A 65,842-nucleotide genomic window follows, 5' to 3' on the forward strand; every position below is an offset into this window, starting at 1 on the left:
CTAAGCTGCAGTCACCATAGCATCCCTGACCAGCTGAAAATTCAGAGGAGCGACACCCCTGTTTCTATGGAGATGTCTGTGACAGCACACTCTGCTCCCGGATGCCCCAAGATGAGGCACCTTCGGAGCTGTTTTCCTGCTGCTGCCAAGCACTGGGAGTGAACAGTGTGTTTGCAGAGCCAGCCTGGGCCTCCACCAACATGCTCCCAAGCACAACCAACCTCACCAGGAAGCCCAGCATGGCACCCCACTCAATGGCCAGAGGCCTGGTGATCCTGAAGAACGAAAACAGCAGGGTCGAGTTCCAGATTCCAACATGGAAACTCCGTCCGAGGCAGCAGTCCCTCAGCCAGTCGGCCAAGGCCTTGAGCCGCTACTATAGGAAGATGGTAGGGGATGCCCAGATCAGCACAGTGGGGCAGTATTTTCCCTGCACACAGTTGACCTGGGCTGCATTCCCAGTCCCCCAGGACCCTGAGCACAATCGGGTGTGACCCTCCTCCCCATGCAAGTAGTCGGGGGCCTATGGGACTGCAGGAAGGTCTCCCCGGCATAGGGGGTGTGCACTTTCCTCCAGAGGGCGCTGAGCCAGCTGGGAGCAGCAATAGAGGGCAGTGGGTTCCTGCATCTGCTCGGTGCTGGAGGGCAGGGATTCTAGAAGGGCATGGTCCCTGAGCAGGTGGGCTGGCCGGGTCTGCGCAGGGTGGACATGGCTGGGGTGGCCCCTGGGGGCTCTCTCAGGCCCACCCTCGTTTTCCCTCTTGGCTAGAGTGAGGTCAGTACTTTACAGGACACCAAGCCGCAGGACTTGGGCTTCATGTCCCAGATGGAGAGGCTGCAGAAGGCATTTCTCAAGCGTCCCGGCTGCCCCCAGCTGAACACCAGAGCCACATCCATGTCCCACTGCGGTGAGCATAGCTGCCTTCAAGGAGTGGGGCAGGTGTAGTAGCTGCAGACACAAGAGGCAGGGCAAGTGGTGAGGCCTCAGGGCCAGGAAGTGCCCATCAGTGCCCAACCAGCCATCTCCATCAAAGGCATTGGCAGGCTGGGGCCAGAGGGGGGCGTGGGTGGACGGTGGCAGAAGGTGGGAGCTCCTGGGTGCGCACACAGACTCTGCACAGCCACAGGGCATTGAGAGCTCCCACGAGACGCCTCAGGACCGACCACACCAAGGTCTGCTCCCTTGAAGGCACTGAGGCTCCCACTGGGCAGTGAAGATCCCGGGGTTCCCCAAGGAGTCCAAGGCCTGGGTGGCCCCCATCAGGTCCCGGGGAAGGCCTGGGCCTGGAACCAGGCTCATGTTCATGGATCCCAGACAGACTTTGGGCAAAAGTCAGGAACCCACCCATCCCTCTGGGCTCTGAGCTGCGCCCCTCAAACAACCCCGCCCCCTGAGGCCAACCCTCCAGCAGGCACCGCAGTGGCCTAGAGGAAGGCAGCAGACATCCTCACAGGGTTCCCATCTGAGCCTGCTCACTGCACATCGGGGCCTGCTTCCTGGGTCACCAGTGTTGGCACATGGAGCATGCGGGGTAAAGAGGCTTCACAAAACTTGAAGGGGGTCCCTGCAGACAGAGCCAGCATCCAGCTTTCTGTGGGCAGGAGGGGTTTATCGGGCATGGCCCAACAGGGGTGGCTCCCATGGGCTTGCCGACAGGCCTCCGTCTCCACTTCCGTCTCCTGTGTCCTCCCTTTACTCACTGACGGAGGCTGCCCTTAACCCCCCACAGCGCCGTCACTGGCAGGGACTCTGGCACAGACCCAAGGGGCTGAGGCCAGCTGTGGCTTCCCAACAGGTCTGCCAACGCGGGTGACTGTCCCCGAGGAAACAGGCAGAGGCTTCAAGTACCCCTGCATGACCAAGGTCTCAGTCTCCTGTGAGAAGCTCCACAGGACAGAGAGTGCGGGTGAGGGCTGAGCGTCTGGGGCGCTTCCTGCAGCCCCCGCCCCAGGCCAATTCACTGGAAACTGGCCCCCACCCTGAGGTCCTTTGTTAGGCTCTCAGGACCCCAGAGGCTGCCAGGAGCTGCTCTTTCAACTAAAAACTTGGGTACTGGGGCTGGAGTGATAGCACAGCGGGTAGGGCATTTGCCTTGCATGCGGCCGACCCTGGTTCGATTCCCAACATCCCATATGGTCCCCTGAGTACCCTGAGGAGTGATTCCTGAATGCATGAGCCAGGAGTAACCCCTGTGCATCACCGGGTGTGACCCAAAAAAAAAGCAAAAAAACCTGGGGTACTGATGCAGCTAGAGGGGTAGTATAGCGGGAAGGGAGTGGCCTTGCACACAACTGACCCGGCACCCCATAAGGTCCCCTGAGCACTGTCTGAGTGCAGAGCCCGGAGTCAGCCCTGAGCACTGCTGGGTACAGCCCGGAAAATGAGGAACAGCCCAGGAGGGCACAGGCTGTGCCCAGGTCACACACGCGGGGCAGTGCCAGGATGGCCCTCGGCCTGACTCCTGAGCTCTGAGCCCCAACAGCTCGTCACCATGCCTGGGGCTGCCGAGAGCACTACCCCGACAGCGCTGCCTTCCCTCCCCAGAGCAGCTCTTGCCCGTGAGTAAGAGTGCCTGTGAGCTCTCGTACCTGCGCAGGAGCTCGTCAGAGAGTCTCAGCCCAGTGAGCAGCAGCCTGGGGCTGGAGCACAGGGTCCCCCAGAAGAGGACCCCTTGGTACATCACTGTCATCCATGACAAGGTACTTCCAGCCCTGGGGTTCTGGGATCCAGTCCGCCCCAGCCCCTCCTGGGGAATCAGAATGACAGTTGCCATGCGGGGCAGAAGGGGCCGAAGATCCTCCCACCAACCCTGGGGGGATTGATGGGGAAATGGGGCGCCTGGAAGGCATGAGTCCTCAGTCAAACTGGGGGCTGACCGAGAGCCAGCCAGTGGCTCTGGGAAGTCCCCAGGGGGGCTTGGTGGGGATGGCAAGAGGTCCGCTTGCAGATGTCCACACATTGTGTCGCCCCAGGAGCACTGTCTGATGATGCTGGTGGAGGAGCTGCAGCGGTTTTCCAGGCTGGAGGCGCAGCTGCAAAAGAAAGACCAGGAGATCCGGGAGCTGCAGGAGAAGCAGGAGCAGCTGAGGAAGCAGCTCCGGGCCATGCTCCACACCAAGGGCCAGGAGAGCAGCCTGCTGCCCAAGGCAAGGGGGCCCTGTAGGCACAGGGTGAGGGGCGGTGGGCACAGCCAGCAGCCCGCAGCGTCGCTCGGTGCCGTCCATGATCCCTGTCCTGTGAAGCCCAGAGGCTGTTGGACAGGACGCGTGGCAGGGACTGTCTGAGGCGGCATGCCCAGATGGATCTGCTTCCAGGGAGCCCTCAAGGGTTTCCCCTGCAGGGCACTGCTGTCCCTTACCCAGAGCAGCCCATGGCAGGAGGGAAGGTCCCCCCCATGAAATGGTGGCTGCCCCTCCCTGGAGGACAGACCTGAGCTTCCGGTGGCTCTCAGGAGGAGGACCTGGAGGGTGGCATCCCTAAAGAGTCGCTGCAATGGGGCAGTGCTGGGGACTTTGGGCAGTGCCACCTGCACCCCTTCCCTGCTGGGCTCCTCCAGGTGGGGGGCTGGGTGTGGGGAGAGTAGTGCTAAGAAAGGCTATCTTCTCCCTAGCCTGGTTCTGGGGTGCCGGCAACTGCATTCTTAGCCTGGGGCCCCAGCCCCTGTGCTGCAGCGGCAGTTCAGAACTCCTTGCTGCAGGCATGAGTGAACCTCTGCCTTTCAGATGCAGGAGGACGACAGCACCTCCCTCGAGGACGAGGACGACAGGGAGGAGGGCGACAGAGGCCTGGAGCAGGAAGTGTCCGACTTCAAGGATGAGGACCTGGAACTGGGGCAAGACCTGGATGGCGTCAGCAGAAGCAGTTTAGTCCTGGAGCAAGAGGAAGTGCTGGATGAGGAAGAGGATGAAGTGCTGGAGCTGGAGGAGGAGGAGGAGCAGGAAATGCAGCACATCAGGAGGTCCCTGGAGATGGACCACGCGCTCCACGAGGAGCTGCTGGGGCAGCTGCAGGAGCTGGAGCAGGTGATGCAGGAGTTCCAGGAGGAGCTGGAGGTCACCAGGAACAACTATTCCCTGGCCACAGGTGAGCCCCAGGCTGCTCCAGGGTCCGGGGGAGAATGCAGGAGGCGCCTGTCTCCATCCCCTCTGGCTCTGCCTGTGGCGCAGGGGCCATCACCACACTGCTGAGGCAGGTGGAGTACCAGGAGTCTCAGCTACGGAAGGTGAACACGGAAAACGAGAAGCTGGAGAAGGAGCTCCGGGAGCGCAAGCACCAGCTGCGGGCCATGTCTGACAAGGTGGGCGCCGGGGCAAGTATAGACCGCCCTCCCCTCCCACCCGCCCCGCCTCCTCCTAGGGCGCCCCGCCCCTTCCTGGGGCGCCCCGCCCCCTTCTATGGTGCCCCGCCCCCTCCCTCCCGCCCTGCCCCCTTCTAGGGCGCCTCATTCCTCCCACCCGCCCTGCCTCCTAGGGCAACCTGCCCCTCTGATCCTCCCTGCCCCTCCCATTCTGCCCGCCCCCTTCCAGGACACCCTGCCCCCATCTAGGGTGTCCAGCCCTCTCTCATCCTCCCTGCCCCTTCCCGCCCCTTCCAGGAAGCTCCGCCCCTCTCACCCCCCTCGCCTCCTAGGATGCCGGCCCCTCTCATCTGCCCCTGCCATCGAATCTGCCCCACCCAAACCTCTTTGTCCCTCGTGTCCACGCTGCTTCCTGTCAGTCTGCTGATGACCACCGCACTTGGGTCACTGGCCTAGAGTGGGTCAGGCACATGGGACCTCTGGTCAACCCTGTGTCTGTGGACTGTGATCTCCGGAGGGGTGAAACACACCGTCCCCCTAGAGGCAGGCAATTTTTCTGAGCTAATCTCATGAGGCCCTCTGCAAAACAGGGGTGCCCTTTCCCCCGACTCTTCTGTCCCGTTCTCTCATCTCTCACACTCACAATGCCCATACTGGAACTTTCTCCCTTATCATATGTGTCCCTCAACCTACCTGTCCCCGGGCCCTGCCCTGGTCAGCAGAAACCTGGTCTCCCCTTCCTCTCAGTGAGGCTCGGGACCTGCTCACTCACCCTGGCCTTGGCACCCCTGTGTCTGCCTTGCAGTTCTCCAACCTCCGAGAAGAGAAGAAGCAGGTGGAGCTGCTGGGACAGACAGAGAAGGAAAACATGCTCCTGCGACAGGTGACTGTCCCCAGAGCCCAGAACCACAGAGAGCCCGGAGGGGACTCAGAGGTGGGGGTGACCTCCCTCCCTTCTTCCCTCTTACCCTCGCAGCAAGTGTCGATGCTGGAGGAGGAGCTGCTGGCTCGGGACAAGACCATCTTGGAGCTGAGTGACAAGGTCACAGGGCTGCAGGGACAAACGGAGCAGCAGCTCAGCCAGCTGCAGAGGTGGGGGCAGCTGCAGGAGGAGCTGCAGGCCAAGATGGAGGTCACGCGGCAGGACGAGCAGCAGACGCGCGTGGCCCTGGAGAGCACCCAGGCGCGGGTGAGCCACCCCTGGGGCAGGGGAGGTGGTGACAAAGGCTGCTGGGCTGGTCTCGGCACACCCAGTCCTAGCCACCAAGGGCGGGAAGACTGTGCTTGGGGCCCTGGCTTGGTCCTGGCACTGCTGGGGCAGCCCTGGTGGTCTTGGAGCACATGGGTTGACCCCTGGCACCGCATGGCCCCCCAAACACTGACAACGCTGTTTGGGGAGCGGGTCCCAAGCAGAGATTCAACAGAAACCCCCAAGTACTGCTGGGTACGACCCCTGAACCCTAAGAAAGCAAAACAGGTGACTCATGAGGCAGGCCCAGCGCACTGAGCCCCAAACTGACCCTGCGTGCCGGGCCACGGGATGGGGCGCCTCTGAATGGGGTCAGGAGGGGCGCGGCATGGGGTGCAGAGATGCTGGGGAGTGCTGACCTGGGTTTAGCATCTAACTCCAGCCAGGGCCAAAGTCACCTTCTGGAAGCACGTTCCTGTCCAGCCCCGTGTGCCCCAGGACTGCCCCTCCTGGGGCTGATCCCATGGCGCTGGGAACCTCATGGCGAGGTTCCCACAATCACTCACACACGGCTTGCAGCTGGAAAGACTGAGGAACAAGATCCTGCAGGCCACCTTCAGCAGCACCAGCGTGAACAAGACCATCACCGCTGAGATCACGGACAGTGATATCCTCGAGTCCCTACAGGTACGGCCCCGAGCGGGGACCAGGCTGACGCTCCTTACCCCAAAGTGTGGCTGCACCCTGGCAAGGCCCCCTGCAGGCAGCAAGGAGGGGGGACAGGACCTGCCCCCTGGCCCTGGGCCGTGAGTCCCGCCACTGTGCTGGGCAGGCATATGTCCCACCTGGCACCTCTGACCCCAGTCCCTGTGGCCTGGCTCCCTGCTGTGATGAGGTGGGTGGGCAGCGCCCGGTGGGCTGGCGGGTGGCCCAGGGCGGGTGGGGAGACCTCTGCAGCCTGGGGGATGATGAAAGGAGAATGGCGGGAGGAAGGAGAGCAGGAAAGGGGTCAGGAGGGGATAGACAGGAAGGAGGGAAGGCAGAAAGGGGGGTCTGTGAGCTCAAAGTGTGGGGGGTGCACACCAAGTTCCTTTGGGGGCCAAGAGCCACTTTCCCGGGCCTCCCCAGCAGAGGAGCAAAGAGGTGGGGGACCACGGGCTGATGGTCCAAACAGCCCATCGGATGCAGAGCCGTTGGCATGCTTATAGCACATGTGAGGGGTTCGAGGTTCTTGGGGGACTTACTCAAGGAGATGCTCTGTCTCCCAGGGACGTCTATATTGCTCTTCTCTTTCCCTTTAGTTGTACATATTAAACAATTAAGTTTACTTCTTATTGGGGCTGGAGCAATAGCACAGCAGGTAGGGTGTTTGCCTTGCACATGGCCAACCTGGGTTCGATTCCCAGCATCCCATATGGTTCCCTGAGCACTGCCAGGAGTAATTCCCGAGTACAAATCACAGATCACAGATCATCCTGTTATTCGTTGATTGCCTCGAGCAGGCCCCAGTAATGTCTCCTTCATCCTGGCCCTGAGGTTATATTCAAGGCTCTTTAGGAGAATGAGACCCATCATTGTTACTGGTATTTGGCATATTGGGTACGCCACGGGGAGTTTGCCAGACTCTGCCGTGTGGGCAGGCTACATTCGGTAGCCTGCCAGTTTGTCAAAGTAGGAATGAGATGTCATGATAAGATGTCGTGCGGCCGCAAGTGCGGCCGCGCAGTTCCAGGAACTGGTTTTTATAGTATCAGAGTCTTGGCCGCTGATGGGATTACACGGTGCCAGGGGGCCAGTTGGTGGGTGTGACCCCCGCCTACTGGAATTTGGAGGGTGGAGGATGCTCGACTCCAATCCGAGTAGGCTTGGAGATCTCGGCCCCTGAACCCACGTGGCTTTGTCCCTCTGCCGGTACCTTCAGGTGTGTGGAGAGTGGTCTCAGCATGGTGGTGGCTGGTCCTGGAGGTCTTCGGCTGCCGGGGCCCTGGCCAGGGCGGGGAGGAAAGCTCAACCCGAGTACAAAGCCAGGAGTAATTCCTGTGCATCGCTGGTGTAACCCAAAAAGCCAAAAAAAAAAGTTTACTTCTTATTAATACTTGCAATTATTTAGATAAATACAGTAAGAGATTCCAAAACTTAGTTCTCCGGGCTCTAAGGGCTTTTACCATAAATCCCAGACTAGATCTTCAAGCCAGTTCAGCTTGTACTTCCCTATGGGGGCCTGTGTCTTAAGTCATAATAACTTGCATCAAGACCATGCTTTTATGCTTTCTAGACTGTTCCAAGCTTGCTGCTTGCCCTAGGTCCCTCCAGGTCCTAAAGTAGGACCCTCTCCCTTTATGGGGTGGGGGTGTGTTAGAAACTATAGCAACCGAAGCCTGAGTCAGGTAATTAGGACGGAAGCTCAGGAGTAGATATATTTCAGAGTCAATCAACTCCCAAATATTAGGAGCACAGGGTTTTCTGTGTTTAAGAAAAGAAGGTTGCTCTGTAGTAAAATATGAAAAGGCTATAGGGGAAATAGAAAAGCAAATAATTTACTACATATCGGAAATCCAGAATCACCAGAAGTTTTGACTTATAAGTAACCAAGACTGGCTTGGTAGCAATGAGAGATAAAGCACAAAGGAAAGGTTAAGATTGAACTCAGGGGACTGGGGGGTGCTCGTAAGAGCACTGTAAGCTTCTCTGGGGGGGGGGGGGAGGAAAAGGGGCAGTTCACTGATGCTTAGGGTCAATATCCAACAGCTGCGGAAGAGGCTGGGTGGGAGCGGAGACCAGCTGGCGGCAGGGGACGTGCCCCTTTCCTCCGCGTGGAGACGGGCAGATGGACAGGGGACTCTGATGAGGCCGGCCCTCCCCACCCGTGAGACCCTCTCGCTCTGATTACCCCAGCGCCCCCTCTGCTCACCTCAGTTCTACTGCCAGAGTTCCCTGGGTTCCTTCCGCTGTTTTGTCTGTTCATCACGTTTCCATCCCTCCGTGCACAAGTGGGAGAATCATCCAACCCTGTCCCTGCTCCATCACTCAGGCTCCTTCCATTCTGCCCAAACTTCGTCTGCCGCAGCCCCCTGTGTCCGGTGTTGCGTGCATGCCCCCTTCACCTGCGTCTGCAGTGGGTCACTGGGCAGCTGCAGTTTGGCCATACAAATGGGCATGTGCCAGGGGTTGCTGGCTGCCATCCGTCCTGGCCATTCAGACTTGGCCTGTCTGGCTGTGGCTGGGCTCCTGACGGGGTGGCCTCCGCTCCGTGTGTTCTCCTTGTGTTCTCCGTGTGTGCGGAGTTGCTGATAGGGCAGTGGGAGCTGGAGCCTGGGAAGCACCCAGGGCTGCGTGCTCAAGGGCAGCAAAGGGAAGTGTGAGCCCTGGGGAGCACGGGCCAGGTGTGCGTGCACCCTCTGGTGACACCTGCAGTGCCGCAATACACAGTGGCACATCACAGCACCACGGCACCATACCACCACAGCAACAACACAATAACACCACAACAAAACAGTAACACACCACCACAGTACACAACATAATACAACATACCATAACAACACCACAGCAACAGACAACAGCAATACCACAACACAATAACACACCACCACAATATACAACATAAGACAATACTACGCCACGCCGTAACACCACAGCAACAACACAGCATTAACACTATAACACACACAACACACAACATAGCACAACACACAATAACACCACAGCAACAATGCAACATCAACACAATAACATACAACACACAACATAACACATCATAGTACCACAGCAACAACACAACATTAACACTATAACACACAACACACAGCAACAACACAACATCAATAACACACAACTCACAACAACATAACAGAACACCACACCATAAGACCACAACAAAAGCACAACACAATAACACCACAACAATATCACAGTGACAGAGGGAAGAGGAAGGCAAGGAAATGGAGAAAAGAACCATGAAATAAAACATCCCGAATGGCCAGGATGAGGCTTGCCCGCAAGCTGTCAGCCCTGTCACTGACAGTGTCTGGGCCACTGTGAAATCCATCTATCAGCCGTTTTTGTAGTCTCTTTGCTGTTGTTCCTGGAGTCTCATTTACTCTGACAACTCTTTCGTGTTTGAGTTCTCTGGCTGTCATTCCCGGGTGGGTTTCAGTTCTGAGGGGGCCCTGGGCTGCACTCCTGCTCTCGCCTGCTCACTCAAGGCCCCTTCTGCCACAGTGACTGTCTGCAGTGTCTCCCAGGTCCAGGGGTGGTTTCTTTGCCTTTCACGAGTCCCTTTAGTCCTCCTTGCAACCCCTGTCAGCTTCGCCCAGCTTCAGGCCTTTCCTCTATGCCGAGCCCCGGGCCCCACCGACCCTCCCACCTGGGTGGCTGTGGAACCCACGCGGTGGCTGGGACTCCCTGGCCAGTGATGCTTTTCTCTCTAGGTGCTTTCTGTTTCTCCTCGTGTTTCCCAGTTTTACCACTTTATGACATGTGCTTGAGTGTGTGAATGTGTGTATGTATCTGCCTGTGTGTGACTGTGTGAGTGCATGTGTCTATGCCTTTGTGTGTGCCTGTGCCTGTGTGTGTGAATGTGTCACTGCTGTGCCTGTGCCTGTGTGTGTGAATGTGTCACTGCCTGTGTGTGTGTGTGAATGTGGGTCTGTGTGCGCATGTGTTATGTGTGTGCCTGAGAGGGCGTGTATGTGTGTGCATTCGGAGCTCTTTGGCTGCTTTCATCTGGATGTGTCTGCCCAGTAGGGGACTCCCTGCCATTATCTCCTCAGGCTCTTTTTCCTTCTCTCCCGTCCCCTGGGGCCCTGCCATGTGTGTGTCCTGCCTCTGCATTGTCCCCTGCGGCCTTACTCTCGTCTCACCTTTCCCAGATTTTCTTTCCACTGGCCTGTCAGGTGTGTCCACGTTCTGGCTCTGGTTCTGCCTGCCCCTTTCTCTGGTGCTTTGCTTGGTTTTGTGCTTCATGGTCACTCCCTGCAGGGCGACTCTGCCCAGAGCCGGTGCCCGCAGCCCCCCGCCCCGGGTTTGTCCATTCTCCTTACCTTGAGATGGCCACCCTTGGGTCCCAGGCACATGCCCTGCTCCGGGCTCCCCGGGGCGTCTCCCCCAGCAGCTGTGTCAGCTGACAATGCTCCTGTGCTGGGAGCCAGCCTGCAGTTGGAGCAGGGGCAGCTGTGGGGTCTGTGTTCCTCAGGCTACTGGCTGACCTGGCTAGCACTGGCGCTGCATTCACAGACCCCCTGTAGGTGCCCACTGCAGCTGCCCGCACGGGGTTGTGTGGGCATCAGTGCTGACGGGTATATGCACTGGTGTCAAGGCAGGTCCCGTGGCCTCAGGCACCCCCATCATAAGACTGGGGGGCCTCGTGGTCCCACCCTACTTCTCAGGTGATTTAGTGTCCTACTTCCCCATGGAGGGCTGGAGCCATAGCACAGTGGTAGGGCGGTTGCCTTGCACGCAGCCGGCCCTGCTGAGCCGGGTTCGATTCCTCTGCCCCTCTCGGAGAGCCCGGCAAGCTACCGAGAGTATCTCGCCTGCACAGCAGAGCCTGGCAAGCTACCCATGACGTATTCAATTTGCCAAACACAGTAACAACAAGTCTCATGATGGAGACATTACTGGGCTCGCTTGAGCAAATCAATGAACAATGGGAGGACAGTGACAGTGACTCCCCCATGGAATCCCCTCTGTTGTCCCCTCTTGTGTCCCCAAGGTACCAGGACCCCAGCTCGGCCCTCCTACCCTATCTAGTGGGGGGCAGTGCCCAGGGGGTAGGGATCACAGTTACAGCCTTGTTGTTTCACCCCTGCCCATCACCCCCTGTAGGTGGTCAGCCTCAGCACCTGGCCATCTCGGACAGTGGGGGGTCCCCTGCCTGCGCCGGGTGGGGCTGGAGCTTGGTGTCTTTCTCCTCTAGACCATCATCAGCGAGAGAAGCGAGCACCTGGGCCAGCTGAAGCAGAAGGGGCCGCCCAGGGCGGCCCAACTGAACCATTCGGAGTCAGGGATCAAGGCCAAGAAGGCCACCAGCAAGTAGGCCCAGGGGCCTCAGCAGCCTGCAGGCGAGCATGGCTGACTCAGGATTAAAGCCTCGGTGAAGCCCTCCACTCTTCCGTCCTGGGGCAGCGCTGGCGAGCGGGACCCAGAAGCCCCAGGTCCCAGCTGTACTATCCTCGGAGCTGGGGGCGCCGCGGGGCCCGGTTCAAGGGTCCCCCGGCCCGCTCACAGCCTTGCTGGGGCTGGGGGAAGTGGGGACTCTGTGCCCAGTTCCTCAGTTCCAGGAGTGCAAGCTGAGGGCTCTGTGACCCTGCAGGGGGGCTGGGCGGCTCTTCCCGCTCCCCCGCAGCCCGTGGCGGGTAGGACCCCCGCGGCCGGGAGCTTCTAGGACCGTTCACAGGGAGCGCCCGGAATTCCTGTCCAAGCCCTGAAATGCCCGCGAGCTCGGGGTGCCCTACTCTGCGCCTGAGCCTGTTCTAGAAGGGCCGCAGGCAGCGCGGGCTGCACACCACCCGAAGGGGTCGGGGAAGCGGTTCCTGGCGCAGCCCCGCGGCCCAGGGCAGACACCCGGGTCACACCCACCGGGCCTGCGACCGAGGCCCTCGCCCCGGAAAGCCCCGCCCCAACGGCCCCGCCCCGGAAGACTCCGCCCAAGCCCCGCCCCTCCAGGCCCCGCCCCGCCCCACCAGTCCTGCCGGAGTCTGCACCGAGTAAGGAGCACCGGTAAGAGGCTGCGGGGTTCTCTGGGGATGCAGGAGTGTCCCTGCATCACCGCCGGGGCCACAAGGGCGGACGGGGGCAGTAGCTCCTGCTGGCCCCCGGCAGGGGTCTCCTGAGCCCTTCGCTGCCCCGCCAGACTCACGCCTGCTTTCTCTCTCGCTTTCCTTCTCCCTCCCCAAGGCTGGAGGCATCAGCCTCCCGGCCCAGCCAAGGGGAGCCGCCAGCCCCGGCCTGTCCTCTTCCCGAACTCTCCTGCGGGAACCTCCCTGTGAGTTGTGGGCCCCCCAGATGTGCTGGGGAGTGACGGGGTGTGATTCCCTGCTGACACCCTCTGGCAGGTGGGCTGCCTTAGGCTCCCGGACACCCCCCCTGCGGGCTCTGCCACGGCAGGTGGGGTTGGGGAAACATGGACAGGTAGGGAGTGAGCCCAGGGTTCAGCTGCCCCGGCCTCCCTCGTGGGCCAGGGTTTGCAAAGCAGCTGAGTGGGCAGCCGGGACGGCTCTGGCATGGCCGTGGTGGCAGGGCAGACCCTCGGGCCCGGCCATCGTACCCAGGAAGGCCAAAGGAGGCGGCTGTTGTCTTCAGGATCTCTGCCCCCTGCACCCTGCCTTGTTCACAGCTGAGTGACGCCAGGAAGCAGGCCCAGGGTACGAAGGCTGTCCTAGCTCGTGACGCTCACCTGGGGCTAAAACCCCGGGGATCTGTCCCCAGGACGGAGGGGGCCCCGAGGTGGGGAGTCTACACCCCAGCCTACAGCAGGCCTTGCGCTGACCCGAGAGTGAGTGCTCCCGCTGGAAGCAGTCCCTTCGTCCCGGTGGCTCAGCTCCCGCCAGGCTCCTGCAGTTTTGTGGCTGCGGGGCTTCTAAGCCTGTGTCCAGGGAAGAAACGTCGCTGCCCTGAGGAGCGCCAGCCCTCCAGGTGAGGGCCAGCAGCTGCCCCCCAGTCCTTGCCTGGCTGTGGCCCCTGCCTGGCTCCTCCCACTTGGATGGGGGCCAGCAGGGGTACAGCTGCTGTCCCTGCCCAGTGGCCTCCTGGGGGCGGGTCAGGAATGCAGCAGGGAGGGGGAGCAGGTGACGGCCCCGTCTCAGGTGGTGGCGTGGTGGCACTGCGCCCAAGGGCCCCAGGAACTGCTGGGAGGAGGCCGGGCCTCTCAGCCATGTCGGCCGGGGGGTACAGGGATGCACAGTTCCTGTTCCCTGTGGCCCTGCCGACCCTCACCGCCCTGCCCCCAGGACTACATGCAGACACAGGACAGTAACGTCCAGTACAGCCGCTGGGAGCCGGGCAGCCAGGCCGGGGTCAGCATGGACACCGAGCCCAGCACCGGGAGTGCCTCCAGCTGGCGCGGGTGAGGCCCCCAGGGCCAGCACGGCCTCTCCCCCCTCCCCGCCTGTGTCCTTGCTCCTCCTGTTCCAGATGCCAACACCTGCCTGCGCCCGGGGCTGACCCTCCTCTTCCTCCTCGCCAGGCTCCTGGGTGCTGCAGCGGCCCCACCGGGTGCTCCCTGGGGCCTCTCTGGGAGGCTGCGTGTGGCTGTGAAGGCGCTGGGCGCGCTGGGCCTGGCCTGGGCCATCTTCATCCTGGGCTACGTCACCGGCTACTACGTGCACAAATGCAAGTGACCCAGCCTGAGGGCTCATTAAACACCGGCAGCGATGCTCCCGACTGTGTCCCAGTGGGCGCCGCTGGAAGGACGGCGGGGAGATGGGCTGTCCTCAGGGTGATCGTGGCCAGCTCTGTCCGTCCCACCTGGTCGAGTCCTGCCTTCTGTCCACTCTGACAATGACGACACCGTGGCCTCATGAGAGGCCTGGGTATCTCGTCGGACACGGAGACCACAACATCCCGGCCACAGAGGCCAAAGCTGAGTCCCCAAGGCCCGGGAGCCCCCTCACACCTCACCTGAGGCTTGACACGTTACGAGGGGCCTAGCTCAGTGGCCCCCCAAGCTGTCCGAGGGGGTAGACATCAGGGGCCAGCCCCTGGCTGAGTCAGAGGCCAGCAGGACCCCAAGTTACAGCGCCTGTCCCAAGCTGCACACGGGGTCAGGGGGAGAGGGGCGTGGACAGGTCAGAGCAGAGGTGGCAGGGACATTCTGCAGGGGCTACTGTCCAAGGGACCCTCAGCCAGCCATGCAGATGGTGGGGGGCTCAGATGCTCCCAGGGCTGGTGTGGTCCATGGCAGGGTGGGGGCCCGGGTAAGGACACGCCCCCAGCATCCTGCAGGCTCCGCCTGCTGCTCTGCTAGAGGTCCAGGGTGTGACCCGGGGCCCCGGGGCCAGGCCGCAGAGGCTGCCCCAGGTGCTGGCAGAGTCCAGTGCGGAGGCCATGTGCTGGCTCCAGACTCCAGGCTGTGGAGGGGTAGACTTGGGGACAGGGCGGCCCGAGGGCCACAGGAGGCTGCAGGGGCAGCTGATGGCCCTCAATGTCCCCAGACAGTGGCTGGTCCAAACTCAGCCGGGGCCAGGAAGGGGCCCTCAGGAGGTGCTGGTGGAGGAGGATGGAAGGACGCAGACTGTGGCCCTTGCTGTGGGGGCAGTGACGGAGCCTTCAGTGGGATGGACAAATGGATGCGCACGCTGGCCCCCACAGCTCAGGGGCCCCCCAGCCCACCCGCCAGTGCCCCAAGGGATGACGACTCCCAGACTCCAGCCAGCCCCCGCCTCTCTAGGATCCCTCAGTACCACACACAGCACCTGGCCACCTGCGGGTGTAGCCAGACAGGTGGCCATGCCCAGAGGGAGCCACCCTCTGATCGGGTGCAAGGTCCGATGTCCCCTCGGTGCTCGGTCACACGCTTTGGCGTCTGCCGAGAGCACTAGAAACAAAATGAAGGAAAGGACACACCAGCACCAGGGTTGGGTTAGAAAACTGTAATCAAAGGCCGTTTCCCACCGCTGTCCAGCTCTCATCCGGGGTGGCGGTGGGGCTGGAAGGGACCCCTCACAGGGATGCCCAGTGCCCGCTTGCGCCTGTCTGCTGAGAACTGAGCGTCTCAGCCCACTGCGCGCTTGCCACGCTGGGAGTCGTCTGTGGGTGTCTGTGATCCGGAAGATCCAGGAGGACACGGATGCCACCATGCCAGGTGACCCAGGCACACAATGACACGGTGTCCCTTAGCAGCATGGATGGGGAGCGGGGGTACGACGCACACAGCGCAGCCCCAAGGCGCAAGGCCACGCTCAGCGGAGCACCGTGACGTGGGCAGCTCCCAGGTCCAGGTCTGTCTTGGAGGGGTATACCACCTTCAGCTGCCCCTCCGTATCCACCACGCGGACCTGCTCCACCACCAGTGGACCCTCCCCGTCGCTTTCAGCATGGGGACTCGGGCTGGGCTGCGCAGGGGCTGGAGTGGTCTCGGTCTCCGTGTCTGACAGAGGCCCGTCCTCTCTACCGGACACGGCGGACTTGTTGAGTTCTGCCATTTTCTGCTCATGGAGGAAAAACACTCCTTACTGGGGGCAAGGCCACAGTGGGCCCGAGGCCGGGGCAGGCACTCACCAGGATGAGGGTGTCCATGATGTCCTTGCAGATCTGCAGGCTCGTGGCACTGGTCACTTCCAGGAACAGGGCACAGGTGGTCTTCTTAATCTGGGGGAGGAAGGCCAGTGAGCAAGGGCAGGCCCGGGCATGGGGCGGGCGCTGGGGCCGGCAGGGCGCACCTTGGTCTTCTCGCTGTTGGTGATGGGTGGGAAGGAAATGACCTGGCCGTCGGCGTCCACCAGGCAGGGGTAATTCTCTTTCCCGTCCAGCAGGTGCAAGTACCTGGGGGTGGGCGCTGGTCAGACAGTGCCTGCTCACGGTGCTTCCGGCAGGACACTCCAACTGACTCCCCGGGAGGGACAGCCTGGCCACCTGGGACCGCAGCTGGGCCCACTCCCCGACCTCGGGGGAGGGATGCCCTGCGATGACCCGCCTTCCCGGGCACTGCTGCCCTGTCACCTGTGCAGGCCTGACACGTTCTGCCGCTTCTTCTGCTTCCGGTGCTCCTCGGCCTCCAGGAGCAGCTGCCGCACCAGCTCTTGAGCCTTCACTTCTTTGCGCCCCAGGGGGATGATCTGGGGGCAGAGACAGTGGTGCTGGACAGAGCCACTAGACGTGGACGATTGGGGGGTCCCCGCCGTGGCCACAGCCCGTACCTTGAGGTCCTGGGGTGGCCGCGCGGTGTAGAGCAGTGGCCCGCGCACTGTCTGCAGGTCGTGGGTGGCGATGGTGGCCGCTGTGCGCTTCTCACACAGCTCCTCGTGCAGCTTCGTCTGCGCACAGGGCCGGTCAGTGCCAGGCAGGCCACACCCTCGAGGGGATGGTCCCCTCACGGGCACAGTGTCAGCCTATCCCTTCCCCAGCCAGCCCCATCCCTGCTGCCCCTCCACCCGCACCTACCTGCAGGGCGAGGAAGCGCTTGAGCGAGTTGCCCGGGTTCAGGTCCATGCCCCTGACCACAGCCCCCACGAAGTAGGGCCGCACATCCTTGACCTCAGGGCTGACCCTGACAGTCAGCGGGGTGGGGTTCTCGGCGGCGGGCAGCACCCGCAGGAGCAAGCGGCAGGCCTCGTCCACCGCGTCCGCCTCACCGCCCTCCCGCGGCCGCCGCTCCTTCTTCTTCTTGCGACCCTCGTCCTTGTCCCGGCCGCGCGCGCCCCGGCCCCCAGCGCGCAGGTAGTCCAGGATGGACTTCGTTGGGCAGCCGCCCACCATCTTCTCCAGCCGCCGGTCTCGCAGCCGGTTGCCGCGCAAGTTGATCTCCTTGAGCTTGGGGCAGTCGGCCAGCTCGGCCGGGACCTCGCTCAGCTCATTGTTGGAGAGGTCCAGCGTCTGCGGACAGTGGACAGAAGACCCCAGTCACCTCTCCAGGCTCTGCAGCCCCACAGCCCCGTCTGAGGCCAGCTGCAAGCACCGCTTGGAGGGAGGAAGATCAGTGCGGTTGGGGTGCCGGAACCTCTGCAGGAAAAAAAGGCCCTGCCCAGAGGGTCCAGGAACCAGAAAGAGCAGAGGCCAAAGTGCCGAAGGAATCGTGCAAGGGGCAGTGGCCAGAGATGGGGTGCAGCTGGGGGAGGAGTTTGAGAGCTGTGGGGGGAGCTGGGGTACAGCTGTGTGTGGGGCGGGAGCTGGGGTGAGGTGTTGGGGGGGGCCAGATCTGTGCCTGTCCCGGCACTGGACAGAACCAGGCCATGTCACCCAAGCCCCTGCGTTGGCACCCCTTTGTTTTGGGACGCGGCATGTGACTCCTTGCCATCTGGGTGGGCAGGGCTTGTCAGAACCAAGCCCTGTGCCAGACATGCCCTAACAGGGCTGGTCCAGGGCCGAGTCTGCAGGGATGCCCATGAAAGGGGAGGGCGGGGCTGTTCTGGTGGAGCAGGGAGGGTGCCACACTGGGGCGCGGCGGCTGCACCCCGATCAGCGCCAGGGGAGCGCCCCCAAGTGGCCGGTTGGTGTGCTGGAGGGGGGAATGCGGTGGAGGCGACAGCCGGGAGGGGGCACACCCACCCGCCAGGTCTGAGGCTGCAGGGAGGTGCCGCACCCCGCATCTCGCCCGGCAGGTGTGAGCTGAGGCCGGGGCGGGGGGCGGGGGTGGCGCGCCAACGCCTTGGGCGTCCGGAGCCGGGAAGGGGGCGAGGCGTGACCCCCCACCCGCGCGTTCCGCCCTGCCCGCTCACCTTGAGCGCGACCAGGTGGGCGATGTCGGGGCTGAGCTCGCACAGGCAGTTGTCGGCCGCCGCCAGCTCGCTGAGCAGCGGCAGTGCGCCGGGGAGGAAGAGCGCGGCGGGGAAGGCCTGCAGCCGGTTGCCCGTGACGTTGAGGCTCTGCAGGCGCGGTGCGCAGCGGGCCAGGTCGGCGGGCAGCTCGCGCAGCCGGTTGCCGCTGAGGTTGAGGCTCTGCAGCTGCGGGAGGCCCGGCGGCTCGGCCGGCCCCAGCCCCTGGCCCGGCGGCAGCGCCTCCAGCGCGTTGCCCGACAGGTCGAGCACGCGCAGCGCGGGCAGCGGCCCGAGCTGGGGGCTGAGGCCCGGGCCGAGCGCGTTGCGCCGCAGCACCAGGCTGTGCAGCTGCGGGAGGCCCTGCGCCAGCCCCGGGCCCAGCTCGCGCAGGCAGCCACAGCCGCTCACCTCCAGGTAGTGCAGCAGCGGCAGCGTGAAGAGCCGCGGCGGCAGCCGCCCGCCCGCCGCGCGCACGCGCTCCTCCAGCCCCGGCCCGGCCAGCAGCAGCTCGCGCCGCCGCTCGCGCTTGGCCAGCTCCAGCTCGGGCCAGCCCTTCGGCACCGCTGCCGCCGCCGCCGCCATCGCGCCGCCGCCCCCGCCGCGCAGCGCTTCCGGGGCACGGCGCGGCTCTTCCGGTAGGGCGGCGCCGGCGGGGCCCGAGCGGGGGCTAGAGCGCCGCCGCGCGGGCCCCGGGGGAAGCGCGCCCTCTGCCGGCGGTCTGTGGAAGTGCCGCCCCGCAGGCCCGAGGGCGCGTTCTCTTCGGCGGCAGCGCCGCCGGGCGCCACTCAGTGACCACCGCAGAAGCGGCTGTCCCCCGGGGCGCCTGCGCGAGGAGGCCGCCGGGCCCACGGAGCACAAAGCAAGAGTCTTCAGCCGATATTTGGCCCGTGACCTCACCGCGGGGGCCTCATGGATTCCCCCCTGTAGGGCAGGTGGTGCCTGCGAGACTGGAACGGGCGCAGATAGATGCTAACCCTCCCCACTGAGGGCAGCAGAGCCGGGCGCCCCTGCATCCTCCCCACCCGGGATGGGGCAGCCTCCCTGTCCCCGGAGCAGCCCCTGGGTCCTGACTACACAAATAAAACAAGTGTGGGAGGGCGGACAGCTTGTTTCTGCCTTGTTTCCCCAGTGACAGGCCCCGCAGTTCTTTCCTTTTCTGATCCATCAGAAAGGAAAGAACATTCTAGGTCCTTTTGTCCAGACCAAGGGGCAGGGCTCTGGTTGGGGGCAGCGTGAGTTCTGCCACTTCCCCACCAAGGGCCAGTGCCCAAGGGGTTGGAGGCAGCCACCCCCCCATGTGCATCCTCCCCGCCCCCCGAACTTCTTCCCCCACTTTCTTGGCTGTTAATTTGGGCCAGTGACCCACTGCTTCTTATAATCTTGAAATAAAAGACAAACATCCAGTGATACTTTTATTACACTGACATCAGGGAATGAACAGCCCCTGAGCTCTAAGACAACAAAAATATATTGGCTATTTTGTAATCCTGTACCTGAAATAAAGACAAATAGAAAACTAGGTTAAAACATTAAAAAGTTGCAAACTTTCATCAAAAGTGTTTACATTTGTACTCTAATACGGAATGTATAGCTACAGTTCTTGTTAGATTTAGTAGGTGCATTCTGAAATGATAAACAAAACAAATATTAACTATTCACAACATGAACAAAAATGCAGTAAGCCATCACGGTTGCAAATGTAGAGATCTGCTTCCAGACAGCTGTAGTGCCGTTACCCTGGTTCCTTATGGTGCCTGACTGAAGGTTTTAAGGGCTGTCGGTCACAGCCAGGAGGCATTCCTAGGGAAGTACATGATTTTCTCATTTTCTCATAACCCTCCAGCCTCAGACTTTGAAAAGTATCTGCTGCTGCCAATTGCTGAAAAGTGAAATATTCTAACAAATTTAGTTATAAGAGAGAGAACCATCATGTCATTGGCTGGAGGGCAGAGAATGATTCCCAGGTGCCTTTTCTCCCATCCGCGGAAGTGTCTGTGCTGTCAGGCCAGGCACAGCGGTCATCCTCTCTGGAAACCCAAGGCCGCGCCAGCTGCCCGCCTGGCCAGGACCTATTTTTCGCTGCAGGGGCAGTGGCTGGGGCTGTGCCCGCCCAGTAGGTGACACTGCGGCCCCACCCCGAGGCCCCACCCTGTTCTCGGCCGACAGAGGTTGTCAGAGGCTGTCTGCCTCCACGTGGCCCTTTCACCTGGCACCCATGCCAACAGCCCCCATGCCCCGCCCCCCTCCCACGGTCTCTGGTTTGCTTTCATGGTTCGGGCTGTTGGGATGCGCAGGGGCAGAGCTGTGTGGGCAGGGTTGGGTGGACACAGAGGCGGAGCAGGGGAGCAGTTGAAGGTCTGTGCGGAGTTTATTTCTGATCTCACGGGCGGAGCCCACGGCCATGTGGCCTGGGGCTGGGGCTTCGGGGCGTGGGGGTGCAGCTGGGGGTGGTCCGGACGCCCCCGTGTTGGGCGGAGGAGGCAGGCTGTGCAGGGTGAGGATGCGGGTGGCAGCGGCAACATGGGGGTACATCCCAGGCACAGGGCGGGCCTGCCCGGGGTGGGCAGTGCAGGGCTCCCAGGATGCCCGGCTCTGGCAGAAGGTGCTTGGGTCACGCCATCACCGCTTCAGGTAGGTCCGGCTGGAGTTCTTGCTCAGGCCACCCTTTGGGGTGGGGATCTTACTGCCCATCTTAGCGCCGGCGCTCACTGCTTTCATCCCTACCGGGCCTTTGCCTGAGGTGGAAAGATACGTGTCACACGGGCAGTCACAGCCCTGGAGAGGCTCCAGGGTTGGCCTAAGCGGGGAGGATAGTGGCGTGGGGGTCCTCGGGATAGCCCGAGGCAGTGTCTGTGCCCACCATGGTGCCCGCAGACTGTATCCCACACATACCCTATTTTCCATTCTTTAAACACCTCAGGGGCAAGTCTGGGAATTCCTTGCAGGGCCTCTAGGCCTGACCACATGGGACTGGACAGAGGGCCCTGTCAGCAGAGGCTTTGGCCAGAGGTGCTTACCCGGGGGCAGGGCAGGTCCCCTGGGTGCCACGTGTGTCCTGCGCAGATTCCTGGTGCAGCCGCCAGGACCCATCAGGTGAGCCCTCCACGCCTGCAAGGTGATAGCACTGTCGGGGGGCGGGGGAGGGCACCACAGGGCCCCCACGGTTCCCACAAAAGGGAGGACATGGGCCTCAGCAGGGGCGGTGATCTGAGCCTGAGCCCGTGCAGCCAAGGCACCTGGCACAGAGAAGCCCTGAGAGGGCGTGGCTGCCCCCACTGTACCAGGCAGCTTCCCCCATCCCGGTAGGGGTAGGGGCAAGGGCAGGGCGGGGTGCCTCACCTCCTCCCCAGGGGTGAAGTTCTCATGGCACAGTGGGCAGCGGCTCGCCAGCTTCTCTGGCTTGGCAGCTGGAAGGGTTTGGTGAGCAGTTAGTCCCAGAGCCTGGCAGCGCCATGGGCAGAAAAGGGGGCCCTGGGCAGTACTTGGGCCCCTGCAGAGTCTGGGTGTAGTGGGGTGTCTGGGCAGAGTTGGAGGGTCTGGGCGGCAGGGCTGAGGTTGGGCAGCACGGGTACACGTGGGCGCCAGGGATGAGATGTGGGTGGCAGGGGTGAGGAGCGGCAAGGCAGGGTGGGGTGTGGGTGGTAGGGATCAGCTGTGGGTGGCAAGGGTGCAGTATGGTTGCAGGGGCTGGTGTGGGTATCAGGGGTGAGGTGTGATGGCAGGAGAGGGTGTGGGTGGCAGGGGTGAGGGATGGCAGCAGGGTAGGGGAGTGGGTGGCAGGGTGAGGCATGGTGGCAGAGGCAGGTGTGGCAGCAGGGGTGAGGCATGGCGGCAGGGCGGCCGGCCCCACTCACGCTCGCACTCCTTTGCCTTTATGTGTGCCGGGAGGTCTTGCTTTAAGATGGCCTCTCCGCAGCGGTAGCATTTTCCAAACTCGTCTTTCTTGTCACACTCTGTCAGCAGGTGCTCGGTCAAACTGGCGATTTCCACCACCTGGTCCCAAGAGGGAGGGGGGGCAGTGGGGGTTACGGGGGCCCCAGAAGTGTTCCCTGAGGCCTTGCCTGGGGTCCTCAGCTCCAAGGCACGTGCTGAGGGAGGGCCCAGGAGCCGTGGGGAGTTCTGGGGGTCCGGCAGAGAGCAAGAGCCATGCCCCCCGCACCGCGAGGCTGAGGCCGGTGGGTCCCAGGGGCAGGTGCGGGGTGGTGGCCACACTCTCCTCCTATATCCTGGGGCTGTATCTCCGTGCGGTCCCTCTGGCCGGCGGGCACAGGCCCCAACCTCTACAGCACTGGCACGGGGGCACCGGTGGCAGGAGTGTGGCCCACGTGCCGGACACTGGACGCAGGCGGCGGTCACGTTGATGCCACCCCCCAGCTGGGGGTCTCTGGGCATCCTGAGGGGGCTGGGGCCTGGTCGAGGCGGCACCGGGCAGAGGTGGAGCTTGAAGGCGTCCAGCTGCCCAGGTGCTGCATGCCAAAGAGGGGCTGGCTGGGGGCTATCAGACTCGAAGAGGGGCGACCGTTACCCCAGCAAGGGCTGCCACACCCTGAGTGGCTGCACGGGACAAATGAAGACGGGGCGAGTGTAGACTGTGTGGAGACAGGGCACGTGCGGAGATGGGGTACGGGGTGTGTGTGGGGACTGTGGAGACGGGGCGCGTGTGGGGACTGTCTTGGAGCTGCCTGACCAGGCTGTGGCTGTCAGTGTGAGCACAAGGCAGAGCTCTCGGCGTGTGTGTTTGTGGGTGCGTGTGCACAGCATGCGTGTGAGCATGTGCGTTGTCCGTGGCTGACCTGCTGGCAGTGGCCGCAGCGCGTGAGCATGAGGCAGTACTTCCAGTAGTGCAGGTCCAGGCCCTCCTCAGTGAAGGCGTCGTTGCGCTCCCCACAGAAGATGCACAGCCTGAGTGGGCAGAGCAGCAGGTGAGGCGCCGTGCCCGTGCCCGCCCCCACCCCGGCCTCCTCGACAGGAGCTCCGGCCCCAAGAGCTGCATCTGGGGTTGCCTGACCGAGTCCACTTCGTCCCGGTGTGGCTACTGGTTTGGGTCTCTGCCAGGCCAGTGCTCGCACCTCCCGTGGCGCTGGGAAATGCCTGCGCGTGCGAGTGCCTGCCTGGGGACCCTTCACGCTGCAAGGCTCCCCCTGCAACTGTCCACGGACTCCCCGGGGCTCGGCAGCAGGCACTCACTTATCCAGGTAGTGGGTATCCGGGGTTTCCGGGGCGTCGGTGGTGGCCACTTTGTTCCCTGGAGAGTCTAAAGGTGTCAGAACACAGAAGTCCCGTGACCATGGCGACCAGCCCATGCCCATGTCCAAGGTCGGCGGGGCTTGGACCCGACTCCCGCGCACTTTACAGGCTCCCTCTTCCCTTCTCTTGGTTTCCGGGTGGGGGTGCTTGAACCACACCTGGTGGTCTCAGGGCTGACACCCGGCTGAGTGATGGTCACTCATGGGAGGACGCAGGGGACCATTGTGGCGCCAGGGAGCCAGCCCAGGCTGGCCATACATGCAGGGCCAGCAGCTGCCCACCAGCTCCGGCTCTAAACGGACGTAGTTTAGGTGATGCTGTGACAATTGGGGTCCCACCCTGGCCCAGAGCAGCCCACCATGCTCACGTGCCTTCAGTCAGGACCTTCACTGTGTCACTCTCTCGCTCCTACGGAGACACAGGGGGAGCAGGGTGAGAGGCAGCGGCAGAACGGGGGGAGCGACCCGGGGAGAGATGGGGGTACAGAGACAGGGAGACGGAGGCTGGGGGGAGACTGAAGCGGCGTCCACGGCGCACAGCTCCCCCCGCCACTCGGTTGGCTCTTTCCTCCCCCGCCTCTGGCACAGCTCCTGTGGGAACTGGCCCTGCCGCCTCTTCTTCCTGTCCCCCCGACCGAGGCCCCTCAGAACCCTGGATGTGTTTAGGACTCTGGCCACAGCCGGCCCTGCGCAGGGCTGACTCCCATCTCTGCGCTCAGTCAGCATTCCCATGGTGCTCGGGAGCCATCTGGGGTGCTGGTGATGGCCACGGGCCAGCTGTGTGCGCTCAGAAGCCTGGTCAGTCAGGCACAGGCAGGTGGGCAGCAGCTGTGGCCCTTGGGGTCCAGCTCTCTCGACTCCCGTCATCACAGCCCGAGAGGGAGGCCAGCACCGCGCTCACCTGGGCCTCGGCCTCGAGCTCCCTCAGGGCCGCCAGCTGCCCCTGCAGGTCTCGGATCTCCTCCTTCTTTCGCTTCTCTGCCTCCTCCGTGGCTGCCTTCCTCTGTGCCTGGTAGGGAAACGGTTTCTCCGTTAGGAGGCTCCTCGGGCAGCCTGAGTCCCCGCAGACCGTCTGACACGCCAGCCTCGGCCGCAGCAGCAGCGCCGCTCACCAGGCTCACGGAAAGGTCGCTGCCGGGTCCTGGGCTGGGATGACGCCTGTCACAGAGGGGACACGAGGCTTGCAGGCAGAGCGGGGACCCCGCTGAGGGCGCACAGGCCAGCCCGCCCCAGGGCGCTCACCCTGAGCTCGGCGTCGGTGGGCCGGCCGTCGATCCGCGCGAAGCCCTCGAAGATGGTTCTGTAGAGCACGTTCTTGCGCGTGGCGGCATCGTCGGGCGGCATGTGCTCCAGGACCACGGGGCGGTGCTGCCGGTACAGGTCCAGGATGATCTGAACTGCTGTTTCCCGGACTTCGTACACGCGATGCTCCAGGGCGCTCACGGTGAACTGCAGAGACAGCGCGAGGGTTGGGCAACTCTGGCCCATGTGGTGCCGCTCTGCCCTCCCGAAACTCAAGCAGTTCCAGGGCACAGACCCCACAACGGCTCATCTCGTGAGACCTCAGGACGGCGGAGGCCGCGTCACCTGGCACAGCCCTGCTGAGCGGGGGGACGTGTTGCTATGTCCCAGAGCCCAGAGGGCAGGAGAAGATGCAGGTGGCAATGATGTCACCTGCTCAGGAAGTGATGGGAGCAGAGGTCGCTGCACTTGTGGGAGGGTCGGCTGTGCCGGCCGGGCAGTGGACAGAGTCCGACTGCCATCAGAGAACATGCCTCTGGGGACGAGCCCGAGGCTGCGCCGGAGGCAGCCGGGCCAGGAGTGGTTGGGACTGGGACACTGCCACACTCCAGAGGCCGGGAGCCCAAGCCCCAGGGAGCATGATCGACAGACAGGCAGAAGGGGACAGACAGTGCTCTTTTCCTGGGTACTGCAGGAGCCTGGGCAGGTCTGTGTGGCCAGGGCCGGTAAGCCCGGTGAGCAGTGTCTGTGTGGTTGAGGGTTGGTGAGCCTGGTGGCCAATGTTCGTGTAGCCAGTGAGCCCAGTGGGCAGTGTCCATGTGGTTGGGGGTCGGTGATCCCGGTGGGCAGTGTCTGTACGGCCGGGGCTGGTGAGCCTGGTGGGCAGTGTCTGTGTGGACGGGTTGGTAAGCCCGGTGGGCAGTATCTGTGTAGCCATGGTCGGTGAGCCTTGTGGGCAGTGTCTGTGTGGCCTGGGTCGGTGAACCCAGTGGGCAGTGTCTGTGTGGCCGGTGAGCCTGGTGAGCAGTGTCCATGTGGTTGGGGGTCGGTGAGCCCGGTGGGCAGTGTCTGTGTGGCTGGGGTTGGTGAGTCCAGTGGGCAGTGTCTGTGCGGCCGGGGTCGGTGAACCAGGTAGGCAGAGCCTGTGTGGCCAGGGTTCTGGCCCATCAGCAAACCTTCCCATTCCTATGCTGGTTCCCGGGTGATGTAAGCACAGAAAGTAACCACTTCCGTGGCCTCTGAGGATTGCAGAGCAGACTGGGACGTGTGTACCTTCATCACGGCATCTGGAGGGAAGCCCTCGCTCTCGGTGCCCAGGTCACGCAGCAGCCGTGCCAGCAGGCTCATCTGGCTCAGGGCCAGGTGCGGGGACGCGTTGGCCTTCAGGGGCTGCAGCAGGTATTGCGGGATGATCTGCAGAGCCTTGACCTCCTTGGACAAAGCCATTTCCTGCAGAGACCAACACCACGGGGTCCCTTGGGGGCTGAGGGCCTGGCCAAGCAGTGCTCGGCGGCTCTCGGTCTGCTGTGTCCCCAGAGCCATACCCCAAGGGGTCGGCTTTCCCCGTGCCCGTTCTCCGGATCTCAGTTTAGTCGTTTTTATTGGAAAATGACAGAAGCAGCTTGGTTGGACACTCGGAGTTAAGACCGAATAGAGGGGAGACAGGACGGTGAGAGGGATGATGGGCAGCTGGAACCCGGAGCTAAAAGTCCCGATTTCCAGTGAAATGAAACGGCAGACAAGCCAGAAATCCACAAAAGCAAGCCATGAGCATCCAACAGACAGAAACTTGGTGAAACACGTTACAGGAATTTAGATTTTCTTTTCTCAGGTGCCTGAGCCTTGAGAAAAAGGCTTTCTGACTTCTGAAGCACTGGGGCAGGAGAGTAAGGCAATGCCTGGGTGCGAGGACAGGGAACCCCCCCCCAACCCCCAGTTAGACCCCACTCATCCATTCATTCCTTGCCCCTCCCCCCCAGACACAGACAGACAGACAGACAGACAGACACACACACACACACACACACAGAGTGACGGCCGTCCCATCAGGGGCCCAGAGTGCATGCCTGGGGGGGTTCTGGGCTGGCTCGTTGTGGCGTTGGGTGCCCAGGCCCCGCGGGGGTAGGGCTGCCAGTGAGGCTGCATGCGGTCACGGGCACTGAAGTCCTCTATAGGTGACTGCAGAACAGGCTCGGTGTGGGGGCACCACCCTTCTCTGAAGCCCGAGGGGCCGACCCCCAGACATGGAGCCTGCCCGCCCCCGTTTCTCTTGCACTGATTCTGGACACAGGAGCCCTGAGAAAGTGGATGAGCCTGCAGGACGGACACGCATGCCAAGGGACACTTCCAGCAGGATGCGTGCGGATGGACGCCCAGCGTCACGGGCTGACCCCGAGCGAGGCACAGCCACACACACCTGGATGAAGTTGGAGGCCATGAGGCGCAGGCGGGCGGACGAGTCTCCAGTCCTGGCCAGCAGCGCGGGGATGGTCCTCTCCACGCAGTGCGCGGCCTCCGGCCTGCCCAGCCTATGCTTGGGCACGAACTGCGTGACCAGCATCTTCAGCAGCTTCAGCGAGGCCTGGAAGACCTGGGGGATGTGTGGGAGGCTCAGTGCCGGGGGGGAGGCTTGGCCTCGGGGCCACACTCGGCGGCTACACCCCCAGACCCCCGAGCCCGAAGGCCAGAGGAGACAGTGACCCTCAAGTCCCCGGGCCAAGCCTCCTTGGGGCTGGAGGCGCTGTGGGCGGCAGCCAGGAGGACAGAGCGAACGGTGTCTGGACCCCGGGCCGTGGTGCGGGGACTCACCGGGGTGACGACATCCCTGATGGCTCTGCGGACAAGGAAGATGGCCGCCCTTAGTGCACTCCTGAGCTCCTCCCTGGGGGCGCCCACAGGCATCCCCGCCAGCTGCTTGGAGAGGGCCAGCAGTGCGTCCTCCCGGTATGACCACGTCCTGGAATAGGCACCTGCCACCTGGCACAGAGCACGAAGGCCGGTGACGCCGCCTGCCGGGCACCGAGCACGAGGGGCCGTGACACCCGCATGCCGGGCAACGAGCACAAGGCCGCGAGGCTCAGGAGGTGCGCTGTGCCGCCCGTGGGTGAGCCCGCCACTGCCCGCCTGCTGCCCAAGTGCCACCTGGGCTTCTCACCAGCGTCTCTCCCAGCACCTCGATGGCCGAGCCCGCCTCGCGCCAGGCCTTCTCCGTCAGGGGCTCGGGCTCGCCCACGGGGCCGCTAGGGGCCTCGCCGACGTCAGGGTCGCTCTTCTCCGCTGCCGCCTGCTGCTGGCGTGTGGTGGGCAGTGGCCTCTCGTCATAGGGCAGGGACTCGAGCTGGAAGGGACAGACAGGGCATGGGGCTCCCCTCCCGCAGGCCGGTGGCTGGGAGTGTGAGGCCACAGCGACAGTGGCCACACCCTGGGCTTCAGTGGCTGTACCAGGGAGACGCGACGCCAGCTCACGAGCAAACATGAGCCTGTGGCCCTGCCACTGCAGGCGTCCACAGCCGCGCCCCTCGCCAGCGCCCACAGCGCCCGGCAGTCCCGGACAGTGGCTGTGATCTCGGTTGGCTTCCCGCTCCCCGGCCTTTCCTGCGAGCCGGAAGCTCATTACTACCCGCCGGGCCGGCTGCCGGATCAGAGGAGCAAGAACTGCCTTTTGAGGACACTGCCGCTTGCTCCTGAAAGTCAGGCTCTATTGTTACAAAGTTACTCTGCCTTTCACCTGTAACAGCGGCAGTAAGTGAACAAATTACCTTTCCTGAGTAAAACTGTAAGACCTGCTTTCCTCTCAGCACTTTCAGTAAATTAAAAATACAAGAAGAAAGTCAGAGCAACATTCCTTTTATAAAAGTTACATTCTAATTTTCTAAGTCATTTACTAAAACATTCACTCTTATCATCAGAAAAAATGGCAACTCTGCGGAACTGAGAGCCGCATCCTCTGAATCATGTTTGCAGACTCTCCCAGTCCCCCGAGGGCGCCTCTGCTCTCAGCCTTGACTATGTCCACCACGCGGCCTGACACCTCTAGGCTGTCCCCACGAGCTGGCCCTCGGCCCCCTGCATCCTGAGCCTGGATCATGGGCTGGCTGTCTCCTGGGCTGGGCCGGGCCTCAGACTCACACCTGCCACAGCCGCGCCCACCCTGTCCACAAAGGCGCCCGGACAGCCTACCCGGTTCCTACTGTCCTCTGTAGGGGGGTGACGAGTGCTGTGGGGGACTGGCTGGGACAGACTGCTCCAGGCACAGGCTGGGCTGCGGGAGGGCAAGGGGCCCAGAAGGGGGCACAGCCTGACCCTTTCGGAAGCCCGCGATGGGGAGGGGAGTCCCATCCCCCAGGCCTCCCCAGCAGTCCCCTCCACAGATCAGAGGTAGGACGGTCCAGTCTCCTAGGACAGGGCATCCGTAACCCTCTCGGGACTCCTGCAAAGCCAGGCCCCGTGGCTCTGAGGCATGGGGTCTTGCCTCACCCGCCCAGAAGCCACTGGGGTCAGTGGACACTCTCGCCAGGGTCCCAGCCCCGTTATCCCCACGCAGCCTCCAGGGCAAGAATCGGTCCCATCTCCTGACAGGATCCTGAGACTTCCCAGCTGGTGACAGAAACTGCTGAGAAGCCGGGCGGACTGGACACATCTGATTAGGCAGCAGCTCCCCGATGACACGGTCCAGAGCCTCCCTCGGGCCTCTGTGGGCAGCAGACGGCAGCGCCCACCCCCACCCCAGAGGGCCTTGTCCAGAGCGAGGCGGCCACAGCCTTTCAGGTCACTGAGTGGACAGCAGAGGGGCAACTCACACTGGAGAGACAAGGGTGGGATCTCATGGAGACAAGGACTGGGCCTGGCCCATGGCCTGACAGGGCGCATCCTGCAAGTGTCCCATGTCTCGAGAGGGTGTGTCCTGCATCCTGAAAGGGTGCATCCCATAAGTGTCCCATGTCCTGCAAGTGTCCCGTGTCCGTTAAGAGGCTGTGTCCCATGAGTGTCTCGTGTCCTGAGAAGGCGTGTCCTGTTAGTGTCCCGTGTCCGAGAGAGTGTGTCCCATGAGTGTCCCATGTCCTGACAGGGCATATCCTGTGAGTGTCCTGTGTCCCGAAAGGGCGTGTCCCATGAAGTGTCCCGTGTGGTCAAGCTACAGCACCTCGTGCTCAGAGTGGGAGCTGAGGTGGACACCAGAAGAGACCAAGCTCCATGGACGCTACTGGGCTGCTGCATCAAACCTACCTGAACCCCCCAGAGTCCCCGACAGTCCTGGCAACCAAAGCCAATGAGCTCCCTGTTTCCGTCAGCTTTCTACTTCAGCACACCCCCTACGGTCCCGGGGATCCACTTCACACACATTTCCCGCCCGGTTCCCCGTGGAGGTGGCGCGCGGGCGAGGGTCTGCCCTGTCGGAGGAGCGGGCCTGTCCTGCTGGGCAGACCAGCCCCCAGGAGAGCCCTCAGCATGCCCAGGGCCTGCCTAGCTCACATCCGGCGGGCAGTCCTGAGGCCAGCGGCCCCGACGCAGCAGGGTGGGTCGCTTACCTGGGTGCTGGGGCCAGGCTCTGCGGTGGGTGGCGAGCGTGTGACTGGGGCCCGCCGAGGGGCCACCTCCAGAGCGAGCGCCGGAGGCTTCTCCAGGTCTGCCGGGAGCAAGTGCCGGGGGCTGCCCGAGGGGACAGGGGGCCGCATCTGGGGAGAGGGGCGCCGAGTGCCCCAGGTCAGGCTCCGGGGACCCTGCAGGCCCGAGGGGGTGGCCTGGGGTGCAAAGCCTCTGCTAGTGCTGTCCCGCATCTACACATGCTGCTGGGGCCTTTGGCACCAGAGACGTTCCACACTCTGAGCATCGTCCCGCACTGTGCTTTGCCGGTGGGGAAGGGAGAAAGCTGAGGGCCCCCGGCCTGCCCCACCTCCCCGCAACAGCCCAGGGCGCCCCTCCCCCCCACACCAGCTCGAGGTCCCCCTCCCCCACGCACCAGCCCGGGGTCCGCCCTCCCCCACGCACCAGCTCGAGGTCCACGAGGCCGTGGCGCTGCAGCTGCGCATACACCTGGGCGCGGTACTGCTCCATCTGCTGCTTCTTCTCCTTGGCCAGGTCGTAGTCCTCCTTCTCCACGGCGCAGCGCTTCTCCACCTCGTAGCGCCCCAGCCGCTCACCCACCTGCACACAGGCTGCTGCCGTCAGCCTCCGGCGCAGGATCCCGGGCCCTCCTGGCGCCGCTCAGCCCCGCCTCACCTTCTGCAGGTCCGCGATGGCCTGCTTGAGCTTCTTGGCATAGTCATAGCGCTCCTCACGCACCGCGGCCCGCTTCCGCTCGTCCAGCCTGCGGATGAGCTGCGCCACCTCCGGGTCTTGGTACATGTCAAAAGCCAGGTCATCCAGGGGAGAAATGTAGTCGGACTTCCTGGAGGAGGGGGCAAGACTGCAGTGACTGCAGAAGTATGAGTGTTCTGGGGTCAGAGTGAGAGCACGGAGGGGAGGATGTTAGCCTTGCACTAGGGTCGATCCCGGGGGTCCCATATGGTTCTCTGGGCACCCCCAGAGTGATTCTGTGCCAGGAGTAAGCCCTGAGCACTCCCAGGTAAGACAATGAAGTCAAATACTGAAGTGTGGGTGCCCGTGAGGTCGGGTGGTCAATGGCCCCAGGAGCATCAGTCAAGGGCACACTGTGGCCATGACTCCTGCCCGCTGCAGTTCAGGGTCACAAGGAGCCTGTGTGTGCGTGTGCCTGCGTCCATGTGTGTATGCGTGCACGCACATGTATGTACGCTACGTGTGCGTGTACACGCGTGCCTGGGTATGGGTTGTGGGTGGATGAATGATGCTCCCTGAGGAGCAGGCGGGTGCAGGCGAGTTCCCAAGTGTGCAGGGCAGCCGAGAGGGGCAGCTGCCGCAGAGTGAACACCCCCCACTGGGCACCAGGCACGAGCCCTCTGGTCCTGTGGAACGCCAGGGCATGATACCAATGTCCCGGTCTGACATGGGCCGGGCGGCGGGTGAGGCCAGGCCGTGGGCCCCAGGCTGTGTGGGGAAGCCCAGAGCATCTCCACAGGGACTTAGGGGAGAATGTGCCAACGAATCCCCCAGGCCGCAGGGCAGCCCCCTGCCCCCAGGCCTCCGAGTGGCTGTAGGTCCTGGCTGCATCCACCCACTGCAGCCCGTGCTCAAGTGCGGGCCCCCCAGCACTGGCCCAAGAGCTCGGGCACTCCCGAAGTTGGATGGCTGGCAGGGAGCTAGGGTGCCAAGGACACACCTGGGAGCAGGGAGATCCCTCTGGGAGTGTCTGTCCGGAGAGCAACAGAACATGGCGAGGACAAGGCCATGGAGGAGCCACGCTGGGTCTGCCCTGCCACCCCCCTTGGGCCAAGAGGGGGCTGGCATCGCATGGCCTTGGGCAACAGTCCCAGCAGAATTGCAGCCACCTCGCCTCGGGTGTGGCTGGATGGAGCTTAGGAGACAGGCTGCTCCCCCCACCCCTTCCAAGCCGGCCCCTGGAGTGGGGCCCCTGCAGTAACAGGCAGTGGGCACATGGGGGCGCCCTGGCGCAGAGGCGGGAGGGGTGGACCAGCGGCTCCAGGCCTGGGATGCACAAAGGGCGGAGCGGACCTCGGGCTGCTTAGGACCAGTCCCCAACGTGGGGTCCCCTAAGCACCGCCGGAGAGACCCCGAGAGCAACACTCAGGGCCGTGAACCCACGTGGAGCTGCCCAGCCGGGGAATGACGCTGGTGGCACCTTGCAGGGTCGCTAAGCCCCGGCAGCTTCTTGGGAGGCTGGGGGCCTCTTCCCTGACCTGGGCAGCTCGGGCCCCCAACAACGGCTCTCAGGGCTCGGCCAGCTCCAGGTGTGGGTCGGGGGCATTTGGGTAACCCCCTTTTCAGGGGACACAGCGGATGCCGGCGCTCTTACCCCACACTTGTCCCTTCCAGAGCCGGGTCCTCTGCGTGGTGGCCCAGGTAGTGATCGATGAGCTTCTCTCTAGTCGTCTTGGGGCAAAGACCAACCATACTGAGTGTCATGGCGAAGAGGTCCGTGCTGAGCCCGAGGGAGGGGCGCGTGCGGTGTGGGTGATGGGGACCCCCAGGCAGACCCAGTGATGTCCCCCAGGGAGGCGGCCCCTGACTCACAATGTTGCTCTCATCCCCGAAGTCTACAGGGTCCCCGATGATGTTGATGGCGACCAGGGCCACCTAGAGCAAGCAAAGGCCGCGTTGGGGAAGGGGCCGGGTGTGACTCGGCTCTGTAGCCTAAAGCCCTGCCAAAGGCCCCGTGCTGGCTGTGGTCACCGAGACCACCTTTCCACACACCGGGCAGAGTGTGGCATGACGGCCCCTTGGGCACAGCCGACCCAGCACTTCCAGGCCCTGGATCCGCTTGGACTGACGCTGAAGCAGAGGCGGGAAGAAGCCCCGTGCACCCCCAGGGTGACACAGAAACGAAAAACTAAAAGTCATAAAATCGCTACCCGGGCCAGCGATGCAGTTGGCGTGCAGGAGGCCCGGGCTGAATCCCAGCTCTGCCAGCAAGGAGCCCAGCACTGTCAGGTGTGGCCAGGAATAAGCAAACAAAAGCCCTGTGTCTGTGAAACCGGAAAGCAACTCTGTAACCCTAAGCAGAATCATTTTAAGAGCGCATCTTTGAAATTTTTAAATTACGGGATCAAACAGCTAAGCAACTTAGTGTGAGGTGAGGGAGGGTCGGAAGAAGGAACGGTGCTGCTGCGCGGTTAGGGAAGGGCCGTGCTACGACACAGGGTGAGGACAGGACATCGGTGACGTGGGGCAGGGATAGGTGAGGGAGGCTGTAGTATGTGTGCGTGAGAACGTGAGAACGTGAACGTCTATGTAATGTGTCTATGTAAATGTGACTGCGTCAGTGTGAACGTGAATGTGTATATGACTGTGTGTGACTGTCACTGTGTGTGCCCGTGTGAGAGAATATGACTGTGGGAATGAGTGTGTGAGTGGACTGTCATGGTGACTGTGTCAGTGTGTGTGAGTGCGTGTGCATGTGAGATTGTAACTATAAATGAGTGTATATATGACTGTGTGACTGTCAATATGTGTGCGTGTGTGACTGTGTCAGTGTGTGTGCATGTGAGAGAATGTGACTATGTGTGTGCCTGTGTGCGGACCGTGTCCATGTGTGACAGGGTGTGAGTGTATGTGTGACTGTGCCTGTGTGCGTGACTGTGTCAGTGACAGGGTGTGAGTGTGTGTACGACTGTCAGTATGTGAGTGCGACAGGGTGTGCGTGAAGTGTGTGTGTCCTCTGAGCACACGAGGCTGGGTGACAGTGAAGACTGGCAGTGTCCACACCGTACACAGGGGCAGGTTTATTAGGGAGCAGGAGAGCAAAGCGCGGAGCAGGCAGGAGCCCGGCTGCCTCTCCTCGGGAAAGCCTCCCTCACGTTCCCGCCTTATACTTAGACGCGTCCAAAATAAGCTGTTACTAAAAACATCCACGTTTTCCCTTTTGTCTTTTAACCGTGTTAATGCCTGGGTTCTGACATACTGAACCCCTCCTGGGTTCTCGCTTTCTCGCTAGTGAGACTAGACCCATGGGGAACGCTTTTTCTTTTCTTATTTTTCGTTTCTGGGCCACAGGGAAGGCTCAGGGCTATTCTGGGTCAGCGCTCGGGGTTCACTCCTGGGGTGCCTGGCAGAGCTGTGGAGGAAGGGCCAAAGCTCCAGCCTCTCACCCGTCTCGAGGTCCTGCGGTAGGGGTCTGGCCCGTTTTCTGCAGAGGGGGGCGGCAGGCCGCAGGGTTGGGGGTGTCTGTGCTGAAGCAAGACTCATCTGGGTGCCCTGGCAGCAACGCTATGGTGCTGGAAGCAGCTGTGGGTGGTTTGGTCCTTTGGTGGGTGTCAGGGCACAGCTGTGAGCTGCTAGGCCACCAGGGCACGTGTGCGTGAGAATCACAGGTGGGAGGAAAGAGAGGGTGGCCTGGGATGTCCCCCTCCCGCGTCCCCGCCCACAGTGGCCCGGGCTCTAGTGACCCTCCCCAGTCCAGCACAGCCTCTGAGGGTTCATGGGGAGCCTGGCTCTGCTCTGGGGAGATGAGGCTGGGCGGGGAGGGTCGTACCTGGTTGTAGATGTTGTACTTGTTGACATGGTTCTGGTGGAAGATTAGCTTGAGGAACTGGCCCACAGCGTCCACGTACACGGATTTGAGCTCCCGTGCTCTGCAGCCCGTCTTCTCATTGTCACAGAGCGACACATAGCTGGAGAGAGCGCCGGGTGGTCAGCCAGGCTGGCCAAGAGCTGCCCGCAGAGCCATGTGCCACGGCTGAGCTCAGCCAGTGCTCAGGCCGGCCTGCTGCCGGGAAACGGGGAAGCGGGGAGGGGACAAGGGGACATGGGGAGGGGACAGGACACGGGGAGGGGACAGGGGGCCTCACCCGAGCCTGCGGAAGCGCTCGGCCGGGTAGGGCGCGAAGTACTCGGGCAGACTCTCGCTGACGTAGAACTCCACCTTGCTGGCGATCATGTGCTGGTGCGCAAGCAGCTGCAACTTGCGGATCCGGCAGCGCTCCACCATCTGGAGGACGATCTCCTGAGGGAACTGACAGAACCTGGAAGCGAGGGCGCCGCTGGGGCCGGGCCTGGCTCCTTAGCCGCGGGGAGTCCAGGGGGCTGTGCCCAGCAGGTGCAGGCCTTGGGCCACTGGGGATCTTTTTTCTTTTTTTTTTTCTTTTTGGGTCACACCCGGCAATGCTCAGGGGTTCCTCCTGGCTCTGCACTCAGGAATTACTCCTGGTGGTGTCGGGGGACTCTATGGGATGCTGGGAACCGAACCCCGGTCGGTTGCGTGCAAGGCAAACGCCCTCCCTGCTGTGCTATCACTCCAGTCCCTACTGGGGCCCTTTGAACAGCCACTGGAGCACCATCCAGGTACACAGCCACCGAGTTCCCAGAGCAGCCGGCAGTGTGGACTAGGGCTTCCGTGCCCACCAGGGCTCTGGGCACTTGGTGCTGGCCACACTGGCTCACCAATGAGTGATTGCACGTTGACTGCGGGAGGGAGGCCCCACCACCATGCCCTGCCGGTACTCAGTAGCCCTGGGTGCCCCTGGGCCTGAGAAAGTGAAGCCCCCTCTGCAGCAGCCCCAGGGGTCCCGCCCAGGTCCCCCTCATCCGCAGCTGCTGTCTTGGGGCTCCTCTGTGCCCACATTCCCCATGGACACACAGGCGGGGCGGCGCCCACCTTGGAGACCTCCAGCCGCTGACGGTCGGCGCATGCACCATGAGCTCCCGGGCACTGAAGCCGTCCTCGTGTCCAGATGAGCTGGCGACCACAAATCCGATCTTGTGGGGCATCGTGTAGCACTGCGGGCAGAGGCCCGGTGAGAGGACGGCCGGAGGAGGGCACCTGGGGGGTGGGGGCCGGCTGAGGGGCGGCAGGAGAGTGCATCCCGCTGCGTCCCTACCTCCCGGGATCTTGAGGGAATGCCCGGAGCCGCCCGCGCCGCACCCGCTGTGAGCTTCCACTCCCCTTTTTCTTTCTTTCTTTTTTTTTTCTTGTTGAGATAGAAACACAAAAGTTTTTTTGGCATCAGACAAAACGCTCCAGCAGTGGGGTGACAGAGTCACGGGGATCAAGGGAAGCGGCCTGCGACATCAACCATGCACAGGGGCTGGGTAGGGGGATGGACAGGCGAACAGCGGCAGGCAGGGACAGCACGTGGGGACATGGCTGGACGTGACCATACCCGGGCCCTGCCATCCACGCCACTGTAGATGCGCCCAGTTCCTGAGCTACACCCGGAGAAACTGCCATCAGGGGGATGTGGGCCCCAGGATGAAAGGCTCCTTTCAAGGCCCTGGCAGCCACGTGGGGCAGCAGACATTAGCCCCGATGAGCTGGGCCCTGGGTGTGACCCTGCACTACATGGCCTCAGGGACCCCAGCACCCCAGGTCACAGGGCCAGCCAGTGGCTTGGGCTCTGTCCCTGGTCCCCAGGTCTTCCAGATGTGCCCAAGGCCCAATGGTATGTGGACTCGGTCGCTTTCTGGCGACGAGTGGTGTGGGGTGAGGAAAGGCACCGCCATCATAAGGGTGACAAAAGGCCTCTGGGACAGCACGACCCTGTCACTCTGGAGACTCACCCCACGGGCTGTGAAGCGGACACACAGTGTGCGGGTCCAGAACCTTAAGGAACCAGGCACGTATACAACCCCCCCAAAACCAGGTGTGGCTACAGCACTGGCTGGACTGCTGGCCGGCTGCGCCACGTGTGCTGGAATGGATGGACATGCGCAGGGGCAAATGCCCAGAGGAAAGCCCCCAGGGCAACCTGGAACCAGTGGCCAGGATCAAGGACCAGCCAGGATGCAGTTGACACCTGCCCCCACCCCGTGGACCCTTCTCCGGGGACTTGGTTCGCCCTGCACTTACGCCCAGGCCAGCTCCTTGGGGGACAGCCCTGAGCCCTCCACTCCCAGCAGGCCGCTGCCCTGTGCCTTGGCCCCATCCCCACCAGCTCAGGACGGGGACACATGGGGGGTGGGCACTGTGACAGGCACCACCGCAGGGCCTGAAAGATCAGCCGCAGGCAGCCTTCACACCCCGATCCTGGGGCAGGCGGGTGCTGTGTGTGGTGCAGGCAGGGGATGGGGGGCATCTGGGGTGCAGTGAAGGGGTGGGGGAGCTGGAGGATGCTGGGGTGTCGAGTGGGGTGTGGGACAGGGGATACTGGGAACTGTGGGTATAGGATTGGGATACTGGGGTGCTGTGGAGTGTAGGGTTGGGAAAATGGGGTATAGTGTGGGTAAAGAATGGGGGTAACTGGGGATCTGCGTGGGGTGTTGGATGGCCAGTAGCCCGGGGTGCATGTGGGGGGCTGTTCGGTAGGGGATCAGTGGGGTTCGGCCTGGGTATTTGTTTTTCCCTCAGTCACGCTCCGTCCCGGGTCCCAGAAAAGCGCCCAGAGCTCGGCAGGGTCTTGGCCTGAGGGGCCCCCAAGCTCCTGGCCCTCTGCAGAGCCAAGACGAGAAGGGGGTCGTCTTGCGCCCGCCGTGGAGGCTCCAGCACGGGGCTTCCTAAACCCCAAATAGGGAATTCCAGGAAAAGCGACTGGGAACCGTGCAGGGCAGTGAGTCGCAGTGTCCGAAGGTTCCTTCTGCAGCCTCGGGTCGCGGGGACCCCCGACAAAGGCCCTTCTTGGGCTCTGTAACGCTGCTGGGCCCCCTGGACGGGCCAGCGGAGCCCCGGGGACCGGCCAGCGGAGCCCCGGGGACCGGCCAGCGGAGCCCCAGGGAACGGTCAGCGAAGCCTTGCGACCGGCCAGCGGAGTCCCGGGGACCGGCCAGCGGAGCCCCAAGGACTCGGCCAGCGGAGCCCGGGACCGGCCAAGCGGAACCCCGGGCCTCGGCCGGACGCCGCGGACGCGCCCCCGCTCGGGTACCTGCTCGGACAGGGGCTCGGCCCGCGCCCCCGACGTCCCCCGCCGCTCCTCCGGCAGGCTTAGGTGGCGCCTCCGCCGCTGCCCCGGGCCGGCCCGCAACCCCGAGCCGCAGCGGCGGTGGCAGCGGACGAGCAGCCCGGGGCCGCCGCGCCCAGCGCCCGGGCCACGACCGCCGCTCTCATGACAACCAGGCCCGCCGCCCGCGCCTCCGCGCCTGCGCAGCTCGCGGCTCGGGCTCCCTCTGGCCGGGGCCTGCTGGGTAATGGAACGTCTGGCGCCGGCCGCGCCTGCGCACGACGCGGAGCCGCCGCTCGCCTCCCTGTGCCTTCTGGGTAATGGAGTTTCTAGGGCGACAGTGGCTAGTGCACAGGGATGGACAGGTCCTCCGCTTTCCTCTAGCCTCCCGGGTATCGGGCTTGTGGAGAGGCGGTGGAGGGGTCTTTGCACCACAGGAGCTTGCGAGAAGTAATGTAATTTCTAGGAGGCGGGGCCTGCGCACAGGAAGAGGCAGGCCGTTTGCCCCGGGCCTTCTGGGTAATGTAGTTTCTAGGAGGCGGCGCTTGCGCACAAGGCGTTGGACTGCCGCTCCCGGGCCTTCTGGGTAATGTAGTTTCTGGGAGGCAGCGCTTGCGCACAAGACGTAAACCAGCCACCCCGGAGCCTTCTGGGTAATGTAGTTTCTAGGGGCGGTGCTTGCGCGCTGGCAGCGTCTGGCCGGTCGCCCTCCGGCCTGCCGGATAATGGAATTTCCGGGTGGTGGGGCCTGGGTGCCCGGGGCGGAGCCCGCGCGGTGCAGAGCCCACGGAGGATGCGCGCCGTGCTCAAGAAACCCAAAGCGTTCAAGCTGCGTGTCCTGCACGGGCCGCAGAAATTCGGGGTGGCGGGCAGGAGCCCCGAAGAGGTGCTGCAGAAGGGGTGCCGCCTCCTGCAGGTGCGTCGGCCGCGGGTGTCACAGGCGGGAAACTGAGGCCCGGAGCTTCCGCGGGCGCACAGGGGCGCGGGGAGCAGTTCGCACCCCGAGGTCTCGGCGCTGGGCTCACGGCGGAGGGTCCTGTTGGACCCGCCCGGACAGGGGGGGCTCTCCGTGCTGGGGTGCGCAGTGCACCCTGTTCCGTGCGGGGGGCGGGCTTGGAACCCCGGGACCGCAGTAGGGGCCCCGGGTGGCAGGTCCACAGAAGCGACCTTGTACCTTCTGGAGGACTTTACGCAGTGAGGTCACCCGGGGCTGTCCCCATCCCCCGTGTCACCGGATCCTTTCGGTGCAGCGCCCAGGCGGTCAGAGGAGGACCCCTTAGGAGGGCTGGAGTTTTGAACACGTGGTAAGCCCGCCGACCCCTGGCTCCCCCTTCCCCCCGCCCAGGTCCCCCAGCTCGGGGCCCGCCTGTGTCTCTATGAGGACGGGGCAGAGCTGACCCAGGAGAACTTCGGCCGAGTCGCAGACCACACGGAGCTCCTGCTGCTCACGGCGGGCCAGACCTGGCAGGGCTGTGAGTTGGGGGCGAGTGGGGCGCCGCAGGTGGGGTGGGGGGACCCAATGTCTGCCCGCTGGTGTGTCTTTATGCCTTTGACTCAGTTTATGCTCATGCTGGGTGCAGGGAGAGCTGTGGCTTGTGGTCAGCCCCCACATCTGCCTGCTGGGGTGGCAGGGACCCGGACCACAGGGCTCTGGGACTGTGAGGCTCTAGGGGGTGTCTCCCTGGGGTGGTGGGGCGCCCACAGCTCTCCCATCCCTGGGGGCCCCTGGCTCAGGGTGCTGTGTCCAGAGGTGCTGCCAGTGGCTGGGACGAAGTGGGAGCTGGGGCCGAGTGAAGCGGCTAGGGCCCCCGGGGGCCACTCTGTGGAGTGTGCACCCCCCTGTTGGGACCACACCCTTGGCTGTTTGCTTTCCGTTTCTGCCTGACAGAAGGTTGTGAAAATGCCCGCGGGTTCCTCCCTCAGTGGGACAGAATCACTCAGGCCTGGCCACTGTAGACCGTGAACTCTGCGCCTCGGGACCCCCCCTCTCCCACCCTGGGTGGGCCCAGCCCCCAGAGCCCGTGGGTGCCTATGGCCTGGGTGGGACTGTCCGGGTGTCTCAGGGGTGAGTGCTGGAGCCCCGGTTGGCAGGCGGGGAGGAGGGGCTTGCAAGCAGAAGGTGTGTGTGGGCCCCCAGGTCAGCCTTGGCCCCACCCTGTCCCCCTGCAGACGTCAGTGACATCAGCCGCCTCCTGAGCGTGTTCCACAGGCCACCGGCCGGCCTGGTACAGGCGGCCCGGCAGCTTCTGGCAGGGGAACGGGCGCCACTGCGGCAGAGGCTCCTGGCCGACCTTCTGAGCACTGCCAGCGAGAACATCGCCGCCGAGACGCGGGCCCAGGACCCGCCCTGGTTTGAAGGTGCGGGACTTCGGCAGTCCTGGGGGCCCCCCATCCCCCCAGGTCGGGTGTGGGGCTCCTGAGCGGGAGGGAAAGCGCCAGCAGCGGTGGGGGACCCTCCTTCCGCATCACCCCCACCAGCAGCCAGACGTGGGGTGCTGGCAAGCAGAGCCAGGTGTTGGGGCACAGACCTACTGTGTCCCGGAGCTGGGCTCTCACCCCCCTGCCCCCCCTGCCCAGGCCTGGAGCCCCGATTCCGGAGCAAGGCGGCCTACCTGAGGCACAGCTGTGAGAGCCGCATCCGCAGCTACCTGAGGGAGGTGAGTCGCCCCGCGCAGTGCTTGCTGTGCCCATTGTGCCCGCCACAGGGACCACAGGGCTGGGCTGTTGCTGAGAAGTGGCCACAGAAATGCTGTGGGGTGTTGCTTCCCTCCCACCTGGTAGCAGGTGCTGGCCCTGGGGTGGAGGCATCTCACTGAGAGTCTCACAACACAGGTGACAACCCAGGGCTCCTAGGGATGGACTGGGTCAGCCCCCCATGCGCCTGCGGCCCTCCCCGCCGAGCCCCCCCCACCCCCTGTGACACTCTGTCTCCCTCCCGCTTCCCAGCTGTGGCCAGCTGCAAAACGGTGGGAGCTGACCCCGGCTGAGGGCCCAGGATGGGGTCAGGATGGCTGCTGGCCTGACCAGGGTCCGGGGCCCCCGCGCCCACTGCTCTCTCACTATCCCAGGTGAGCGGCTTCGTACCGGCTGTGGGCGCAGGCGCACGAGGGGAGTTCTCGCGCCTGGTGGATGCTATGAGCCAGAAGCTCCGTGCTGAGCGCTACCACGGCAGCTACTTCGACCGGGGCGCCCCAGCGGGTGACCGCCTCTGCACCCCCGAGGGCTGGTTCTCCTGCCAGGTGAGCGCCCCTCCCAGGTGTCAGCCACCCTGCACGGCCTTCGCTGCCCCCAAAGGGTCCCGGGTGTCTCTGGTCACATCTGGTGGGCCGGATAGTTGGATGGGGCCTTCTGCCTGTCCCTCTTCTGTCCATCCTCACACAGGATGAGTGCCAAGGGCTGCCTTTGTCATCCCTGTGCTGTTCCCAAGGGTCCCCCAAGCTTCTGGCCAGACAGTGGGATTGTGTGGGGAGGCCTTGGGGGCTCTCGAGCAGGTGCTCGGGGTGAGGCTTCTTGGGGGTGAGATCAAATGGCCCGTGGGGGGAGCAGGGGTCAGGCTGGACAGTGGCCTGGGGGGGGAGGCAGCGGGCCCTGTTGGAGGTGGTGGGTGGGATGGGGCCCTGAGGGCTGGGAAGGGACAGTGAGGCACGGGCCTCAGTGCCATCTGCCCCTCTCTTGGCCTAGGGCCCGTTCGACATGGCCGACTGTGCGTCCAGACACTCCATCAACCCCTACAGCAACCGTGAGAGCCGCGTGCTCTTCAGCACCTGGAACCTGGACCACGTGTGCGTGCCCCGGGGCACCTGGGGGGTCAGCTGCATGAATGGCCCGGGCAGCCCAGTGCCTGGGCCCCCAGGCTCGGCCCCTTTCCCTGGGGGCTGGTGGGCTGCAGAGGTCACTTGAATGACCAGTCAGGGCCACACCTGACGGGTGGAACCTCGCGGGTGGGCTGTCCTGTGGGCCAACGCTCCTGTATTCTGAGGCATGAACAGGGCCCAGGTGCCCACCGGCTCCTTTCCTTCCTGCGCCCATTTCTGGGTGTGTCCCGCCTGCGCTGCCCCTGGGGCTGTGCCCGATGTCCATGCGAGTCTTCCGCATGCTGCCCAGCCTGCGGGGCTGGAGCCCGGGGTGGCTGTGGGTCCTGCTGTCCACTGCAGCAGTCTGCATCAGCCAAGCTGGTCAGCTGCGTCCTCGGGCACGGCCGGCGGGAGGCAGCCACAGACACTGACCCTCGGGTGGTCCTTTGCAGCATCGAGAAGAAGCGCACGGTGGTGCCCGCTTTGGCCGAGGCGGTGGCGGCCCGGGACGGCAGGGAGGTCGACTGGGAGTATTTTTACAGCTTGCTGTTCACCTCAGAGAACCTGAAGCTGGTGCACATCGCCTGCCACAAGAAGACCACCCACCAGCTCCGCTGCGACCCTCGCAGGGTCTACAAGCCCCAGAGCAGGCAGCTGCAGCGGAAGAAGCCGCAGGCTCGTAGGCGCAGGTGACCACACCCCGGCGGCCCCGCCCACCAGAGACCACATTTGCCACAAAGCCACGCCCACCGGAGGCCACGCCCCACCCCCCCGCCCATGGGGACCACAGCCCTAGATCCCTGTCCCTGACCAGTGCTGCGTGACCACGCAGATCTCCTGGCTGTGGACAGGAGCATGGCCAGTGCTGTTGTCCTGCTGGGCCTGTAGCAGCTTCCACCGCCGCTCCTACAAATCCCAAGTTGGGAGCTGCAGATCTGGTTTTGGTCCTCCGGTGAGCGTGGGTCCCTGGCCCTCAGCTCAGAGGGACCGCCAGGGAGCACATTCCTGCCCATGCCCTGCCCTGCCCAAGGAGCCTCATGGTGCTGGAACCGTGGCACCCCAGAGCTGGGTCACTCTGAAACGGCACCTTCCGGAATTATGCCCTGGCCCCTGCCTGCCCCCACGCTGGGGTACGCCCAGGAGCTCCGAGGTGCTGCGTTCTTTGGGGTGCACAAGTTCTGGTGAGCTGCATTCGTGGTGCCTGCAGATGTGCTGCTGTGGCTGGAACTGAGGTGTGAGGCCTCACTGCCAGGGGCACTTGCCAAGTGCAGTGTCCTAAGGTCTGTAGGGACACTCCGGGGGTGTGGCCCGAGCCTCAGGATGCCTTTTCCAAGTCAGGCCTTTGCTAAGACGCTAAGCTTTTGTTGCTTGTTCGGGGCTGCACCCGTGGGGTCACTACTCAGGGATCACTGCTGGCTGTGCTGGGGGACCCCCACTCCAGGGACCCCCCTCTGCCGGGGATGGGCCCGGATGTGCGTAAGGAAGGTGCTTCGTGTCCTGTGTTAACTCTCTGGCCCCAAGAGGGGAAGTTTTTGAAATGAGGATTTCATGATTCTTTTTTTTACAAATACCTATTTTGTGATACTTTTTTTTTTATATGATACTATTTTATAAACAGAATGGGCAATAAAGACTTTTTTCGGGAAACAGATGTGTCAGCCAGCACGCTTATACTCAGGGACGGATCCAGATAAAGGGGGTCGATGATTTCTGCCCCCAGCAGCATAGAGGGGCCTGTGCCTTGGTTGCTCTGGGACCCGCGGTCACAGCCTCCTATCCTGTGCTGGCCTGAGAACCTTCTGGGCCAGTGCGGGGCTTCCCGGGCATGGGCCTGAAGATGGGGCCGCTGTCAGGGAGCCCCGGGGCAGCTGCAGGAACTGACTCCGGCCCTGGGTTCAGGCGGCCCGCGCCCCAGGAGAGGGGCACAGACGGGCGCAGCGTGCACCCCTTCCCCAGGGGTACCGGGCGGGACCCCCGCAGCAAGCACGAACTGGAGGGAAGTTCTTTAAGGATGAGCACTGTGTTCACCCGAGATGGCCAGATCTTGAAAATGGGCAACAAACTGGCCAGAAACAGAAGCGTGGGGGGCGCTGTGTCGGTGTGCCCGGCCCCATGCCCTGAGCCCAGCGGGTGTCGGGGGCCGGGCCGACCGGGCAGGCCGGGTGCCAGCGGGCCTCACCCGCACCTACAGCTCAGCAGCGTCCTCATCACCGTCGCCGTCGTCATCGTCGTCCTTGGCCCGGAAGTGCAGCTTCCGGAGCTCACGCCGGCTCAGAGGCGGGCAGGGGGCCGTGGCGGGTGGCAGGTCCTGCGGGCAGAATGGGTGAGCAGGGACGGGGGCGGCAGAGGCACGCACCCCCCTCCCGGGCCCCGCGCACCTGCATGAGCTCCATGTTGCCGAAGAAGCGGTCGACGGGCAGCGGCTGGTTGCTGTCGTCGTCCAGGAAGACGCTGGGATCCAGGGGTGGCAGGGGTGGCTCGGGGCGCGCAGGGCTCCCCGCCCCATTCCCGACACCTGCACAGTCGCGGGGCTCCGAGTGGCAGCGGGCCTCGGGGAGACCCCGGGGGGCGGCTTTCTGGGCCGGGGCCTTCCCCGGGGGCCCTCTGTCAGACTTGAACTTCTTAGGGGTGCGCCGGGCCAGGCTGGGCTGCAGGGAAGGGGGCGGTGAGCGGTTGGGCGGTGGCACCGACCTGTCCCCTCCCAGCTGCGCGTGCGTGGGGCTCACCTGGCATGCAGGACGGGTGTCCGGTGGGGAGGCGCAGCGGGGAACGCAGCTCCGGGCCCGCAGCCGCGCCGAGGAGCGCACGCCACCTGGGAGCTGGAACAGAGGGTGCTGAGGGGCGGGCACCCACCCCGTGCCAGCACACATGGGGCACGCACGAGGCGAGGGCTGCCTGCAGCACCGGCCCCCAGAAAGGTGCCACTTCCACGGGACAGGGGGCCCAACCAGGCGCCCCACCAGCAGGACGGCCACGGAAGGAGGGCCGGTGGGCACCAGGAGCCGTTAATGAGCCAGCAGCTGTGAGGGCAGCTGCGTCATATGCTTAGGGTGCAGGGGTGAGTGTGTGTGTGTGTGGGCGGGGAGTCAGCTTCCCAGAGAGGCTCAGGGAGGGAGAGGTATGCAGGGATGAGGTGGGCAGCACCTGGGAAGGATGGGTTGGGTGCAGGCTCTCCAGAGCAGCAGAGCAGGGGGCAGACCCCCCCTCCCCAGTGGCTGCAGTGTTGGGGATCCTGCGTCTGAGGACAAACCTTCCCCAGGCCTCACCCCAACTCATGCCCACAGCTGCACCCGCCTGTCTGAGCTCCCGGAGGCTGAGGTTCAGGTGCTCCTGGTCCCAGTGCCCTTGGAAGACGTCCCTCCCCGTCCTGGTCTCCCCAGAGGGAACCTGGGGCTCTACAGCACCCCAGCCGGGCCTATGTGAGGGGGAGGCGCCCGAGGGTCCCACAGGGGCCAGCAGCCCCCCACTGAAACCTGCCCATTTGCCGGGGGTCCAGCCCCATGTCCAGTGCAGGGGCCGCTACTCCACCCCAGCAGCCCGATCCCCAGAGCTTCCGTCCCTGCTCCCAGGAGGGGAGGGGACCCCCACAGAGTCGCACACGTCTGGATCCACAGCCCACTTTGCAGACACATGTCCCCGGGAACACGTGGAGGGCAGGTGGGCGGACAGGTGAAGACGCCCAGGGGCTCCCCCAGGACTGCAGCCTAGAGACAGACATGAAGACCCCCGTCCCTGGAGTCTCCTAGAAAAACAGGGACACCGGACGCGAGGCGGGGGATCCACAGATACGCTGGGCAGCTGCGGACGCTGGAGGAGCCCGCGGGGCGCCCCCTGACCTGGGAGTGGCAGGGACCCACATTCCCGAGAAGGTGGGGGGGCCCTGCCAGCGCCTGGCCGCGACTCCGTGCAGGGAAGGGGGAACCGGCGGTCCTGCAGGGGCACCCCCTTCCCCGCGGGAGAGTGAACTGGCCCCTAATGGTGCGAATGGGGGCAGGTCCGGGACCCTCCAGGATGCAGCTGAGGGCAGGGGCGGGAGCGTCCCAGGGTGCAGCTAGGAAATGGTACGGAAGGTGCCCCGGGGTGCAGCTGGGTGGGTGCGAGAGCCCCTTCCATGGGGGCAGTTAGGTGGTGGTATGGGAGGTGTCCTGGGGTGCAGCCGGGATTGCGGGAGCCCCTTCCCACGGTGCAGCGTGGGGTGGGTACGGGAGCCCCTTCCCAGGGTGCAGCCGGCGGCGGGGGCGGGAGATCCCCAGGTGCAGCCCCGGGTCGGGTCAGGTCCGGGTCGCTTCCCCGGCAGCAGCTCCAAGACACACCCTCGAATGCATCGGCGGCTCCTCCGCAGCCCGCCCCCCGCCCGCAGCCCTCACGGCCCGGCTTCCTCACCTTGCGGCTCCTCATGAGTGTGAGCGGCCGAGCCGCCCCGCCGCCGAGCCCCGCGCTTGGGTCCAACGCTCCCCGCCCCGCGGCAGCCCGCGGACGCCGACGCTGACGTCCCCGCGGCCGGCCAATCACAGCCAGGCGTCCGCGAGTCTGCGCCGACAATTTGATTCTTTACGTAGGCGGCGGGGCAGCTCCGTGGGGGTGGGGGTGGGGGGTTGTCTCCGGAGCCGCCATGCTTGATGGGGCAGCGGCCATGTTGGCTATGGGCGGCTTCCTCAGTAACTGTCGCCGCCATGTTTCAGATGGGCGGCGGCCATCTTAGGAAAGGGCACCTCCTCAAATACCCCGCGAGAACCGTGTTTCAGCGGGTCGGCCTTGTAGTTGCACTGGGAAGTCCCTTCCTTCCTCCGAGACTGCCATGTTTCAGCGGAGCGGGCTCAAGTGTGTGAAGGCACCCCCGCGAATGCTCCCGGGGCCGCCATGTTTTAGTGGGGCCGCGGCCATATTTGTAAAGGGCAGCCCTCACGGCCTCCGTGGCCGCCATGTTTTAGCGGGGCGGAGGCCATTTTTGTAATGGGCAGCCTCTTAATGCCTCCGTGGTCGCCATGTCTCAGCCGGGTGGTTCCCCGCGTGCCTTTCAGTCCGGAGGGAAATGTGGATTTCTCTCCGGCCCTGAATGCTCTGAGATGTGCCCGCGAAGACCCTGACCCTGGAAGCGGGCTTGGAGGCGCCCAGGAGCTCTGGGGCGCTGCCCCTGTCCTGGCCTTCCTCCGGGCTGCGGTGTAGAGAGCCGCTGGTGCAGGCTGGGGCCCGGGCGCGGAGGTGTGGGAGTGTGTGGGCACTCCTGGCGGGTTCCGTACCCCCTCACAGCCCTTTGGAGCGGGCAGCAGCTGGCCACGACACGCTCTCAGGCCACGGACCCGGGGTTGCCCTACTGCCCACAGCACGGCGATCACCAACCTCTATCCATCCCCGGCCCTTCTCCAATCTAGTTTTCTCCCCGTGGCCCCCGTCTTGCAGGCTAGCCCCTTGCTATCATGCTGTGGTACCCCTGGGACACCCTTGGGTGGTCTCAAAGACGCAAAGCCAAACAAGCCCCGGGAGAGCAGCTTTTATAGCTGAGGAGCAGGGGGCGGGGCTGTCCCGCTAGAGCTCATTGGAGGAGAGCGAGCGGAGAATCAGGGGCGGGACTACCCCTCGAGAGCTCATTGGAGAGGAGCGAGGGGGCGTCCACTTCTCATTGGCAGGGCTGCAGAGCGCTTCCTGGGGGCGTGGACTCGCCGGAAGGGGCTCAGGCTCCTTGGTGTTGGCGTGCAGGGAGGCGGGTGGCCATGATGCAGAGCCAGGAGCCCCTCCCTGTGTGTCGACTTCTTTATTTTATTTTATTTTTTTTTCTCTTCTGCAAATGACAGTTCTTTGGGGGCTGGAGCAATAGCACAGCAGGTGGGGCATTTGCTTTGCACACGGTCAACCTGGGTTCGATTCCCAGCACCCCATATGGTCCCCTGAGCACCACCAGGGCTAATTTGAGTGCAGAGCCAGGAGTAACCCCTGTGCATCGACAGGTGTGACCCAAAAAGCAAAAAATGACAGTTCTTTGGCCCACGTTGACAGATCCACGGTCCGAAGATGTGGGCACCCAACCTTCCCTTTGCTTTTTACCTCTTTGGCTTTTTTGGGTCCCACCCAGCAGTGCCCAGAGGTTGCTCCTGGCCCTGTGCTCAGGGATCGCTCTCAGTTCTAAGACGGGGTGCCAGGGGTGGAACCTGGGTGGGCAGCGTGCAATGCCAGCGCCCTCCCCTCTGACTCTGTTCTTCCCTTTGCTTTTATTTATTTATTAATTTTTTAAACCACCATCTTCCCATTATTTCAGGGACAGCACTCATGTTCACACAGATTAAAAATCTGAACTAGTTTCAGTTTTAGTAAAAAAAAAAGAAAAAAATTCGACACACGAGCCATGGAAACATCTAGGTATTATTTAACTCAAGTCATTGTGCCGTTGTTGCTCCTGATAACTGCCATTGTTACCCTCATGTGCCAGGGAGCCAGCGTGGGCCATACCAACAGCACCGCAGGCCCAGCTAAGACAGGGAGGTCAAGAGAGAAGCAGATGGGCAGGGAGCAGGACCCTGGCCTCTGGGAAGCTGCTGAGGCATTGCCCGGGGCCGCTTTCTCTGCTCTGTCTTCCAGCACGGATTGTTAGGATAAGCCCCAGACGCGTGCCCCAGCGGAATTTTGCTAGGGCAGATGAGCACAGATTGGCAGCCGGCTGAAGAATGCCTTCCCCTTTCTCCAGTAATAATTCTTGGTTCTAAGGAATAAATATTGAACGCAAAGGGCAGTCCAGGCTCTCAGTAGGTGGGGCTGTCCCCCTGTCCACACCATTTCCCTCTCACTACCCCCTACCCCCCACTCCCCTTCAGTCCCGCTCACCTGGGCTGTCTCTACACAGACCTGCTCACCCAGGGTTGGTCCCTACAGACCCGCTTCTGGGTTCCTGAAGCACAGGTGTCAGCTGTCCTCAGACCTGATCTTACTGACACAGGAAAACTCCCACCCACTGGGTCTTCTCCCAAGTCTCCCATTCACATAAACATGCAGTGACAGTCGCTGTTTTATCCACCCCAGGGGCAGGGCTGGAGGCAGCAAACTTCACTATACACTCAGTCAGTCACAGCCTCCTGCAGAGTATGGGAGCTGCAGGGCTCACCTCAGCCCTGCACCCTGCTCTCTGCTCCAACACCCCAGCCCTGTACTCTACTCTGCTCCAGTGCCCAGGCCTCAGGCTCAGGGTACTGGCCTTGCTGGCATTTGCTGGCCAGTCACCTCGGGGGCCGTGTGGCCGCTCTCCCAGGGGAGGATGTGGAGTCAGCCTTGGAGTCAGCATTGTGGGTTCCCGGCGCCATGGGGAGGCCAGGGCTGGGGTCACATCTGTGCCCTCTGATGCGGGGGCTCCTGGTGTCTGCAGGAAGCACCCACGGCCCTTCTCGGCACTCCCAGCAACCTCTGTGATGCATCAGAACAGGGGCTGCCAAGCTCAAGTCACACGGGTGATTACAGGCACCTCATGCCAGTCTGCTTGGCAGTTGCTCAGCCCCTTGTGAGACAGCCAGACACCACACACACACACACACACACACACACACACACATATTTGTACACCGAAGCACACAATGCACACGGGCACATAGACACATGCAGACACACACATGTGCATGCACACATACATGTAAACACACAAGCATTTCTATAGGAAGCACACAGACATACATGCACACACATGTGTGCACATATGAAGCACACGCAAGCAGCACACGTGTGTGCAAGCACTTACACGTGCACGTGTATTAGTGTGTCAGATATGCACATCACATGCAAACATGCATGTGCATGCATATGTACAAGGCTCACACATGGATACACACATGTACCATCTGTGCGTACATAAGAGCACACACAGACACGTGGACTCAGCACACACAGCACCCGCCGTCTGTGCCTTGCAGCCCCCTCTTGCCCCCTCCCCCGGTGCCACCTGTCGTTCTTCTGTGCATAGCGTGGAAGGGAAGCGCCGGGGAGGGGGTGGTCAGTGGAAAGGAGGGGAGTTTGTACCAGGTTCCAGGAGGGCAGGATATGCCACATGAGCCCCAAACCCTCTGCCTCTAGCACTTGGTTTCCCAGTAGTGGGGTTCGGTGGCTTCAGCTCACTGCCTGTGGCCTCCCAGCCCCCCCAGCTGTGGGGTATGTGGGGTACATGGGGTATGTGGCGTGGGGCTGAGTCTGCACCCCAGTTCCTGTGGCTTCTCTAGCTCTATCCCACCTTCCACAGCCACCTGAGCCCCCACTCCCTGGGGTCCCACATGCCCTGCAGGTCAGTTCCTAAAGCCCGGCCCGGCCTGACCGAGTCTGTGGGGACCTCGTCCTGCAGACCCACGCTGGGCTCACAGTGCCAGGCATTTCCCTGGTGGAAGCTAGAGGGACGGAATGTTCAATGGGGCCCAGCCCGGGGCGCTCGCGGGGGTTGGCTACACAGGCCTGGGTCCCCCCCCACCGCCGGGGGGGCACCAGGGACCATCTCTCATCTCTTAGTGCCCCAGACCTCCAGCCTCAGGCTGGCGCTGCTGCGCTGTGGAGAGAAGAGATGCACCCCCTGCGTGGGGAGCAGCAGGGGGTCCCACTCTGAGCCACGGACCCCCTGTCCTTCTGGGACTCATCACCGCCCCCCACAGGCCCCCAGACGTGGCCAGCGGTTGCCCGACCCCTGGACCAGCTTCTTGTGGGCATGCTTGGCCAGGATCTTAGTCTCCTGCGATAGCCGCCCACCTCACCCTGCAGGGAGCCCGCCTGCTGTCCTGTCCTCCTGGGCTGTCCATGTCCTGCGTGCCCAGCCCCGACCTTCCCCGGCACCATGCCCTGAGCCCTGCGGCCTTGCCAGCAGCACTTAGACAGCTCCTGGGGGGTCCTGGGGCCTCTCTGTGCGCCGGGCACACCCCAGGGACTTCGAACACGCGTCCAGCTCGGGGCCCTGCTGTCCCCGAACTCACAGTCGCTGTTTCTCGTGATCGAGGGTCATTGAGCTTCTCGAGTCTCTGGGCTGAAGGTCGATGAGAAAATCCTGACCTTTTTCTCCATCTTACTGGGAGCCTAAGACTACGCTCTCATACGCAGCTTTTTAGAAATGAAAAATCTTATTAGTCATACTTCATATATATTTTGAAAGTTAGAGACATGGAAAATATTTATACACCTGAGATCAAACCTCCATACCTAAAAGCTATAATATCCGAGATGAAAAAATATTGGCATGGAATTAGCAGTTAAAAAAAATCTGAACTGGGGCTGGAGCAATAGCACAGTAGGGAGGGCACTTGCCTGGCATGAGGCTGACCCGGGTTCCATCCCCAGCGTCCCATATGGTCCGCAGAGCACCGCCAGGAGTAATTCCTGAGTGCAGAGCCAGGAGTGACCCTTGAGCACTGCCAGGTGTAGCCCCCAAACAAACCCAAAAATCTGGACTATTTACAGCTATTATTTCTCCAAATGAGTTTCTGTGCCCTCTTTGCCCGGGGGGTTCCAAGCACACAAACACTAAGCTGCTTGGCGCCTTCCTCTGGCTTACTAAATCTGCTAATTAAATTTTAATCCTTTCTTTTTCTTCTTGGACCACACCCAGAAGTGCTCCCAGCTCTGTGCTTGGGAGTGCTCCCGCTGGTGCTTGAGGATCATGTGGTGCCAGGGGCTGAACCTGGCCCCCCACCCCCATGCAACGCTCGCTCCAGTCCTCTGAGCTCTTTCTGAATCCCCAGTTTATTTTTCCTCTTTGTGTTGATTTTGGAAACTTTCTATTTTTATGCTTTTAAGTCCATTGGTCGCATTCTCTGCAGACTGATTCCATACAGTGTATTTTTTCACTCACAGAGTGAAGTTCCCAGGTAGGAGCGTTTGATCGTGATGCTACATTTTCTGTGTCTCTAACTTTAAAAAAGATAATGAAGCATGGCGGATAACTTTTTTCTTTTTTGGAAAATATATCTAGGAGATCTTCAGTCTAATGCTCTCCCAACTGAGCTATTTCGGCGATATTTAGTGATAGCACAGTGGTAGGGCATTTGCCTTGCACGAGGCCAACTGATTGACCTGCGTTCGATTCCTCCACCCCTCTCGGAGAGCCTGGCAAGCTACCGAGAGTATCTCACCCGCACCGCAAAGCCTGGCAAGCTCCCTATGGCGTATTCGATATGCCAAACACAGTCACAATAAGTCTCACAATGGTGACGTTGCTGGGCCCGCTCGAGCAAATCGATGAAGAACAGGAGGACAGTGACAGTGACAGTGATATCTATGAGAGTAGTTGTAGGTGCACAGCGAGACTGAGAGAAAGGCACAGAATTCCCCGTCCACCTCGTGTATGGCTCCCCACCCTCACCAGAACAGGAACTTTCATTGCTTTATTTTTTTTAACCATGGAAGAATTAATGCACCACAAAAGGGTCAACATACCGTAACTGCCACAGTCCATGGTTCTTTCTTGGTGTGACACAGTCTAGACTGATAAACACACACCCACATTCTCCATGATGATACTCTCGTCCATGCATCCTCACTGACCTGAAATTCCTGCTTTTGCCCCTCCACACCCCCTTCTTTGCTTTAGCCACAGGTATCTGTTGTTGTTCTTGTTTGTTTGTTTTTCTGCTTTTTGGGTCACACCCGGCGCTGCTCAGGGGTGACTCCTGGATCCGCACTCAGGCGGTGCTCGGGGGACCATATGGGACGCTGGGAATCGAACTCGGGTTGGCCGCGTGCAAGGCAAACACCCTCCCCGCTGTGCTATGGCTCCAGCCCCTGTTGTTGTTGCTGTTCATTCTTTCATTTCCCTCCCCCCCCCCCGCCCCCACCCCCCGCGACAGGCCTGCTGATCACAGCTCCGTGCTCTGCCGGTGTTTTGTCTCCATAGTGTGGCCTCTTGTCAAGTGTCATATAAATGGAATAAAATACATCATCGCCTTTCCAGATTAGTTTCTTTCACCGACTAATATGCATTTAATTTCCCCCCATGTATTTTCATGACTTGATCACTCATTTATTTTTAGTACAGAATAATATTTCATTGTCTAGATGTAGAAGCTGTTTTTTTTTTTTTAGCCTTTCATCTATTCACCTACCAAAGGCCATCTTGGTTGCTTCTAGGTTCTGTCAAGTTTGTGAGCCCACCAGGAGTGATCCCTGAGCACAGAGCCAGGAGTAAGCCCTAACTACTGCTGGGTGTGGACCCCCAAGCCCCCCACAAACCTGAAAGCCTTCCCGTTCAGATCGCACATGAGACAAGGCTGCCTGCTCTTAATCGCGTTATTCAATATAGTATTGGCCACAGCAGCCAGTATCAAGGCGATCCAGATGAGAAAAGAAGTCAAACCACACTACTATCAGATGACATGGTACTATACTTAGAAAACCTCATATCTTCCTTTCCCCCTAGGATTTCTTTGGCTATTCAGGGGTTCTATTATTGTATATAAATGTTAACAGTGTTTGGACCATATCTTAACAATGCCCTGGGTATTTCTGTGGGGACCACATTGCACCCTGCAGTGCTTTCTGTAGGTTATCATTTTGACACTGTTAGTCCTTCCGATACATAAACTGGGGACCTGTTTCCATTTCCTATGTCTTCTTTTATTTATTTTAGCAATGATATTAAAGATTTCTAAAAAAAAAGTAAGTCTTTCACACATTTCGTTAAGTTGATTTCCAGGTATTTGTTGTTTTCAAGGTACAAATGTGACTGGAATTTTAAATCTTTATCTTTCTCCTATGTGAGACTTGTTACTGTGTTTGGCATATCGAACACGGCATGGGGAGCTTGCCAGGCTTTGCCGTGCAGGTGAGATACTCTCGGTAGCTTGCCAGGCTCTCCAAGGGGGGCGGAAGAATCGAACTTGGGTCGGTCGACCCGGCCGCAGGCAAGGCAAACGCCTTACCTGCTGTGTTATCGCTCCCCTATGACATTGCTTACATAGGACTTCTAGGCATTTCTCGGTGTTGATCTTGGTTATGTTTTTGGTTCAGTCTTGGCTTTGCACTCAGGGATCACTTCCAGCAGTGTGCGGGATCCATATGGGATGCTGGAGGTCGAATGCAGGTAGGCCGCATGGAAGGCAAGTGCCCTACCCACTGAGCTATCTCTCTGGCCCCTGTGTGTTGATTTTGTACCCTGCTACCTTACTGTACACGTTTGTTATCTCTAGGAATACCTTCCTTCCTTCCTTCCTTCCTTCCTTCCTTCCTTCCTTCCTTCCTTCCTTTCCTTCCCTCTTTCTTTCTTTGAGTTTTTAGGGTTTTCTTAGTATCATGTCATCTGAAAGTAGTATAGCTTGACTTCTTTTCCTGTCTGGATCGCCTTGATATTTCTTTCCTACAGCTGCTGTGGCCAATACTATATCGAACAATGATGGAGAGCAGGCAGCATTGTCTTGTGTGATCCGAGTGGGAAGGCTTTCAGGTTTGTGTGAGTGTGGGGCCACACTTACTCAGGTTTTAGTGCTCAGGGCTCACTCCTGGCTCTGAACTCAGGAGTCACTCCTGGGGGGGCGAAGGGGATCCCAGGGAGTGTTGAGATACAACCAGGGCCGACCACGTGCAAGGCAGACTCTATTCTTGTTACTCTCTCTCCGACCCCCTAGGCTCTTAGGTTTCCACTCTGAAGTGCACCTTTAGCTGTGGGTGCATGGTGAATGGCTCGAACTATATTTGAACTATATTGAGTGAAGCTCCTTCTCTCCCCATTCTAGTGAGACTTCTTTGTAAAGCTATGAATGGATATTGGATCCTGTCAAACACTTTCTCTGCATCTATTGATATAATACTTTGATTTTTATTTTCTTATACTGACGTGATTGGGCTGGAGGGATAGCACAGTGTGTAGGGTGTTTGCCTTACATGCAGCTGACCCAGGTTCAATTCCTCTGCCCCTCTCAGAGAGCCCGGCAAGCTGCCAAGAGTATCTTGCCCGCATGGCAGAGCCTGGCATGCTCCCCGTGGCATTTTCAATATGCCAAAAACAATAACAACAAGTCTCACAATGGAGACGTTACTGGTACCTGCTTGAGCAAATCGATGAACAACGGGAGGACAGTGCTACAGTGCTATCTTGACATGGTCAATTATATTGATTGACTTGCATATATGAATTCACCCTTGCATTCCTGAGATTAAATCCTACTAGGTCATGGTATATGATTCTTTTTTTTTTTTTGTATTGCTGGAGTCAGTTTGCTAACATGTTGTTAAGGATCTTCGCCTCTATATTCACTAGGGATATAAGTTTATGTATTTTCCTTTTCACTGGTGTCTTGTTGGAGTTCTTCCTGATACAGTTCCCTGACCATCTGGACCACTGGGCTTTTGGGAAAGCCCGAGTCCCTGCCTTTACAAGGGTGAGCTGGCACCAGGAGACCTGACAATCCCCGGAGATTAGTATAGCTTGATCTGCACGGCGGCTGGGGCTTGAAACATGGCAGCTGACACCTGTGGTATCTGCAAAACTCACTGCTCTGCCTCTGCATTGGGCCCTCCGTTCCATGTAGCCTTATAGACCTGACCTTCCTCTTCCTCTCTACCTCACGTCCTCTCCCCTCTCACCAGCTGCACCTATCACATTTCTTTTGTCCCTATAGGACCATTGTCCTCCCAGAATATACTCTCGTTGGTCCAGCAGTCTGGCCTGTGTGACGGTGTCTCCCAACCGATTTTCTGCGTGCGTGTCTCTGCATTATCCACCTTTGACGGTGAAGGATTGTCCTCCTGTTCCCAGGTACCCCGTAGCTCCACCGAGAGCTACAGAGTCTGTGTTTTTGGAATTAGGGTAATGTTCGTCCACAGAAGCTGTTTGGGAGGGTTCCTGTTTCTTGGACCTTCTGGAAGAGCCTGACAAGGATCGGAAGTGTTTTAAGACTTGAAAGGATTCTCTGGTGAAGTCTTCTGGGCCCAGGCTTTTGCTTTAAGGGGGCATTTGATCACCATTTTAATTTTCTTGGTAGTAATTGCCTGTTAAGTCTCTCTCTTTCCTCTCGGTCCTCTCTTGGAAGGTTATAGGAGTCAAAAAATTTACTCATTCCTTCTAGCCTCGCTAATTTGTAGCATAAAGATTTTTGTATTGATTCCTGCCAATCCCCTGGATTGCTGTGGCATCTGTTGTGATAACTCCCCTTTCATGTCTGATTTGGTTTATTGAGGTTTTCTCGCTCCCTTTCCTCGTGAGGCTGGTGGTTGGTCAATCTTGTTTATTCTTTCAAAGAACCAGATATGGTCGCAATGGTTGCACTGGCCTCTTTCTGTTTGCTTGCGTTTGGTCCACACCTGGAAGTGCTCGGAGCTGACTCTTGGCTCTGCACTCAGGGATCTCCCTGAGGGCTCAGGGGACCATACTGGATGCCAGGGATCGAACCTGGGTCAATTGTGTGCAAGGCAAGCACCCTACGCACTGCATTATTGCTCCAGTCCCTGGTTTCATTGGCCTGTTGAATTGTTTTTAGTTTTAATTTCATTAAATTTTGCTCTAAGTTTTATTATTTCCTTCAGATTCCCTTTGTTGGTCTGTTTTAAGCTGCCTAGGCTGTGAGTTTCGTTATTTATTCGGGCCCTTTCTTGCTTCCTAGTTTCTAAGGAGCAGAAGTTTTAATAATTTTACTAACTGTAATAAAACTCAGAGTATCAATTACTTTTTGGACGAATCTGCCGTTCCTGCTGTCTAAAATTCCTCACCGCCCCAACATCATCTAGGTTCTCCCTCATGCTTCCTTCCAAGAATTTTTTACAACTTTGTATTTTGGGGGGAGGTACCTGTGGTGGAATCCAGAGACCGTTTCTAGCCCGAGTTCAGGGTCCACACCTGCATTGCTTGGGGGACCCCGTGCGGTGTCAGGACTCTGAACCGTTGTCATGGTCTGCCAGGTGAGTGCTTTAAGCTCTCTGTCATCATTTCTGCAGAACGGGCGGGTTGTAGGAGCTAGTCTGCACTTGTCGGGTGCACGCATGGCTCTGCGGGGGTCCGGGTGCAGGGGGACACACTGGGGAGGGATTCTAACCCCTGAAAGGGGGGGGGGAATTAGGGACACAGTGTCACAAGAAGCAGGGGGGACAACCATGTCCATCGGCCCGGCCCAGCGGTTTTTTCCAGATGGACACTCTCAGTAGGTTCCAGGCCCCACCCCATCCTGTCTTCGTCTGTGCCCTGCAGGTCTCCGCTGTGACGAGGGCTGAGCCTCCTCGGTGCTCCCAGACACAGGGAGGGCCAGTGGGTATATGGGTCCCTCCTCCAGGCCCCAGACCAGGCCCCTGGCCTTGCCCAGGGCAGTGGACCCAGAGGCACCTCTGGTCAGCCCCGAGTCTCCCCCTCCCCCCACGGGTCACGGGAGACAGGTGGGGGGCACGTGCCCTCCTTCCAGCGCTTGAGCTCTGTGCCACCCGCATCTCTCAGATTCATCACCCTGTAAATGCTGGGAAAATGCAAATAAAAGTCAGATCATGGCATTTTCCGTAAATAAGCAGCAGAGCTGCTCAGCTCTGGGCCGGCTGTCAGCCGCGGCCCCCGAGGGGAGCTGATGCTGAGACACCGCGCAGGTTCTCACGGAAGGCTGGCCGTGCCAGCGGCTCAGTGGGCCCTTCCATCAATTCTCCATCCTGGGACTCAGCCGTGCCGCTCCCGCCCACCCAGGCTGCCGCCTCGGTGCTGCCTTGGCTGCCCTGACGTGCTCGGGAATGCTGCCCGGGCAGGGGCCAGTGGCGGCAGGGCAGGGCGTGGCTCGTGGCTCTGGGGGCTCTTGTGTGGGGACCCGCTGGCCGCCCACAGATGCCTGTCCCCTGCCTGGAGCCTGGGGTGTCGTGGGTGTGGGCGGGGCTGTCTACCCCACCCTTGGTGAAGCCCACTCAGGAGCATGGCCCTTCTGAGCCTCGGGGCATGCTGGGCATCGGCTGTGACTCCCTCTCCTGTGGTTGGAGGGCGCCCCTGCACCTTGGCAGTGACCTCACTCGGAGTTTGGCCTTTACAGAGGTGGGGTCACTCGGTGGGCGCTCACCCACTGGGTTGGGGTACGCAGAGGGCAGTTAGGGCCGAGGTGAGAGCACGGCGGAAAGGTCCTTTCCTTGCCTGTGACAACGGGGTTTGATCCCTGGCACCCTGCAGGGTCCCCTGAGCCCCGCCAGGAGTGAACCCTGAGCACTGAGCAAGGAGTGAGCCCTGAGCACTGAACCAGGAGTCATCCCTGAACACAGAGGCAGGAATGAGCCCTGAGCACTGAACCAGGAGTCAACCCTGAACACAGAGGCAGGAGTGAGCCCTGAGCACAGAACTGGGAGTGAGCCCTGAGCACAGAGCCGGGAGTGATCCCTGAGCCCTGAGCCGGGAGTCAGCCCTGAGCACTGAGCCAGGAGTCAGCCCTGAGCACTGAGCCAGGAGTCAGCCCCAAGCACAGAGCCGGGAGTCAGCCCTGAGCACTGTCAGGGATGCCACACCCAGCAGAGGGAAGTTTGGACACAGGCATGAAGCCCCAAGAAATGGGGAAAGTTCTCCAGGCCCCCGAGAATCCAGCTGTGCCCACTCAGACTGCCCACCTGGGAGAGGGACCACTTCCTCTCTGTCTTGCCTGCCCCCAGGAACCAGGTGGCCATGCAGGGGGCTGGACACTCAACTCCCCTGGGTGGGACTTGAGCCTCCCCTGGGACTGGCTCTGTGCCCTCTTGGGAGGCGGGTCTTGGAGCCGGAGGTGTGTGGATGACTCGCCCGTCCCCCCCAGGGCATTGGAGAGAGAGGACAGGCCCTGCTCCATCGGGATCCTACTCCATGGTTTACTCCTGGGGACGCGTGTCCCAGAGTGTGAGTCTGAAAGCTCGGCAGAGTGCACGGCTGGGCGGGGCTGGGATGGGAAGGACCCCATGGCATCGGGGACCGTCCCCAGTTGCAGCCCCTGGCTTCCTATACCCGAACCTGGGTGTGCTGGGGTTATTTATTTGGGAGCTTTGGGTCATTCCCTGACGATGCTCAGGGCTTACTCCTGCCACGGTGCTCAGGGTCACTCCTGGCAGTGCTGGGGGAACCTTTGTGGGGCCGGGGACTGAATCTCGGCAGGTCGCATCAGAGGCAAGAGCTTAATCCCAGAGCTCTCTCAGGCCCTTGCGTGGGGCTTTCGTTTCTCTCCTTTCCTTTTTGGTTTTTGGGTCATACGTAGCTTTGCTCAGGGATTACTCCTGGCTCTGTGCTCAGGAGTCACTCTTGGTGGGGCTCGGGGACTGCCTGCTGTGCTGAGCCTGGGTCAGCCACACGCAAGGCCAGTGCCTTACCCGCTCTATCTTTCTGGTCCCTGGTGTCACAAACTCCCAATCTGCCCTGGGGACCTCTGCGGGCGTGCTTCCAGCCACTCAGGGGCCAATGGAGACACTCGGTGACAGGCGGGCAGAGAGCGTCAGTGGCCACTCGCTGTTGGCAGGTGGGCAGAGGCGGATCCGCACGCTCAGGCCACAGGAAGGGGGCGCGTACTGGTGGGGGCAGGCTCCACACTGGGGTCCCCAGGGGCGGGTCCCTGGGGCTCCCCCTGGAAACCAAGTGGGGGAGGGTAAACTGAGAGCAAACTGCCGTGGCTGCTGTGGGCCACGGCCAGGGTCTGTCCTACAGGGGGTCTCTGGTTGGTGCCCCGGCACTGTGAAAACTGTCCACTCACCACATGCGCCCCTCCACCCCGTTCCTCCCCAGGCTGCTCCTCCCGCATCCACCTCGGGGCCTGCCTGGGATTTGCAGCTTTGGGGCTCACCCTGGGCTCTGGGGCTCACTCTGGACTCTGGGGTTCACCCTGGGCTCTGGGGTCCTGCCTGGCAGCCCGGTGTCCCCTGTCCCTGGGCCTTGGTCAGCGCTGGCGACTGAGCCTTCATGGCTGGCCCCTGGACCCGATAGCGGGGTTCCTAGGCAAACTCGCATCTGTGTTGGGGACCGGGAACCTCACAGGCTGAGCCCTTCTGGGTGCCCCCCACCCCCTGCCCCACTCCTGGCTCCGTTCTCCTGTCTGGGCGGGCCCACGGCCGAGTGAGAGCCGCTACCCCACCCCCCCAGGCATTGTGTTCCTGTTTTCCACAACTCTGGGTTGGGGGCTGACTCTGGGCTCTGACCCCACAAGCGTGGCCTGTGCTGGGGGCCCGCCGAGGGTGGGGTGCGGGGCCTGGCTGCGTCCCCGTGGCTGGGAGCTGCGTCCCGACACGTTTCTGGCCCGCGTCCCTCCCCGCCATCTGTCTGGTGCTGGATGCCGGGCGGCGCAGGAAGAAGTTCCAATTTGCAACTGTAAATTGCCGTGTTTTTTTTTTTCCCTCCTCTTCACGCCACTTGCAGGCTGGCAGGTGTGTGGCGAGCCGGAGGCTCTCAGCCGCCCCAGGGCGGGGCTGGGCTGGCAGCGGGTGGCACCAAGGGGGGCTCGAGGCACCAAGGGGGTTTGAGGCACCCAGCTTTAGCCGGACCCTGGGCTTCAGGAGAGCCTGCGGAGGGTCCTGAGTCCTGAGCCCACCCTGACAGTCCACGGGTGCTGGGCCCGGCCCACCGACACCCTCCAGGTGCCCGTCCCGGCTCCAAGCCCCCACTGTGTGCATACCACGAGCAAGCTGGCTGCGTGCTGCAGACAAACTATGTGAGCATGCTGCTGTGGGCGGGCGTCTGCAGAGGCTCCCACACAGCCCACCCATCTCTCTGGGCCCCCTGCTGTCCACCCTGCCCTCAGCTCTCCTTCCTGTCCCTGCCCCGCACCCCAGGTGACCAGGTGCCAGGAGAGGGAAGGCCGCGCCCCCAGTCTTGGGCCTGTGTGGGCGTAGGGAAGGTGGTGTAGACTGACTCGCCTCATGCTGCGTGAGGGGGTTCCCACAGGTCAGGGGGTAAGGGGCCAGGTGAGCTCAGTGCCCTGTGGCCCAGCCTGCCCGTGAGTCACGTTGGGGGTCCTGAGTCACCTTCAACCTTCGAGGCAGTGGAGGTGGCTGGCATGAGCCGAGGAATGGTTGCCCACCCAACTGTGGGCCAAGGGCAGCCCTTCCGCTCTGTCCCTCCCAGCTTCAGGGCCTTGGCCAAGGCAGCCTCACCTAGTCCCCTGGGGAGTGGCAGCTGTGGGGCGAGCATGTCCCCTGGGCCAGCACGGGAGCTGACATGGGACGTCACCCGTGAAGACGGCAGGAACTTTCACAAAGGAGGGAAACGGTCGTCCATGACGTCACTATTGGTGGGGTCACCAGGTGGTGAGGTCATGGGGTGGTAGGGTCAGCGGGGGGTGGGGTCACTGGGGGGTGGGGTCACTGTGCTGGGGAGGGCCCTGTGAGAGGAGGGTCAGCGATGAGGAGGGACTGTGATGACCGGCGGCTGCAGTGCTGGGGCAGGATGTCACTCAGCATTATGGAAGAGACCAGGGTGCTGGCCGGGTGCAGACATGGCTGGGGTGCAATGCGTTGGTGTGCGTGGACAGCATGGGTTAGGAGCGGGTGGCCCTGGGAACTTCCTGCCATTCTTAGTGGCGCCCACCTGGGGCTTCTCCCAGGTGGGGATGAGCTTCTGGGAAGATGCCACTGCTCCTCCCGAGCCTCAGATGACCATCTGGGGACTGGAGGCTATATGAGCCGGGGGGCCAGGGTTGGAGCCCCCCAGATCCTCCCCAGGGCGTCAGGGCCCCCCAACTGCCACTGTTTCCTTGCAGCTGGGCCTCAGCGGGTGCAGGGCTGGGGCGGGTCACAGGCGCCACTGCCCAAGGCCTCCGCTCTGTTGGGGACACACTCGGCCTCATTTTTTTTCTTTTGCCTTTTGGGTCACACCCAGTGATGCACAGGGGTTACTCCTGGCTCTGCACTCAGGAATTACTCTTGGTGGTGCTCAGGGGACCCTATGGGATGCTGAGAATCAAACCCGGGTTGGCCGTGTACAAGGCAAAAACACCCTACCTGCTGTGCTATCACTCCAGCCCCCACACTTGGCCTCTTAGTGAGGCTTCAACACTGTGTCCCTGTCCCTCACCTGTCCCTGGCCCGTGCACACGGCTAATGCTCAGGCATCTGTCCCCCGACGCTTAGGAATTGTCCTTGGTGGAGACTCGCCTGTGTCTTTCCCTGTCAGCTCAGGGCCGCAGCCTTGCCAGGACGGGCCATGTCCATGGCAGATGCTTCGTGTGCTCAGGCTGACTCTGGGCAGAGACTGTGTCCCTGCTGAAGCCCAGGAGGGGGGTCCCCGCAGAGGTGCTATGGGAGCTCCCATTCCAGTGTGCAGGTGGAGGGGTCGAGGCCGGGCACTGCCCAGCGACCTGCACCCAGCGCCCAGCAGAGGGTGTCACTGTGGCCGGCCAATGTCACCTGCCCACGCTGCCGGCTGCCACTGCTTTCACATGAGAGACGTTAGCTGCAGGGTCCCGACTCTCGCCGAGTCGTGTGCAGCTGTGTGGTGCAGGGTGCACATGTGGGCACAGGGGCGCCCAGGCGTGTGTGAGCACACACTTGATCCCCCAGCCCCTGTGCACTTGTGTGTGTCACAGATGCCGTGTGTTCAGGCAGGGGTGAGTGTGTAGGAGGAGCATGGCAGCAGGTGGTCCTGTCCCCTCACCCTTCCCCGGGGACACCAGTGCCCCTGCAGCTGCTGCTCGTGGTGGGATCCACTACATCCGACCCTGTGGAATAGGGCTCTCCTTTCCCCCAGCCCCTGCCCTCCGCAGGCCATTCGCCTTCCCGGCCACCCCCTGCCTCACTGTGTTGGTGCCTTCAGTGGCCTTTTGTGTCCCCACGGACCCCGGGGACTTCGAGGTTCTGGCTGGCCAGCTCAGGAGCCAATGAATGGGCACCTCTGCTCATAGCCCGTCACCATCCTGAGCTTCCTGAGTCACGCCTGCACATCCCAGCCCTGACGGGGGGGGGGGGGGGCGGCACCCAGCCCGCTGCACCAAAGGGAGGGTGGGCTGCCCTTGGTGGGTGGCAAGCCTCTGCTTTCCTCACCACCCCCAATCATTTTAAATTATGGCTCTTAATTGGACAAATTTCGGGCGAACACGGCGCCGTTTGCCCCTGAGACGCCCGGAGAGGCGAGTTCACGTTCAGTGTCCAGGAGGGAGCGGCGCAGACATGCGTTACAGATGATACAATTATATTTCTAAACTCCTCGCCTAGATAAGTACAGATGGTTAAAGATACCCCCGCCTTTTAATTAATCTCCTGAACAATCATCTCATGAATACAAATGGATCACTCTGTTTCTGCAGATGGGACGGAGTCGTCTCCTCCAGGGCATCTTCAGCACGTCCAGGAGTGCTCGGGCCATGGCCTCAGTCGGGGCACTTCCTGCCTTTGGCTTTTGGTTTGGGACCACACTGGACTCTGCTCACAGGGGTCATTCCTGACAGTGCTCGGGGGAACATCAGTTCTCCAGCCATCACACCCCAGTCGGCAGCGTCAAGGAAGTGCCCTCCCGGCTGGACCGTCGGGACCCTTTCTTGTCCCTGAAGTCTGCCAGACTTTTCACTGTAGTGTTTGTCCTTTAGAGGGGCCGGGGAACCCCCGAACTGTGCACAGGACCTTGGGAGAGACTCTGGGCTTCCCCAGGGGCTGTGCCCGCTCCCGTCTCTCCGGTTTGGTCTGGTTTCCCTGGGTGCTTGCGTGTGTGCATTTGGCAATGTGTGTATGTTCGCACAGACAGGCATGTCATTTCCACGTGCTTGCTTTGCATGTGCAAGTGGGCTGCTCTCCACTGGGCTTTGCGCTGTCTTAGTCATGCCATGAGAGTTTGTCCTTGTTTCTGTTCACTCCAAAAGCTGCGGGAAGCTCCCGTTCTCTCTGCCGCTCCTGGGGGGCTGAGAGCCGGTGGTGCGTGGGGCACACTTGTTGGAATAATTGGGGTGTGGATTCAACAGTATTCCCGCGACGACTTCAACATTAACGATATTCAAGCATCAGAGGACGGTGAAAATACAACTCCCAGCACGGAAGAGAAGAATTCACCTTCCATACCTGATAAGGGGTTAAGTTTCTGAATGCATAAAGAATTTCCATAACTTAATAATAACACAAAGAATCCATTAGAGAAAGACCCAAGGGCTTGTACAGATATTTCTCGGAGAAGATATGTACGTGGCCCATAGGCAATAAGCTGCTCAGCACTAATCATTAGGAGCAGCCAGAGATAGTACAGCGAGGAGGGTGTTTGCCTTGTACACGGCTGACCCGAGTTCAGACCCCAGAATTCCCATATGGTTCCCCCGAGCCTTCCAGGAGTAATTCCTGTGTGCAGAGCCAGGAGTAAGCCCTGAGCACAGCCGGTGTGGCCCCTAAACGAACGAAAGAGTCATCTTAGAGAAATACAAATGAAAATCAAAGCGAGACCATTCCACAGCCATTAGGATGACAGGAATCAAGAACTCAGAGAACAACTGTGGGTGAAGAGATAAAGAGAGAATCTTGTAAAGGGCCGGTGAGAATGTGAGCCAATGTTTTAGGATAAGCTTCTCCACTTAAGGAAGTGCCTCAAAAATTTAGACATAAAAACTACCACATGATCCAGAAATCCCATGTCTGAGGAGAATTAAAAACAAGGTCACAAGCAGCTGAGTGACACTCATGTCTCATGTTTACAACAGCTTTATTCTCAATAGTCAAAGGTGGAACAACCTAAGTACCCAGGGATGATGGAAAGATGGATGGATGGGTGGGTGGATGGATGAATGAATGGGTGGGTGGGTAGATGGATGGATGGATGGATGGATGGATAGATAGATGGGTGGATGGGTGAATGGATGGATGATGGATGGATGGGTGGATGAATGGATGGGTGGATAGATGGATGGGTGGATGAGTGGATGGATAGGTAGGTAGATGGATGGATGGATGGATGGGTGGATAGATGGATGAATGGATGCTAGGTGGATGGGCAGATAGGTGATTGGAGTAGTTGGGTGGGTAGAGGTTTAGAGATCTCTTGGAGGCAGATTCATGAGGACCCCGTGAAAATTGACTTCCCCAACCAATTCCCAAGTGCTCATGTGCCTTCATCTGCTGTTTGGGACATTAAACACCCCAGTTATTCTCCTTCCCAGCACATGGTCCTCTTCCCCGAGCTCTGTCAGACAGACGAGGCAGCATCTCACTTGACTGTGGAGGGCCAGTTCTCACTCGCCATGGAAGGTTGGTTCTCATTGACTGGGGGTCAGTTCTTGTTAACCGTGGAGGTCGGTTCTCACTGACGTGGAGGGTCGGGCCCCACACTGGAGGGGCAGAGTGAGGCCATGCTCCTTCCGGTGGTGTTGGGCGAAGGTGATAAGGCTGCCTCGAGCCAGTCCTGCCTCTGTCTTCATTCCCGCCTCTGACCTTCCTCACGGCCACACCCCCTGGGACTAAGGCACTTTGTTCCCTAACAATACTGGCCGACACAGAGAAGGTCTGCAGGAGTGGCCCGGGAGGCCCTGTGGCAGCCCAGCCTGTACCCTAAGCCATGAAGAAGCTCCCTGAGCCCCCCGGACTAGAGGCTCTAGACCCAGCACTAGGCGCTATTCTTCCTCCTTCCTCCCCTCCTTCCCCTTCCCCCCCCGGGAACTAATCAGTGACTACCCGCTGCTGGCTGCTGACCACTGGCACTGACCAATGACTGATGACTCTGACCTCTAATGTCTGACACTGATCACTGGCCACTGGTGACTGACACTGGCCACTGGCTGCTGCTGATTAGTGCTGACCGCTGCTGGCCTACACTGCCCAGTGACCATTTATGGCTGACAGTACTGTGACCAGGCATTGAGCACAAACTGCTGGAACCTGATGACTGGCCACTGGTCACGGACCACAGAGCACTGAACAGTGAGCAGGAAAGGAAGGACATGCGGCAACTGTCTGGGTACGGCTCCGCCTGGTCCCCGGGTTCTCGTGGGCTGGGGATGCCCAGAGAGGCATCGAGGGAGCATGCTTCACGCCCCCGGGGCCAGTTCCCAGGCTCTTGCCCAAACCCCTCCTCTCTGGGCCCTGGCGTGGAGCAGGGGACAGTGGCTGTGGCCCTGGAGACCCCTGCCCTGGGCTCTAGGTGCCTTCCTCGGAAGGGTCCTCTTCTAGCTGCAGAACGGTACCCTGAAAAGCCTCCGGGGCCCCCACCAGACCCCGCCAGGGCTCCTCGGGGACCTGGTGACCCCATGCCAGCAGCAGGCGGCCTGTGGCCCCGGATGCACCTCTGGGGGCTGCAAGTGCTCCAGAGATCCAGAAACTTCTCTTGGGGTGTGTGTGGGCCCTGGCCCCTGCCCCTCCGGTCCTCAGGCCTGGGACAGGACTCTGAGCCCACGGCCCAAAGCCGGCTCCCAGGGAGGCAGTGCTGGACGAGGCAGCATCGGCTTCTTCTGACGGCG

The 65,842-nt window shown here is 61.5% G+C and overlaps 6 protein-coding genes across 6 annotated transcripts; 3 read left to right on the forward strand and 3 right to left on the reverse strand.

The window, feature by feature from the left end:
• Nucleotides 1-239: 239 nt before the first annotated feature.
• Nucleotides 240-11,524, forward strand: CCDC27 (coiled-coil domain containing 27). Its single transcript, XM_056128345.1, has 12 exons — nt 240-389; nt 770-908; nt 1,797-1,907; nt 2,546-2,700; nt 2,974-3,147; nt 3,453-3,557; nt 3,724-4,084; nt 4,168-4,298; nt 5,104-5,181; nt 5,275-5,487; nt 6,067-6,174; nt 11,405-11,524. Exons 1-12 carry the CDS (start codon nt 240-242, stop codon nt 11,522-11,524), a joined length of 1,845 nt encoding a protein of 614 aa, XP_055984320.1.
• Nucleotides 11,525-13,062: 1,538 nt separating this feature from the next.
• SMIM1 (small integral membrane protein 1 (Vel blood group)) lies at nt 13,063-13,826 on the forward strand. Its single transcript, XM_056128573.1, has 3 exons — nt 13,063-13,122; nt 13,437-13,552; nt 13,673-13,826. Exons 2-3 carry the CDS (start codon nt 13,443-13,445, stop codon nt 13,824-13,826), a joined length of 264 nt encoding a protein of 87 aa, XP_055984548.1. The 5' UTR covers nt 13,063-13,122; nt 13,437-13,442.
• A 1,374-nt stretch (nt 13,827-15,200) lies between these two features.
• LRRC47 (leucine rich repeat containing 47) lies at nt 15,201-18,496 on the reverse strand. The gene is made up of 7 exons (XM_056128362.1): nt 17,862-18,496; nt 16,588-17,019; nt 16,344-16,460; nt 16,147-16,262; nt 15,867-15,969; nt 15,706-15,795; nt 15,201-15,632 (listed from the first exon to the last, which is right to left on the reverse strand). Exons 1-7 carry the CDS (start codon nt 18,480-18,482, stop codon nt 15,387-15,389), a joined length of 1,725 nt encoding a protein of 574 aa, XP_055984337.1. The 5' UTR covers nt 18,483-18,496; the 3' UTR covers nt 15,201-15,386.
• A 1,938-nt stretch (nt 18,497-20,434) lies between these two features.
• On the reverse strand, nt 20,435-37,990 carry CEP104 (centrosomal protein 104). The gene is made up of 22 exons (XM_056128346.1): nt 37,777-37,990; nt 35,577-35,698; nt 34,771-34,944; nt 34,455-34,593; nt 32,498-32,560; nt 32,280-32,356; nt 30,608-30,776; nt 30,377-30,532; nt 29,917-30,063; nt 27,543-27,725; nt 27,197-27,364; nt 26,805-26,978; nt 25,661-25,837; nt 24,389-24,595; nt 24,048-24,155; nt 23,519-23,555; nt 23,088-23,154; nt 22,694-22,802; nt 21,755-21,893; nt 21,240-21,307; nt 20,918-21,008; nt 20,435-20,635 (listed from the first exon to the last, which is right to left on the reverse strand). Exons 2-22 carry the CDS (start codon nt 35,687-35,689, stop codon nt 20,520-20,522), a joined length of 2,682 nt encoding a protein of 893 aa, XP_055984321.1. The 5' UTR covers nt 35,690-35,698; nt 37,777-37,990; the 3' UTR covers nt 20,435-20,519.
• Nucleotides 37,991-38,584: 594 nt separating this feature from the next.
• On the forward strand, nt 38,585-42,330 carry DFFB (DNA fragmentation factor subunit beta). Its single transcript, XM_056128347.1, has 7 exons — nt 38,585-38,707; nt 39,137-39,263; nt 39,961-40,149; nt 40,369-40,448; nt 40,860-41,030; nt 41,473-41,573; nt 42,038-42,330. The coding sequence occupies exons 1-7, from the start codon at nt 38,585-38,587 to the stop codon at nt 42,276-42,278; spliced, it is 1,032 nt and encodes a 343-aa protein (XP_055984322.1). The 3' UTR covers nt 42,279-42,330.
• Nucleotides 42,331-43,214: 884 nt separating this feature from the next.
• On the reverse strand, nt 43,215-46,075 carry CUNH1orf174 (chromosome unknown C1orf174 homolog). Its single transcript, XM_056128490.1, has 4 exons — nt 45,969-46,075; nt 44,312-44,404; nt 43,964-44,233; nt 43,215-43,893 (listed from the first exon to the last, which is right to left on the reverse strand). The coding sequence occupies exons 1-4, from the start codon at nt 45,981-45,983 to the stop codon at nt 43,771-43,773; spliced, it is 501 nt and encodes a 166-aa protein (XP_055984465.1). The 5' UTR covers nt 45,984-46,075; the 3' UTR covers nt 43,215-43,770.
• Nucleotides 46,076-65,842: the final 19,767 nt, after the last annotated feature.

The sequence above is a fragment of the Sorex fumeus genome, unplaced genomic scaffold (assembly GCF_029834395.1).
Source record: "Sorex fumeus unplaced genomic scaffold, SorFum_2.1 ptg000064l, whole genome shotgun sequence".
Lineage (NCBI taxonomy): Eukaryota > Metazoa > Chordata > Mammalia > Eulipotyphla > Soricidae > Sorex > Sorex fumeus.

What these genes read in the sequence shown, in the direction of transcription:
- SMIM1 (XM_056128573.1), top strand. Translation starts at nt 13,443, where the DNA reads ATGCAGACACAGGACAGTAACGTCCAGTACAGCCGCTGGGAGCCGGGC. An exon ending in AGTGCCTCCAGCTGGCGCGG is followed by an intron (nt 13,553 to 13,672) that starts GTGAGGCCCCCA and finishes CCTCCTCGCCAG; the next exon opens with GCTCCTGGGTGCTGCAGCGG.
- LRRC47 (XM_056128362.1), bottom strand. Translation starts at nt 18,482, where the DNA reads ATGGCGGCGGCGGCGGCAGCGGTGCCGAAGGGCTGGCCCGAGCTGGAG. An exon ending in AGCGCTTCCTCGCCCTGCAG is followed by an intron (nt 16,461 to 16,587) that starts GTAGGTGCGGGT and finishes CCCTGTGCGCAG; the next exon opens with ACGAAGCTGCACGAGGAGCT. An exon ending in GGCCACCCCAGGACCTCAAG is followed by an intron (nt 16,263 to 16,343) that starts GTACGGGCTGTG and finishes CTCTGCCCCCAG; the next exon opens with ATCATCCCCCTGGGGCGCAA.
- CCDC27 (XM_056128345.1), top strand. Translation starts at nt 240, where the DNA reads ATGGCACCCCACTCAATGGCCAGAGGCCTGGTGATCCTGAAGAACGAA. An exon ending in TCCCTGCTGGGCTCCTCCAG is followed by an intron (nt 3,558 to 3,723) that starts GTGGGGGGCTGG and finishes TCTGCCTTTCAG; the next exon opens with ATGCAGGAGGACGACAGCAC. An exon ending in ATATCCTCGAGTCCCTACAG is followed by an intron (nt 6,175 to 11,404) that starts GTACGGCCCCGA and finishes TTTCTCCTCTAG; the next exon opens with ACCATCATCAGCGAGAGAAG.
- CUNH1orf174 (XM_056128490.1), bottom strand. An exon ending in ACACCCGTCCTGCATGCCAG is followed by an intron (nt 44,234 to 44,311) that starts GTGAGCCCCACG and finishes CCTTCCCTGCAG; the next exon opens with CCCAGCCTGGCCCGGCGCAC. An exon ending in GCAACATGGAGCTCATGCAG is followed by an intron (nt 43,894 to 43,963) that starts GTGCGCGGGGCC and finishes TTCTGCCCGCAG; the next exon opens with GACCTGCCACCCGCCACGGC.
- DFFB (XM_056128347.1), top strand. Translation starts at nt 38,585, where the DNA reads ATGCGCGCCGTGCTCAAGAAACCCAAAGCGTTCAAGCTGCGTGTCCTG. An exon ending in TCCGCAGCTACCTGAGGGAG is followed by an intron (nt 40,449 to 40,859) that starts GTGAGTCGCCCC and finishes TCACTATCCCAG; the next exon opens with GTGAGCGGCTTCGTACCGGC. An exon ending in ACCTGGAACCTGGACCACGT is followed by an intron (nt 41,574 to 42,037) that starts GTGCGTGCCCCG and finishes GGTCCTTTGCAG; the next exon opens with CATCGAGAAGAAGCGCACGG.
- CEP104 (XM_056128346.1), bottom strand. Translation starts at nt 35,689, where the DNA reads ATGCCCCACAAGATCGGATTTGTGGTCGCCAGCTCATCTGGACACGAG. An exon ending in AGTGAAGGTCCTGACTGAAG is followed by an intron (nt 23,155 to 23,518) that starts GCACGTGAGCAT and finishes TGACACCTTTAG; the next exon opens with ACTCTCCAGGGAACAAAGTG. An exon ending in GCTGCGGCCACTGCCAGCAG is followed by an intron (nt 21,894 to 22,693) that starts GTCAGCCACGGA and finishes TCTTGGGACCAG; the next exon opens with GTGGTGGAAATCGCCAGTTT.